The following is a 70,995-nucleotide window of genomic DNA, read 5'->3' as shown; positions in this document are numbered from 1 at the left end:
GCTATTCATCACTTTGAATATTTCTTGCCACTCCCGTCTGGCTTGCATAGTTTCTCTTGAGAAATCAGCTGACAATTGTATGGGTGCTCCCTTGTAGGTAACTAACTGTTTTTCTCTTGCTGCTTTTAATATTCTTTGTCTTTTGCACTTGGCATTTTAATAATGATGTGTCTTGGTGTGGTCCTCTTTGGATTCCTTTTGTTTGGGGTTCTGTGCACTTCCTGGACTTGTAAGTCTATTTCTTTCACCAGGTGGGGGAAGTTTTCTGTCATTATTTCTTCAAATAGGTTTTCAATATCTTGCTCTCTCTCTTCTTCTGGCACCCCCATAATTCAGATGTTGGTACACTTGAAGTTGTCCCAGATGCTCCTTACACTATCTTCATATTTTTGGATTCTTTTTTCTTTTTGCTTTTCCAGTTGGGTGTTTTTTACTTCTTTGTATTTCAAATCTTTGACTTGATTCTTGCGGTCCTCTAGTCTGCTGTTAGGTCTCTGTATAATATTTTTTATTTCAGTCAGTGTATGTTTAATTTCTAGTTGGTCCTTTTTCATATCCTCGAGGGTCTCACTAAATTTATTGGCCTTTTCTAGGAAATTCTTGAAAAACCTTATAACCGTGGTTTTGAACTCTATATCCAGTCGTATGCTTTCCTCCATTTCTTTCATTTGTGATCTGTTTCTTTGTCTCCGCATTTTCACTGCTTCCCTAAGTTGGTAGAGTAGCTTTGTGTGGTAGGTGTCCTACAGGGCCCAGTGGCTCAGCTTCCCCCAGTTACCTGAGGTGGACACTTTTGGTGCACCCCTTTGTGGACTGTGTGCACAGCCTTGCTGTAGTTAAGTCTTGATTGTTGTTGGTATCACTGGGAGGAATTGACCTCCAGGCCAATTGGCTGTGAGGATCAGCTGTGTCTACGCTGGGCAAACTTCTGTGCTGGAGACACCCTTATGAGACAAGACTTGAAAATTTACAAAAGCCTATGTGCTCAGCTTGGATGGGTCAGAGTCTCAGGGCAGAGCAGACAGCCTTGGTTTCTCGTCAGCCCTTCCCTATGAGGCCCCTGGGTCTCAGTGTCCCTTGGTAATCGCTGCAAGCATCTCTGAGAGAAAGCCATTATTGACTTTCACCTGCTGCCAGACAGTCCAGTTTCTTCCCAAATGAGTCTGGGAAATGAGTCTGAGAAACTTGCCTGGAACTGGAGTTCAGCGCAGTCGGGAGCTTCCATCTCCCTCCCGCTTTAGAAAGCCAGCCACGCACTCAGCCACCCATGCACTCAGCCGCCCGTCCTCTCTGCGTGCACACGCCTCCAGACCTCTGCCTTCCACAGCTCCCCTGAGTCTCAGTATGCTTTCTTTTTTCCTGACTGTCCAGATTCCCCCTGAATGAGTCGGGATTCCCAGAGACTCGCCCGGGACTGGAGTTCAGCGCAGTCAGGAGCTTCCGTCTCCCTCTCACTTTAGAAAGCCAGTTGCGCACTCAGCCGCCCATGCACTCAGCCATCCATCCTCTCCACGTGCGAGTCTCCATACCTCAGCCTTTTGCAGCACCTCTGAGTCTCAATGTGCTTTCCTCTTTTCTTCTAGTTGTACAATTTCCACTCAGCCAGCTTTCCTGTGGTTTTGGATGGTGTCCGTTTTTTCTTTTAGTCGTAGTTTTGATATTGTTGTGCGAGGCAGCAGTTTAGGTGTTTACCTATGCCGCCATCTTGGTTTCTCCCTCAGAAGCCCCGGATTTGATTATCCACCCCTGACCTCTGCACCCTGGTCAGAAAGTCAGGAAGAAAAAATGGAATGAACATCTGAATTCCCACTCTGCGCTAGATATTATCTTGGCATTGTTCTGCAGGTTCAGTTCTCTGCTCTGACATTAACTTACCTTAGACAAGTGTCTGAGTCTCAGATGGGATAAAACCTCTAAAGTCCATCCAAATTTGAACATTCTGGGAGTTCTTTTCTTCAAACTCAGGTGGCAGTTGAGACCCAGAAAGGTAAATCATCACACCCAGCAGACTGGAGGCAGGTGGGTATGGCCATGCATCTCCAATCCCCACTCCTGACACATCCCACTTGCCCTGCTATCACCCTTCTTTAAGGACTTTCTGGTAGACTATACTCCTGCTGGAGTTCTGTCATCTCAATTGTCTCCATGAGCATCTTCAGGGACATTTCATGAATCTGTAAAAATATACTTACATCTCAGGGATCAAGGCAGGCTAGAGAAGGCCTCACAGGTATGTGGGTCAGCTTCCTGCAGTAGTTGGAACCTGGGGTTGATGTATGGGTGATAAGAGGCTTCATTTGAGTCCTAGTTTAACTCAACTGATTTGAGAGAGAGAGAGAGAGAAAGAGAGAGAGAGAGAGAGAGAGAGAGAGAGAGAGAGAGAGAAAGAGAGAGAGGCATCAATCTGTTGCTCCACCCATTTATACACCCATTGTCCTATTCCTGTATGTGCCCTGACTTGAGATCAAACTTGCAATCCTGACATATCTGGACAATGTTCTAACCAACTGAGCTACCTGGCCAGTGCTCTGGATTATTTTCTTAGCTGAACTCAAGGCCCAATGTCTAATACCTGGTACCATTTCACCATTAACACTGTCATTTAGTTATTGCTGTGTGGACTCAGGCAAATCACTTGTTCATTTTTGAGTTTCAATTTCTTCCTCAGTAAAATTAAAGGAATGTAGGGAACGGGATGTAAGCTGACACGGTCCTTGCACCTGTAGGGGCTAGCAAGGCTGGCACCCTACCCACACAGATTTCCCAGGCCTGTTTGGATGGCAACTAATCAGTATAACGAGAGCAGCCCCTGCCTACAGAGCTTTCCCAGGGTTTGTTTATATGACTGCTATCAGTAGGATAAGAGCTACTTTCATGGCTTACCAAGAAATATGTATCCAACTAGTGAGATTTATTGTAACAAGAGACCTGTCCTTCAACTTATCCTTCCAGTAGTGATTTTAGAGAAACAAAGAATGTTTTCCTTGTGATTGATTCCTTGCTTAGTGTCTTATGTATAAAAAGCACTGGATTACTAATAAAAGTTGCCAGAGCTTCTCGAGAGCTGTGGACCTCCCGAATCCCACTGTCCTGTCTTTCTTTCTCTTCTCAAATCCCACCTCCCTACCTCAGCCCGGTTCAATCGTCAGGCTGGACCTGACAAAGGAATGACAATCTATTAGCCTTGAAGTATAGTTGTGGGCAACAGATGTGTAGTAGACATTGATTTTGTAAGCTGTCAAGGTCTCTACATATGTTTGCCATTTATTAACTTCTCCCTCCTAAGTCAATTGAATAGAACACATTAAGTGTCCACTATGTGCTAGGCACTATGGGGACTACAAAAGTGAATAAGACAGTATCCCTGAAGACAAAGTCAACCATTGTTATGTTAAAAAAGCAGAACTATGAATAATTGTTCTTTTCTTTATTTTTCACACTTTTTTCTGTAATAACATTGTTATTTTTCATAAACAAATGATAAGCTAATATTAATTGAATATCTACTACGTGCCAAACAGTATGTTGGACAATTTGCATACTTTATCTTATTTAATCCTTGTGACAATTCTATACCCCTTCCATAGGATTGTCAAAGGGATTAAATAAAATTTTTACAAATAATTTATGTCATTTTACAATTACTAGGCTCAAGAGATTAAGCCACTTGTTGAAGGTCATACAGACAATAAATGAGTAATAGAGCCAGAGTTTCAATCCAGATCTCTCTGATTCCAAAGCCAAACCCACTCTTCAGGAGCTGCCACTTTGAGATTGATCTAAAATATACGACACACTATGAGACTATGTTAAGTTTTAGAATAAAGATGGAAAATGTTGTGTGCACAGAGAGGACTAGGAAGTAAACCCAAATGGTGTGTGTGTGTGGGGGGGGGAAGCTTCTCAAATAGCTTGGAAGCAAAACTTCTTACAATAAAAACAATGGGACTCTTTGGGCATACAGATGATGACTTAAGGAGAGAGCTAGGCACTTTAACAATAAAATATAGCTTGAATACTCAGTCCTTAGTATCTGGGGGTCCATTCATTTGTTATTTTATTTAATCACTTACTGAGCACTGCTCTATTGTAAGTTTAATGCTGGTTCCTGAGGGATCAGAAATAATTAAGACAGTTTTTGATCTCATTAAAGTCCAGCTGGAAAGTCACATGACATAAACAGATAATTATAAAACAATGAAAAAAAAAGCAGAGATTGAGATATTAGCAAAGTGGGCAAGGGCATTTTAATAGCTATGCTTCCCTTTAGTCTAGCCACAGTCCAAACTGGTTATGGAGTACAAAAGAGAACAGGGCTTATGGAGATGGTGTACTGCTTCCCATGCAAGTGGCTGCAACAGACCTAGAGGGCTTTTAGCAGAACACCAGGGCCCATAACAATGATGTTGCCCAGCCAGCATGGCTCAGTGTTTGAACATCGACCTATGCACCAGGATGTCACAGTTCGATTCCCAGACAAGCCATATGCCCCGGGTTGTGGGCTCAATTCCCAGTAGGGCGCGTGCAGGAGGCAGCCAATCAATGATTCTCATCATTGATGTTTCTATCTCTTCTCCCCCTTATCCCCTCTCTGAAATCAATACAAATATATTTTTTTAAAAAAAGAACCCACACACTACCAGCTGGCCCTAGGCAGACCTGCTCAGGGCCAGGTCCCCTTTCCAATAACATACTCAAGGGCAATACCTTCAAAAGGAGCCAAGACAATCTTGCAGATGCATCTTCCTGGGACTCCCCCTTTTCTCATCACCATCTCTTTACCCTTGAAGATGATTTTGCCAATGTAGAGTAGTATACTCTTAGAAGGCCCACTTTATGCTTCTTGACATCCACAAGAATATCTCCAGCTCTTGATTCCAAAACCGCTCTCAAGATGGGCCACATCTTGCACTGTGGAGCCATAGGAGTGAACTGTTGATACAATCTACCCGAAGCTCTCATTTTATAGATAACAGAAGTCCAGATAAGGGTCTGCCTCATGAACCTGAGACCCTTGGGTAGGAAGAGACAGAAACAATAGGGTATCCTGCCACCTAGTGCAGATGTCATGTCACTGCATTCTCTGGAATCTGAAACTTGAAGGCCAAGGAGGCCCTTCCACTTTAGTGCTAGATACAAACCAATACACCACCTCACCCAGCAGGCTCTTTTAATACCCTGGAATTTGAGGATACTGAGGTAGATGTTAGGGTATGGAGGTGGAGGAGTATTAGAAAGGAAGGAAGCTATAGACTTTCCCTCCCCCCTATTTTTGTTGAGGATATTTTTTTTCTCATTGCTTTTCAGAGAGAGTGGAAGGGAAGGAGGGAGAGGGAGAGACAGAGAGAGAAACATTGATGTGAAAGAGACACATTTACTGGTGCCTCCCACACGTGCCCCAACCAGGGATGGGAGTGAACCCACAACCAAGGTATGTGCCCTTGACCAGGACTTGACCCTGAGACCCTTTGGTATGTAGGCCGATGCTCTAATCCCTGAGTAATAACCACTAGGGCCCTGTCTCCCTTTTGACATCTCTTTTACAATGTGGTCCTGGGCTGTTGACTCTCTCACCTCAACCTCATCTCCTGGCTTCACTATCTAGCTCCCATTCCCCTAATGCCCTTGACTTTGGTCAATTTGTTCTTTCTAAAGCTCCTGTTAAACAGAAAACTACAGGCCCCAAATGATATCACTTGTACTAAAGCCTATGATACCAAACCTAGACTTAATACTTGACCTAATTGAAATTTTGATCTGTTAGGGTGTGAAAGAATTCACAACTAAAAAAGAGATGCAGAGAGGAAGTTTATTTTACTTTCCAAGGGAGGAAAGGGCCAGTGTATTGCTAGTCAATACAGGGCTGGAAACAAAGGGGTGGCCTGTTCTTTTAAGCAGTGGCTGTTGCCAAGCAACAAGGAAAGGAAGGGATTTGGGTTGTGTTGAACAGATACCAGGGGCTGTCTTGAAAAGTTACAGTTTCTTTGCTTTCCAGGATACAGTCCAGCATATGTCCTAGGGTGATGTCTTATCAGTATTTTTCCCAAGCCTGTAAATGTGCTTAGAGCAAAAGTTATGAAGAGTTCAAAAGAGGCTTGTTGGAAGGGAAGGGGGAAGGGAACTTTCTATTAACTAGAGACTCCTTGGTGAGAATTACCCCTGAGTTGTGAAAAAAGCAGGGAGAAAGGGAATGCAAGAATGTAGCCTTGAACCCAGCCAGTGTGGCTCAGTGGTTGATCATTGACCTATGAACCAGAAGGTCGCAGTTTGATTCTGGATCTGGGCACATGCTTGGGTTTATTGTGGAGCGAACGCGAGTAAAGACCACTGGAGTCCAAACCAAATTAAATTTTAGGGAGCCTTTATTGTCAGCCGGTGGCTGTTCTGCCTTCCAGACAGGGAGAACATTGCCTTCCTGCCTTCCAGACAGGTCATGCTTTGTGCAAGACCACCTTTTAAGCATATTAACCACATCCTGTTTTTGCAGAGTAAGCAACCCAAGACAAAACAGTTTTTCCCAAATAATGTCAGGGCCATGCTATTGATGACCATGTTATTTACAGGGCTATCCTGTTCTTTAGAAAGCTGACAGTGTTCTATATTGCAAGGCTATTTTGTGAGGTGCAAGGGAAAGGGGCCATGGGACCATATCTCAAGGCCTGGCCTGGTGTCAGCACTGACAACCTTATCTGGGGCATAGTCCACGGCCTCTCCGGAGTGCTCAAAAATTCCTACTCTCTAACATTCCCCACTGGTTTTATGGGAGAATCAAATCATTGTTTCTCCATCATCAGTGCAGACATGATGATAGTGAGTACGCAGGACCATCAGCTTTACTGCCTGTATTCGCCTTTGTACATAATTGGTGAGGCTATTTATAAGACAAGGTCCAAATGTTGCTGCTATTAGCAATAAGATCAAAGGTCCTGCTAGAGATGTTAGGAGTGTTGTTAGCCATGGGGACCAAGAGAATAGATTTTCATACCAGTTTCCCTCAGTTCTTTGCCTTTCCTCTCTATCTTGGAGTCTTTTTCTGAGTTGACTTAGGCTTTCTCTGATGACCCCGGAATGGTTGGTATAAAAACAACAAGTTTCTCCTAAAGCCATACAGAGTCCTCCTTGCTTTATGAATAATAAGTCTAAACCCCTTCTATTTTGTAGGACTACTTCTGCTAACAAACTGAGAGAATCCTCTAGGCAGTTTACATTCTCCTCTAGGGTGCTTAAGTCTAAATCTACTTGGCTGCTAAGTTCCTTAAAGTTTTTGTCCCCCGTGACCAGTGCTGCAGTGCCTATTGCAGCTGATCTGGCTATTCCCAGACTGACAAGCAGGGGGATAATTACTGGGGCTCTATGAACTCGCCCAGGGGCTAGACCTAGTTGCTCTCGCCCCACCTCCCCAGAATAGTAATATACCTGGGGTAGGATATGAGCTAAGATGCATAAAAAAGGCTTGTGTGGGTGCATCAGTGTCAGAGGAGAGACACAAGGGGTGATTCCTATGGTGCACACGAACCAGGTGCCTTCAGGGGCCACTAGGTACCGGTCTGTCTCCTCTTCATTGTCCTGACCAAACCTCAGTACTGAGGAACAGGATTCACCATAGGAGGATTTTGATAAATCAAACTCTGAGGACATAACACAAGTACTGCGTCCCTGGAAATCCCCAACGGTTAATTTTGGGGTTTGCCCCCATCTTCACACCCTTTATGGGGGGGTTGTAATTGGAACATTTCTAATGTCTGATGAATTTGAACCAACAGTAGCATTTGCCCCTATTCCAACATAGTAGTGGGGTTCTGGGTTTAAACACAACCAATAGTCTCTGGTGGCATTTGGGGAAGTCTGATTTAAAAAGTTAAAAACTGCATCCAGAGTGTCCAGGATAGGTCTCCGACCTGGTTTGGTAGTATGAGTCTTAGGAACAAGGGTCACCGTCACCTTGGTCAGAGGAGTTAATTCAGTATTATTTCGGGTAGGAGGTGGTGGTGTGGGATGGGGCCCAAGTGGCAGCCCCTGGTCTAAGGGTCTTAAAGGCCCGATGGGGTTTTTCCTTTGGGTCTGCTGGGTTCTCTGGATGGTGAAGAGGACCCTGGGATCTCTTCCAGCTACATACAGTCTCAGTCCCGAAGTTTTTCCTGCATCCCAGTATTTCTCCTACCAGTTTTGGGGCGTGATAACAACGGGATTGCAGTCTCCTACTATACAGTTATTGGAAGGGGCCCCCCCGGGCGGACTATTCTCTTGAACCAGATGGCGGGATCTCTGTTAGTCCACAGTGCCATAGTCTCACAACCCCATTGGGCACAATAATAGTCCCCGTCAGTTCTACATTCAGGGCTACCTTCGGCTGGGCAGACATAGTGTTGAGTTCTCCAAAGTCCTCGTTCTAAGATGAGGATGCCAAACCCATAACTGGTCCCTATATGATATGCCCCATGGGCTTCTGGGGAAATGTAGTGTGTTTTACTTTCTGGCGGCTTTCTCCAAGTTTCCCCAAATAATCGGCATAATTCAGTCTCTATGGAGGGGGGCCCTGGGGTCGTGGTATGACCTATAACAGTCCCATTCACAGTCCGGGTCAGTTCCCATGTGTAATTAGCCCTCAGGTGGGGATTACTCACCGTGACGGGCCACAGGCACATCAGGAATAGGAGGACTGCCTTCGGAGTCGGATTTTCAAGGGGTCCTCGGTGCGCAGGATGGTCCATCTCTCTGGCTGGTCCTCTGCTTCTGCCTTCTTGATTTGGGTCCGATGTATCCAGTGCTTTTTTCCCGCAACCTTCACCGCTGATGGGGTGCTGAGGACAACAGTGAAGGGTCCAGTCCACCTGGCCTCCAGGGATGATGGCTCGTGCTTCCGCACCCACACTAGGTCTCCTGGTTGAAATGCAGGTGGTGCAGGTGTAGTCCCAGGGGATGGGTCTCGGTGAGCCTCTCGGACCAGCTGGTGGTTAAGTCTGGAACTCAACTGTAAGGCCTGTAGGGACTTTAGGAGGTTGTGATTAGAAAGAGATGCTAACACTTCTTTCCCTAGCTTGGGAAGCAGCGGTGGGGGTCGGTCAAACAGAATCTCAAAGGGGGTAAGGCCCTTTACATAGGGGTACAATGGGCCCGGAGAAGGGCAAAAGGAAGGAGGATTACCACTTTTCACCAGTCTCCAGTTTTAATTTTGTTAAAGTTTCCTTTAGGGTCCGATTCATCCTCTCTACCTGCCCTGAACTCTGAGGTCTATAGATACAGTGTAATTTCCAACTTATGCCTAACATTTTTGCCAATAGTTGAGTGATGTGGGCAATGAATGCCGGGCCATTGTCGGACCCCATCGCAACAGGTAGGCCAAACCTGGGGATAATTTCTGAAACTAATTTCTTAGCTACTATCTGTGCTGCTTGGTAGGGTAGGCTTCTGGCCAGCCGGAGAATGTGTCAATAAAAACCAGCAAGTATCGATATCCTCCCTGCCCTGGGGGCAATTCTGTAAAGTCTACTTCCCAATGTTCTCCAGGACTTCTTCCTCTGAGTCTGGTTCTTTGGGCCAAGGGGGAGTGTCTCCCAGGGTTTACCTGTGCACAGATGTGGCATCTCCTTGCAATGTCCTTCGAGACCTGGAAGAGCTTAGGGATATAATAGTCTCATTAAAGCAATTCTACCAGCTTGGTTCCCCCTAGATGGGTGCTCTGAGGGACCTGAGAAATGAGTTCCCTTCCCAGGGCCTCCGGAATGAACAGTCTGGTGTCGGGTAATTCTCTCTATCCTCCAGATACCTCCTTAACCTGGAGTCTCTTTCCCAGTTCGTTATCAGTCTCTGAATAGATGGGGGTCTCTTCGAAGACCTTTGTCGGGAGAGCTGGTGGGATATGTAGAGGCCCCACTGGTTTTTGGGCTGCCTCTTTTGCTGTTTTATCTGCAAATGCATTTCCTCACGCCTCTGCAGTGGCAGCTGATTGGTGTCCCTTGCAGTGTATGACTGCTACTGCCTTTGGCAGCCAGAGGACTGCCAGAAGGGCGAGGATCTCCGGGATGTTTTTGATTTCCTCCCCCCCTTCCCCCCCCCATGTCAGGAGTCCTCTTTCCTGATATAGGGCCCCATGGACATGAACCGTAGCAAAAGCGTATCGGCTATCAATATATATGTTTACTGTTTTTCCTTTTGCCCACCGCAATGCTTGGGTGAGGGCAATTAATTCTGCCTTTTGAGCTGATGTCCCGTGTTTCAATGCCTGTGCCCAGATTACCTTGTCAGTTGTCACGACCGCTGCTCCCGCGTACCTGGTCCCTCCGTTCACGAAGCTCATCCCATCCGTGTACAAAGTCTCATACGGGTCTCGGAGGGGTTGATCAGTCAGGTCCTCTCAAAGATTTTTCAACGAGGACAGGGTTTCAACGCAGTTGTGGAGGGGCTGTTCAGGATCATTATCCGGCAGCAATGTTGCAGGGTTTAGAGCTGCTGTCTTAAGAAAACTCACCTGCGGAGGGTCGAGCAGGAGCACTTGGTACTGGGTAATACGGGCATTTGAAAGCCAACGCTCAGGTGGGCTTTGAAGAAGGCTTTCCACGGCATGGGGGGCCACTACTTTTAAGTCCTGCCCAAGGGTAAGCTTTGAGGCTTCTTTGACCAGTATGGCTGTGGCTGCTACCACCCTCAAGCAGCCTGGCCATCCTGCAGCTACAGGATCTAGTCTCTTGGATAAATATGCCACAGGTCTTTTCCATGGCCCTAAGAGCTGGGTTAGCACCCCCTTCACGATTCCCCGGGCCTCTGCCACATGCAACTGGAACGTCTTAGTGAGGTCTGGTAGCGCCAATGCTGGGGCACTGACTAAGGCTTGTTTAAGGTCCTGAAAAGCCTTAGTCTCATTCTCAGTTCAGTTTAGTTCTTTAATCTTTCCCCCGGTGTAGGTGTAAAGGGGCTTTGCTATCTCTGCAAAACCTAATATCCAAAGGCGGCAATATCCTACTGCCCCTAGGAATTCCCACACCTGCTTCTTTGTTTTGGGGACCCGGGATTTTCAAAATAACCTGTATTGGGCTAGCAGATAAAGTTCTCTTTCCTTTGCTGAGTTCATACCCCAGATAAGTGGCTTTCGGGGTGCAAAGTTGGGCTTTCTTAGCGGACACCCAGTACCCCAATTTATCTAGAGTCCTCAACAGGGTCTCAGTGGCTTCCCAGCACTTACTCTGAGTCGCCGCGTCAAGGAGGAGGTCATCCACATATTGGAGTGAGGAGGCTAAAAGGGCTAATTCCAATGTAGCCCTGATATTTGGGGCTGGTGATCTGAGTCCAGGCCAGTAAGCTCAGTGTACATTCCTGATGACCTATGATTAAGTCACTACCTCTTTCCCAGATACTGGTCTTGCAGAACCGGTTACAGAGGCCATTGCAATGTGGACAGTACACTGCCCAGAGGGAGGGCTCCTAACTCTGACACCAGGCCAGACCACCAGATATGGCCTGGAGATCCCCAATACCTGGGGGCCTTCTTGCAAGGCCCGAGAAAAGGACCAGAAGCATAATCCATGCTTGTGGGACAAAGACCACAGAGAGGGAGATATAAGGGAGGGCCCCATGTGTATTCCTTCACTCAGATTTGGAAGGCTGTTCCCTGAGTCTGCTGGCGTTATTAAACAGTGTCCCTCCAACTTCCTCAGAAGTGTCCTTGGTCTTCTTGGTCTTCTGCAACAGGAGTAGGGTGACCTCTGGATGTTCTTTCTGGAACGTGCCTAAGTCCTGCCTGAGAGCCTCATCAAACAGAGTAGGAGAGTTTTTAAATCCCTGGGGCAACCGGGTCCAGGTCAGCTGTCCCAATTCCCCTTCTTCAGGGTCCGTCCACTCAAATGCAAAAATGGGCTGGCTGGACAGGGCCAGCGGCAAGGAGAAAAAGGCATCCTTTAAGTCTAGGACTGTATATATTTGATGACTCGACGGTAACAGGCTCAGGAGAGTATAAGGGTTGGGTAGTGTTGGGTGTATTGTAGAGGGCCGCCTGGGAAGACACATGGGCATTTTCCTTAATTATCGTCAGCTGAACTCAGGGCGTAGGCCGAGTCATGCCCTGGGAACATGCTTCCCCAATGAGGCTGGACATGTTAATCATTTCTGACTTCATAGCAGCCCAAGTGTAGGCAGGGTCAGGACTAGATATGTAAATCTAGGCCTTTAAAATAAACGCGCTGCGTGGCTCAGGGTCGTCGTCATCATGCAGCCTCTACATCAGAGAGGAAAGATGGCATCCCACCCAGCCCCAGCTTCATGAATCTATTTTTGTGTCTTGGTCTCTTTCTTTCTTTAATTTCTTAATCCCCAGCTCCTCCACTCAGCAACTGGACCAGTACCTTTTCCGTGATGGAGATGGACGTGGAAAAGAGAGAAATACCACTACATATGGTGCCCAACGTCAGGGGCTGAGTACGGAGGGAAGGAAGAAGCGAGGAGGTCACTCCCACAAGCGTGCGCACCACAGATTTAAGAAAGTGTAAGGTAAGGGGAGTGTATTGTGAATTGATATGAATTAGCCGGGTGCAAAACATGGGTAATTCTCAAAAATGCTTTAACTATGCTCAGATCTCAAAGATTTTCTCTGAAGCATAGTCAGATTCTTGATTTCTTTCTTAAGTTTTGTTGATGAAACCTGGGAAAGGTTAGAAAGCAGTTGTGTGACCAATATTCAGCAAAAGTCCAGAGAAAATTCCTATTTTAGTTGGTAATGGCCTTGATTCAGCACAGGAGAGTTTAAGAATGTCTAAGTGGGGTACAGCCAAGGCCTTACAGCCTGCAGTGGAAGGGTGCAAGTCTCTAAGAATACCATCTGCACCTCCTCTGCCTCCACGTGTAAACTACTTGTAACCAAGTAGAAAAGGATTAAAGGAATTTTTCAGCAACTGCCAATAATTCTTTATCTTAAAAAATCTTTTCTTTCCTTAAAAATAAAAACAAATAAAAATTGAAAAAAGTAAATAAAATAAAAATAGTAGGTGCCAGACCATTACTGAATCTTCCCTCTAAGAAACAAGGAGGTGGGGGAAGGGAGACACGTGGCGATCCAATATGGACGTCACTCCCCAAGAAAGCCACTTCTTCACCTCATCTTCGCCATCTTTATCTTTATTTTCCAGCTAATGACTTAAAGCTTTTACAAATTCATAAATGCATCCAGAATTTCTGTGCACATGTAAAGGGAAAAGGCCAGTTTAAAAACGAGTGTGCGTAGTTTTGAGGTGAACTTGACTTTTTGCTGTGTACAGAATAAAAACCTGAGACTGTTTTGGCCTTAAAAATGGCAGAGATGAACCAGAGAAAGAAATACAAGCTAGTTTCCCAAAGCCATCTATAGTAACTCTTGAAATTTCCCACCCAAAGGCAACAGCAGGAAGTAGATAGTCAAGTTTACATATGAATGGCTGAGAGTTTGCTTCTTGACTTCCCCAGCAGGAAATTTGTGACCATTTTGAAATTTAGTGGCTGGGCCAAGCCTATCAGCTGGAAATTTAAAAGAACTTGGAAGTTTACTAAATCAAATGATAAATTTAAATTATCTAAATGTATTGAAATTGATAATACTGAAATGTTGATCTAAATATGCCTAGTATATAGTCTAGATGATATAAATTAATCTATTAATTGAATATGCCTTATATTTTATTTGAAACTAGAGGCCCAGTGCATGAAAATTTGTGCACTTGGTGGGGGGGTCCCCTCAGCCAGGCTTGCACCCTCTCACAATCAAGGACCCCTCGGGTAGGGTCCCTAGGCCTGGCCTGAGATCAGGGCCTATTGGGTCTTTCCTTCCCTGGTCTGCAGGAAGCTGGCCCCACCCCCGCCGCTGCCACTACTTGCCATCTGTGCAGCACTGCCTCCCCTCCCCTGCCACTGGTGGCCTCCCTCTGCAGGCAACAGGCTGGGGTGCAATGGATTGGCTGGCCTGGGCCTCCCTCTTTCTTTGCTGGGGGGTGGGGCCAGCCATGCAAGGGGCTGTCTGCCTACCTGATTACCCCTAACCCCTCTGCCTGCCTGCCTTATTGCCCCTTACCGCTTGCTTGGGGGCAGGGCCAGCAGGGACTTCCAGTTGGTCAGCCTCCGGTTGTTACTAGTCATTACAACCCAGGGTTTTTATATATTAGGATGTATCCTTAAACATGTAAAAGTATTAATTATTTGAGAAATGCTAAGTATTTAATTTGCTACCTAAGATTTAAAGCTCTGAAAGTTTAAGGTCTCTTTTCTTTCCATTAAAAGGTTTTAAAGCTACACCCTTTTTTATGGAGGGAGGGGTGGACACGCCCTTCCCCTAGCGTGCAGGTAGGCTGGTTCCCGCCAGCAGCCATCTTAGAAGAATGTTAATTTGCATTTCAATGGCTACACCTTTTGCTAGCCGACCTTCCCAGAAAAGGTCAAGTGGCTAGGCCAACCCCAGCCAGAAAAAACATGATTTAAAGTTAATTATTAGATTTTAAAATTTATTCTTAAAAATATAAAAGTTTATTAATCTAAGAATTGTTAATATTTGACTTGCAGGCTCTGAAAGTTTAAGGTTCAGATTGAATTGGGAGAAATTATATAAATGTGGTAATAATACCTAAAATATAAAAAGGTGTTTTTGAGAAAATAAAAAATGTTTTCTCTTAAATAATTAGGAATTCAAAATATGTTACTTCTTGGTCTGATTTTAAAAAGAGAATTAATTCTGTGATACAGTTTAAATTTAATTGATATTCTTTAAGATAATTTAAGTATATAATCTTTAAATCATATATATATAAATATATAATATATGTTTGATCTTTCCAAGTGTATTTCAAGGTTTTGAGAGTAGCTTTTGGACATTTCATTGGGCCCCGAAATGTTACAAAAGTCTATTCTCTCTTAAGAGAAATATATTTTTTTAATTAAACCAATTGATACTTGAAATCGCATGGAAAGCTTTATCAAATAAAAATTAATATATTTTACTTATATACATATATATTAAATGTTATGAAAGTTTTCGCCTGTAAGAAGGGCAAAAACAATATATTTCTTAAATATAGCCAAAATTTTCAACAACAGTAGAATTTCAAGAAAGACAAAAAGCCTCAAGCAGCCTGCATTTTTGGACTGGCTGGAGGTGGGACACTGTTTATGCTTTTAGATCAGACCAATAAAGTATCAAATAAGTTTACTGAATAAGTTTCTTTGCTTTTTTTTAAATTTCTTTATTGATTAAAGTGTCACATATTTGTCCTCATCCCCCCATTCCCATCCCACACCCCTTCCCATGGATGCCCCCACCCCCCTGTTGTCCTTAACCATTGGTTAGGCTCGTATGAATGCACACAAGTCCTTTGGTTGATCTCTCCCCCCTACCCCCACCCTCCCCTACCCTTCCTCTGAGGCCCAACAGTCCGATCGATGCCTCCTTGTTTCTGGGTCTGTTCTTGTTCATCAGTCTATGTTGTTCATCATTTCCCCTAGATGAGTGAGATCATGTGTTACTAGAAATATACTTATAAGAACCGAATGTGAGACGAGCAATAATAGTTATGCTGACAGGCAAATGAATCAGTCTGTAGTGAGTTTCTTTCTGGACCAACAGTTCTTTTGAGACCCAATTTCAATGTCCACCAGTTCCTAATGTGTACATGTCAGCACTGACTTTCCAGTTCTGGATGGTGGACAAATGGTGGTAATGCAGATCCGACTCCCTCTGGTTTGGTCTTGCCGGACCCAGGGGCGCGGCCTCACCCAGACTCAGGGGCGCACGGCCTCACCCGGACCCGGGATCCAGCATCACCCAGACCCAGGGGCGCGTGGCCTTACCCGGACCCGGGGGCGCGCGGCCTCACCCAGATACAGGGGTACGCAGCCTCCCCCGGACCCAGGGGTGCACGGCCTCACCCGGACCTGGGGGCGTGCAGCCTCACCCGGGCCCGGGACCCAGCCTCACTTGGACCCAGGGGCACTTGGCCTCACCCAGACCTTGGGGCGCGCGGCCTCACCCGGTCCCAGGGTCGTGCGGCCTCACCCGGACCCAGGGGCATGCGGCCTCACCCGGGCCTGGGACCCAGCCTCACCCAGTCCCAGGGGCGCGCGGCCTCACCCGGACGCAGGGGCGCATGGCCTCTCCCGGACCCAGGGGCACGCGGCCTCACCCGGGCCCGGGAACCAGCTTCACCCAGTCCCAGGGGCGCGCGGCCTCACCCGGACCCAGGGGCGTGCGGCCTCACCTGGGCCTGGGACCCAGCCTCACCCGGACCCAGGGTAAGTAATTTAAATAAGTCCTCTATGAAAGTTAGTTAAAACTTCCCATGATCCCTCTGTATATGCAAATAAGCCTAAGAGGATACTTTAAAATAATTATAAATTTAATAAAAAGGAAATTTTAAAGTTTTAAATTCTCTTTCACTAATATTTACAGTGTAAACTAAGATTGTTGTTAAAATGTTAAATCTGAAAGTAAATTAGTAGTCAGCCTTACTGTACAAGTACTTGTAATATAGCTAGCTAGTCGCCTGAGGCTTGCCTTACAAGGTGTAGCCATACAGGTTGCTTGTTGTAAAAGGGAAAATAAAGATTCTTAAATGAAACTCTGTAGCCTGAAAATTATTTTAAGGAAATAAAGAGAGGTTTCCTTCAAATATCCTAGGGATTGTAATTGATAACCAATGCATTAGGCCTCAGAAGGTGGAGATAAGAAAAGATTGTCTTAAAACTTTAAATTACTTTTAGAAATTATTAGGGGACTTTAACTGGTTCATACCTTTTCTATACAAAAAGAAATTGACAGCCAGTTTGAAATTGAATTGCCATGCCTAGAGCATTGAATATCCTTACATGATATTATTCTACAATGTCATTATAATTTTTGATATTTTACAACAGCATATTGTACAATTATCCCAAACAAACTTACAAACTAATTCTTTGAATATTTGGCAGAAATTTAAAAGACATGAAAGGATTTAATCCCTTCCACACCACGGTGTGGAAGGCCCCCTGGGAGGGCACTTGAGCATTCTATATTGGCCCTTCTTGCTCCTTTTTTGCCAAGAGGGACCCTCTTCTCACAATCCAATTGCCCACAGCTGTTGCCTGAGTTTTCAGTTCATGCTGAGGTTGAAGCCTAATGGTGGCTAGTACCATGAATCTGTCTCTCACACAATGGAGTGAGCTGGGCCCTCCATGGTAAAACCTGGGTTCCCCAAGCAGTGCCAGGGCCCCGCCAGCCGGTGAGGGGATCCCAAGGCAGGTGCTGGGCATGGAGGCCATAGGGGCATAGGCTACCAAGGAGAAAGAAGTGAACCTCACATCACCCTGCTTCGCCCCGGAGGATGGCTGGTTAGTCAAAGACAGGTAAGATTCCTCAGGGCAGGAACAACCTAAGACAGGCACAGTCGCAGAGGGACCATCAGGAGAGAATTTGGGGGTCAACAGAGGTGGGGCACAGATCCTCACACCCCCCCCCCCACAACATTACATTTAAGAATCTTTATCTTCCCTTTTACAACAAGCAACCTGTATGGTTACAGCTTGTAAGGCAAGCCTCAGGCGACTAGCTAGCTATATTACAAGTACTCTTACAGTAAGGCTGACTACTAATTTACTTTCAGATTTAACATTTTAATAACAATCTTAGTTTACACTGTAAATATTAGTGAAAGAACATTCGCCCCTTCTGAGGGAGATCTCCTGCCCCATGGCTGCTTCGCGCTTCCCATGCCAGCTCAGATCGGGACCCAGGCAACATACAGAGACTTGGCCCAGATCAGATCTGAACCCAGATAACAGAAAGAGACTTGGCCCAGCTTGGATTGGGACCCAGGCAACAGAGAGTTAGCCGATGGCAGCTGCCCTATGTCTAAATCCAGCCTAAAACTAGGAATGCTCAGGGCTTTCTCAAGGATGCAAAATAATCCTTTCCATTAACACTTTGCACTCGCTTGCTTTTTTCTCGAGCTGCTACTGATGCTAACTGTGTCGAGTCACACTCGACATCCAAGTGCAAAAGGTTAATATTTATAGGGTAAACTAAGATTGTTGTTAGATTATTAAATTTGACAGTAAAATAGTCAAGTTTTCAGATCAATTTAAATTGGCTAAATGAAATAAGTGAATATTCAAGAAAATCTAATTGTACAAAAAGCTGTTCCTAAAGTATTAACCAAAATTTCTATTGGTAGTTCATTTTATGGTAAAATTGCTTAACACCCAATGAATCCAAAGCAGTCATATTTCTGTGTAAAAATAAAAGGTTATCAAGACTGCATTAATTTTTTTTTACAAAAGCCTCCATTAATTCAGAAATCAAAATAGGGGGGAAGCTGAGCTGTAGGGAGGCAGCCAAAAGGTGAAGACACTGAAGCAGGTCACGAATAGAAGGGATGAAGGAAAGTAAACTAATGGACGAAACAGTGTTCAGAACCACATTTATAAGGTTACTTAAGAATCTTCTGGAGGACCAAGATGGCGGCATAGGGCAGACGCCTGATTGTTGCCTACCACAACAATTTTGAAACTACAACTGGCAAACAGAGCACACACCATCCAGAACAATGGCCGGAGGAATGGCTGAGAGGGAATTGACTGACAGGAATTGGGATCAAGAAGACAAAACCCCGCTGGGTCCCGGGTCCGGGTGAGGCCACGCGCCTCTGGGTCTGGGTGAGGCCACGTGCCCCTGGGTCCAGGTGAGGCTGGGTCCTGGGTCCGGGTGAGGCTGCGCGCCCCCGGGTCCGGGGGAGGCCGTGCACTCCTGGGTCCGAGAGAGGCCATGTGCCCCAGGGTCCGGGTGAGGCCACGCGCCCCTGGGTCCGAGTGAAGCTGGATCCAGGGTCCTGGTGAGGCTGTGCGCCCCTGGATCTGGGAGAGGCTGGGTCCCAGGTCCGGGTGAGGCCATGCACCCCTGGGTGCGGGAGAGGCCACGTGCCCCTGGGTCCGGGAGAGGCCACACGCCCCTGGGTCCGGGTGAGGCCACGCGCCCCTAGGTCTGGGTGTAGGTGAATTCCGGGTCCGGGTGAGGCCACGCGCCCCTAGGTCTGGGTGTAGGTGAATTCCGGGTCCGGGTGAGGCCACGCGCCCTTGGGTCCAGGTAAAGCTGGATCCCGGGTCCGGGTGAGGCCGTGCACCCCTGGATCTGGGAGAGGCTGGGTCCCGGGTCAGGGTGAGGCCGCATGCCCCAGGGTCTGGGCGAGGCTGCGTGCCCCTGGGTCTGGGTGAAGCTGGATCCCAGGTCCGGGTGAGGCCATGTGCCCCTGGATCCGGGTGAGGCCACGTGCCCCTGGATCTGGGTGTAGCTGAATCCCGGGTCCGGGTGAGGCCGTGCGCCCCTGGATCCAGGTGAGGCAGGGTCCTGGGTCCAGGTGAGGCCGCGCCCCTGGGTCCGGATGAAGCTGGATCCCGGGTCCAGGTGAGGCCGTGTGCCCCTGGATCCGGGTGAGGCTGGGTCCCGGGTCCGGGTGGGTCCGTGCCCTTGGGTCCGGGAGAGGCCACGCGCCTCTGGGTCTGGGTGAGGCCACGCGCCCCTGGGTCTGGGTGTAGCTGAATCCCGGGTCCGGGTGAGGCCGTGCGCCCCTGGGTCCGGGTGGGGCTGGGTCCCAGGTCTGGGTGGGGCTGTGCCCCTGGGTCTGGGAGAGGCCACATGCCCCTGGGTCTGGGTGGGGCTGGATCCCGGGACCGGGTGAGGCTGTGAGCCCCTGGATCCAGGTGAGGCTGGGTCCCGGGTCCGGGTAAGGTCACGCGCCCCTGGTTCCGGGTGAGGCCACGCGCCCCTGAGTCCGGGTGAAGCCGTGCCCCTGGGTCCCGGCGAGACCAAACCAGAGGAAGTCGGACCTGCATTACCACCATTTGTCCACCATCCAGAGCTGAAAAGTCAGTGCTGACATGTGCATATAAGGAACTGGTGGACATTGAAATTGGGTCTCAAAAGAACTGTTGGTCCAGAAAGAAACTCACTACAGACTGATTCATTTGCCTGTCAGCATAACTATTATTGCTCGTCTCACATTCGGTTCTTATAAGTATATTTCTAGTAACACATGATCTCACTCATCTAGGGGAAATGATGAACAACATAGACTGATGAACAAGAACAGACCCAGAAACAAGGAGGCATCGATCGGACTGTTGGGCCTCAGAGGAAGGGTAGGGGAGGGTGGGGGTAGGGGGGAGAGATCAACCAAAGGACTTGTGTGCATTCATACGAGCCTAACCAATGGTTAAGGACAACAGGGGGGTGGGGGCATCCGTGGGGAAGGGTGGGGGATAGGAATGTGGGGATGAGGACAAAAATGTGACACCTTAATCAATAAAGAAATTTAAAATAATAATAATAATAATAAATTTTAAAAAGAAATCAAAATAGGATAGTAGAATAATATCTTGTAAGAAATATCCTGTAAGTAAATTACATCAAGCCTTAATTGCTCTAAAATTTTAATTTAAAAATTATTTTTCATTTATAATGCTGATAAGGCACCCATGAAAAATCTTATAGTGTCGAAATTAGCTAAAGAAAAATGTTATGGACAAAAGTCAAAAGCATCCCAAGTCTTAATTTATAGACAAGTTTTCTTTATTAACCTTTGGTTAAGAATATGTTTATATTTCCAGGAAACTCCAAGACCATATGGATTCCTGCAACAACGGATTCCAGAGAGGACCTGATAGAACTGTTACAGCCACAGAATAGGCAGTGGCCCACAAGATCAGAGGAGAAATAGTCCAGAAATAAAAATAGTGAAGATGCCTTGCCATGCTAGCTGTCAGCACCTGTGCATTACTGCAGGTTGCCCAGGACCAAGGGCAAGGAAGGTCAGTGTGCACACTTGCAGACCATGTGTGCACACCCTTCTGCATAGAAGTCAAAATGTTTGATGTTTTGTGTTTTTACCAGGACCCCTGACTTGGGGTCTTGCCTTATTTCTAACTCAGGGAATGGTATTAACTGCCACATTAAAAGAAATATACCTCAGGCATTAACCATTTTTACAGATGGATCCAGTTCTGGAGAGGCTGGATCTACTACAGCAGGGAAGTAAAGGTCCTTCAAACCTTTTATATTTCAGTAGAAATACAAGCTCTTATTTATGCCTTAACAGATTTTGCTACAGAGCTCATCAACCTATAATAATAGTGCTTATGTGGTAAGTATGGCCAAAATTATTGTAACAGCTACTATAGGGCACACTAATTCAGAGGAACTTTTCATTTAATTTTCAGCCTTTAAAATGTTATTAGAGAAGGACAATGTCCATGTTTTATTGGAAGCAATGTCCTCAGTGTGTTATCCACCTCTCTGTGCCAACTTTAGGGGGTAAATCCCCGAGGACTTAAACCTAATCAAATTGACAAAATAGATGTCACTCAATAGTGGAAAGAGCCAATCATACTCTTAAAATCATTCATTAAAACAATATGGGGGGATAGGTTAAACACCTAACCTGCAGCCGGGCACAACAATTTCAAAAATACAACTAGAGGTCAGAACGGACATCGTCCAGAACCACAGGAGAGCTGGCGGACTGAAATACCCACAGCTGGGGGGAAGGAGAAGGCCACGGGGACAGTCGGGGAAGCCGTAAAAGCCTGAGGTATGGAGAAACGGGCGGAGACACGAGCACACGCGCCTGCGGGAAGGATGGAACCGGAGAGGAGGGGGCGGCTGATGACCTGGCCGGAGTTCACTGGCAGGAAGGAGATAAAGGCTCCGGAGGGCGCTGAGCACCGGCTCTGAATGCACTGAACCCCATTCCGGGCGAAACCCTGGGAAACTCACTAACTTTCGCAACTCCGCCGCCCCCGCAGGCCGCCCGGCCTGGGACGCTGGGGACGCCGCCGCAGCGGCGGCGCCCGGAGCCCGGCGGCCTCCCAGCACCCGTCCCCGCCGCGCAGCCCCCCGCGCGCCTGGTGCCGCGGGCCACGCACCCCGCACACCGGACGGAGGCCCGGGCGCCCTTTCCGTGCACCTCCCGGCGGCGCTAGACTTCAGTAGAGTTGACTGAAATGAAGGGATTAAGAGGTACGGATTGAGAAGTTTGAAAAAGATGGCGGCGGAGGTTAGGGGCTGTTCTGTTGCCTCGCACCCAGCGAAATCGGAGGGGATGAGGTGTGGAGGTGCGTGGGTCTGGCTGGTGGCGGGGGAGAGGGGCTTTTGTTCCAAACCCGGGGGAGATTGGCTCTCCATCACCCTGAAACCCATCTTCTGGCGAACCCCGGGAGACCCAGATGCCTGCGGGGAGAGGCGGGACTCTTGCGGAGGTGCGCCCAGCAATCAGTGTTTGCTGCGCTGGAGTGCGGAACGAGGGGACTTAGATACGTGGAAGGCAGAAGGACCAGACTCACAGCCATCTTGGCTCGCCGCACCATGGCCTGTGGGCGCCCTGAGACCCCGCCCCGCCCTGGGACCCGCTCCGCACGTTTTGAAGACCTGCCCCGCAAGTCTCGCAGGCACACCTGCGCCCCAAGCAACGGCTTATGCATGTGGGTGGCCTGCCCTCTGGCAGCGGACCAGATGATCTGCTGTTCTAGTCGGACTGCTCCAGGGCCACTCAGACAGGAGGAAGAAACTACAGTTTTTGCTGTAATCCTTGTTGAGTGCCTAAGGCAGTAGCTGATCTACACCCCATTGGAGACCCAGAAACGAGGGCATCTAGTGGTCTGTAGGAGATGACACCAGATTTCAACCATGTGCATAAGGGACACATTCAACGGGAATATTCAGTGAGCGCCAAAGCTTTGCTGCACCAAGACCCGGCCCATAAACGTGTCTCCTGCACAGCAACTCTTCCTTTATAGACAAAGAGAGCCCCCCCAGTGACACCAACAACAATCAAGACTTAACTATACAAAGGAGGACCAAGATGGAGGCATAGGGCGGAAGCCTGAATGTTGCCTACCACAACAACTTTGAGACTACGACAAGAGAGCAGAGCAGACACCATCCAAGACCACCATAGGGCTGGCTGAGTAGATGCTCTACAACTAACTAGAATAAAAGAGGGGTATGTGGGATGATGCTGATGCCGGTGACCCAAAGACCACACTTTAAGAACTACGGCTCAGGCGACACAAAAGAACTATGGCTCAGGCGATACAACAGCGGCCTGGAACATGCTCGGCGCAGTTCCCCCGGCGGTCTCCGGCTGAGGGGACGGCTCCACTGGCAGCCAAGCACGGACAGACGAACCCCTATGAGACATGGGGTGGGAGACTCCGCGCTTGCTGACCTCTGAGTCCGTCAAGAATCTCAACGCCTCAGAAGCGGCCAGGTGCGCATGCTCGGCGACCGGCCACCGATGCAGACCCAAGGGCCGACGCAGCGACGCCAGACTGGCCCACCGCCATGCACCGGGTGCACCGGAGCTTTGCCGAGCCGCCGCCCGACGAGTTCTGCAGCAGCCATACTGGAGCTCTGGAAGGATGGCCAGGGGAATTGCTGAGGGGGGATTGACCGGCAGGAATTGGGATCGGGAAGACGGGGCCCCGCTGAGACCCGGGTGCGGGCGGGGTTGCGCGCCTCTGGGCTTGGGTGTGGTCACACGCCTCTGGGTATAAGTGAGGCCTCAAGTCCCTGGGTCTAGGTGAGGCCACATGCCCCTGGGTCCAGGTGAGGCCGGACTCCGGGTCCGGGTGAGGCCAAGTGCCCCTGGACCCGGATGACGCTGGATCCCTTGCCCGGGCGAGGCCAAGCGCCCCTGGGTCTGGGAGAGCCCACACACCCCTGGGTCCAGGCGAGACCATGTGTCCCTGGATCCGGGTGAGGCCGCGTGCACCTAGGCCCGGGTGAGCCCAAGTGGCCCTGGGTCTGGGAGAGGCCAAGCGTCCCTGGGTCCGGGTGAGACCATGTGTCCCTGGATCTGGGTGAGGCCTCGTGCACCTAGGCCCGGGTGAGCCCATGTGGCCCTGGGTCTGGGAGAGGCCAAGCATCCCTAGTCCGGGTGAGACCATGTGTCCCTGGATCCGGGTGAGGCCTCGTGCACCTAGGCCCGGGTGAGCCCAAGTGGCCCTGGGTCTGGGAGAGGCCAAGCGTCCCTGGGTCCGGGTGAGACCATGTGTCCCTGGATCCGGGTGAGGCCTCGTGCACCTAGGCCCGGGTGAGCCCAAGTGGCCCTGGGTCTGGGAGAGGCCAAGCGTCCCTGGGTCCGGGTGAGACCATGTGTCCCAGGACCCGGGTGAGGCCTCGTGCACCTAGGCCCGGGTGAGCCCAAGTGGCCCTGGGTCTGGGAGAGGCCAAGCGCCCCTGGGTCCGGGTGAGACCATGCGTCCCTGGATCCGGGTGAGGCCTCGTGCACCTAGGCCCGGGTGAGCCCAAGTGGCCCTGGGTCTGGGGGAGGCCAAGCGTCCCTGGGTCCGGGTGAGACCATGCGTCCCTGGATCCGGGTGAGGCCTCGTGCACCTAGGCCCGGGTGAGCCCAAGTGTCCCTGGGTCTGGGAGAGGCCAAGCATCCCTAGTCCGGGTGAGACCATGTGTCCCTGGATCCGGGTGAGGCCTCGTGCACCTAGGCCCGGGTGAGCCCAAGTGGCCCTGGGTCTGGGAGAGGCCAAGCGTCCCTGGGTCCGGGTGAGACCATGTGTCCCTGGATCCGGGTGAGGCCTCGTGCACCTAGGCCCGGGTGAGCCCAAGTCGCCCTGGGTCTGGGAGAGGCCAAGCATCCCTAGTCCGGGTGAGATCATGTGTCCCTGGATCCGGGTGAGGCCTCGTGCACCTAGGCCCGGGTGAGCCCAAGTCGCCCTGGGTCTGGGAGAGGCCAAGTGTCCCTGGGTCCGGGTGAGACCATGTGTCCCTGGATCCGGATGAGGCCTCGTGCACCTAGGCCCGGGTGAGCCCAAGTGGCCCTGGGTCTGGGAGAGGCCAAGCGTCCCTGGGTCCGGGTGAGACCATGCGTCCCTGGATCCGGGTGAGGCCTCGTGCACCTAGGCCCGGGTGAGCCCAAGTGGCCCTGGGTCTGGGAGAGGCCAAGCGTCCCTGGGTCCGGGTGAGACCATGCGTCCCTGGATCCGGGTGAGGCCTCGTGCACCTAGGCCCGGGTGAGCCCAAGTGGCCCTGGGTCTGGGAGAGGCCAAGCGTCCCTGGGTCCGGGTGAGACCATGTGTCCCTGGATCTGGGTGAGGCCTCGTGCACCTAGGCCCGGGTGAGCCCAAGTGGCCCTGGGTCTGGGAGAGGCCAAGCGTCCCTGGGTCCGGGTGAGACCATGTGTCCCTGGATCCGGGTGAGGCCTCGTGCACCTAGGCCCGGGTGAGCCCAAGTGGCCCTGGGTCTGGGAGAGGCCAAGCATCCCTAGTCCGGGTGAGACCATGTGTCCCTGGATCCGGGTGAGGCCTCGTGCACCTAGGCCCGGGTGAGCCCAAGTGGCCCTGGGTCTGGGAGAGGCCAAGCGTCCCTGGGTCCGGGTGAGACCATGTGTCCCTGGATCCGGGTGAGGCCTCGTGCACCTAGGCCCGGGTGAGCCCAAGTGGCCCTGGGTCAGGGAGAGGCCAAGCGTCCCTGGGTCCAGGTGAGACCATGTGTCCCTGGATCCGGGTGAGGCCTCGTGCACCTAGGCCCGGGTGAGCCCAAGTGGCCCTGGGTCTGGGAGAGGCCAAGTGTCCCTGGGTCCGGGTGAGACCATGTGTCCCTGGATCCGGGTGAGGCCTTGTGCACCTAGGCCCGGGTGAGCCCAAGTGGCCCTGGGTCTGGGAGAGGCCAAGCGTCCCTGGGTCCGGGTGAGACCATGTGTCCCTGGATCCGGATGAGGCCTCGTGCACCTAGGCCCGGGTGAGCCCAAGTGGCCCTGGGTCTGGGAGAGGCCAAGCGTCCCTGGGTCCGGGTGAGACCATGTGTCCCTGGATCCGGATGAGGCCTCGTGCACCTAGGCCCGGGTGAGCCCAAGTGGCCCTGGGTCTGGGAGAGGCCAAGCGTCCCTGGGTCCGGGTGAGACCATGTGTCCCTGGATCTGGGTGAGGCCTCGTGCACCTAAGCCCGGGTGAGCCCAAGTGGCCCTGGGTCTGGGAGAGGCCAAGCATCCCTAGTCCGGGTGAGACCATGTGTCCCTGGATCCGGGTGAGGCCTCGTGCACCTAGGCCCGGGTGAGCCCAAGTGGCCCTGGGTCTGGGAGAGGCCAAGCGTCCCTGGGTCTGGGTGAGACCATGCGTCCCTGGATCCAGGTGAGGCCTCGTGCACCTAAGCCCGGGTGAGCCCAAGTGGCCCTGGGTCTGGGAGAGGCCAAACGTCCCTGGGTCCGGGAGAGACCATGTGTCCCTGGATCCAGGTGAGGCCTTGTGCAACTAAGCCCGGGTGAGGCCACGTGCCCCTGGGTCTGGGAGAGGCCAAACGTCCCTGGGTACGGGTGAAGCCAGATCCTGGGTCCGGGTGAGGCCGTGCGCCCCTGGATCCATCCGGGTGAGGCTGGGTCCCAGGCCCGGGTGAAACCACGTGCCCCTTGGGTATGGGTGAGGCCACGTGCCCCTTAGTCTGGGTGACGCCGTGCCCCTGGGTTCGGCCGAGACCAAACCAGAGGGAGTCGGACCTCCGTTACCACCATTTGTCCACCATCCAGAGCTGAGGGGTCAGTGCTGACATGTACACATAAGGAACTACTGGACATCGAAATTGGGTCTCAAAAGAACTGTTGGTCCAGGGGGAAGCTCGCTACAGATTGATTCATTTGCCTGTCAGCATAAATATTATTGCTCGTCTCACATTCAGTTCTTATTAGTATATATCTAGTGACATATGATCTCGTTCATCTAGAGGAAATGATGAACAACATAGACTGAGGAACAAGAACAGAACCAGAAGCAAGGAGGCATCGATCGGACTATCGGGCCTCAGAGGGAGGATAGAAGAGGGTAGGGGGAGGGTGGGGGGAGGGGGAGAGTTCAACCAAAGGACCTGTATGCATGCATATAAGCCTATCCAACGGTTAAGTTCAACAGGGGATTGGGGCATGCATGGGGAGAGGGGTGGGATGGGAATGGGGGGATGAGGACAAATATGTGACACCTTAATCAATAAAGAAATTTAAAAAAAAATAAATAAATAAAAATAAAAATAAAGGTAAACACTGATTATGGAAAAAAAAAACAAAAAGGGGGAGACAGGTGTTATGTGTCACCTCTAAAGAGGCTCAGTCATGCTTTTTATACTTTAAAATTTTTTGAATTGTAATGCAAAGGATTGTACAGCAGGTGAAAGGCATCAGGCCTCCTGTACAATAGCTTCCACTGAGTCAGCTAGGTGGAAGGAAGCATAAACCAGACAAGAGTTTTATCAGATTCAGTAATAATGTGGGGAAGAGGTTGTGTTTTATATCTTTCCAGAAGGAGCAACGCAGCCAATTTGGGTGCCAGAGCGTTACGTCCATCACCACAATGGACCCAGAGAAGCTCCTGTAATCTTTTCACTCAAAAGGACTGAGAGTTGCCTGATGACAGCAAAGCAGAAGAAGAAAACTGAAAGCTACGCAAGGGACTGAGGTGCCAACATGGAGTCATCTGAAGAAGTTAACAACTGAAGTGCAGCAGATTGTGGAAAAGCAAGAAGTTGAAGCTACTTCTTCAACCATGTTCCTGCTCATGCTAGCATCTGTTAGCTGCCAGTCTTCTGCAAAGTCTTGCGCAGCCAAGTCCAAGGACTCTTGAGTAAATATACACCAGCAGCAAAAGAGACTTTCTTTCATTTAGTAGCAAAAAATGTTAACATGTCCATAATTCTGATTTCTCTTATTGTTGTTTTGTTATTATTTAATAGCCAGAGTTTTGCTCTTGACATTCAAGTTTTGAAAATGATAACATGTATGTAGTTTAGTTTTGCATTGGCATTGTTTGCAATTGTGTTAATATTAGAGCTTTATTCTTAATGTTTACTTTTATTATAGTAGCTTAAAAACAAAAGAAAGGGTGAGATGTAGAGAGCCGCCTGGGAAGACACATGGGCATTTTCCTTAATTATCGTCAGCTGAACTCAGGGTGTAGGCCGAGTCATGCCCTGGGAACATGCTTCCCCAATGAGGCTGAACATGTTAATCACTTCTGACTTCATAGCAGCCCAAGTGTAGGCAGGGTCAGGACTAGATATGTAAATCTAGGCCTTTAAAATAAACGCGCTGCGTGGCTCAGGGTCCTCGTCATCGTGCAGCCTCTATATCAGAGAGGAAAGATGGCGTCCCACCCAGCCCCAGCTTCATGAATCTATTTCTGTGTCTTGGTCTCTTTCTTTCTTTAATTTCTTAATCCCCAGCTCCTCCACTCAGCAACTGGACCAGTACCTTTTCCGTGATGGAGATGGACGCGGAAAAGAGAGAAATACCACTACAGTGTATAGTCTCTACCTTCTTGTTGACTTCTCTTAAATCCTGAACTGGCCTGAAATCCTCCATCCCAGGTTTTTGTACAATGAGCAAAGGTGTATTCCATGGAGAGTGACAGGGCACCAAGATCCCGGCCTCCTTTAGTCTTTTTATATGTACTGCGATGCCCTTTCTGGCCTTCTGACTTATTGGGTATTGCTAACCCATATTGGAACAGCAGTACTAGTGAGCTGTACTACAATCGGGGGCCCGTGAGTCACCAACCCAGGGGGATTGCTTTCAGCCCATACTCCTGGTATCTTTTGCTATAGTTCTTGGAGTAGTGAGGTGCTTTGGGCCGACATAGTTTCCCCGGGATCCTTGGTGAGGTTGTATTCCTCGCTTAACGGACACATCAGGAGCATGGTGTCAGGTCTGGCATTAAGGACTACTTTTGCTCCCTCCCCCTGGAATGAGATGGTGGCTTGTAATTTGCTGAGGAGATCCCGTTCCTAGTGATTCTGGCATCACTAGGAATGAGTGGGTCACTGTCCCAGCCCCTAAATTGGTTATTTGGGCCTGAGTCCATGGATATGATTTTGTCTTCCTGGTAGCTCCTTGAATAGGGGTTCGCTCCTTAGACACCGGACCTTCCGCTTGTTGTAGGACTGAGAACGTGGCTACGGTACCAATAAGGAAATCTACTGGTTTGCCCCCAACTTGCAAAGTGACCCTGGGCTCCTGGGGGCTAGTAAAGATGGAGTCCCGGCCCCTTCAGTCCACTTCTTCGACTAACACCGGGGCCGGGTGCCCCTGAGGGCGCTGGGGGCATTCATTTTTCCAGGGGCCTTCTCCTTTACAGCAGGCACACTGGTTCTTCCCCAGCCCCGATCGCCGAGGGCGCTTATCCCTGGGCCTTGCTCACCTTCCTTTCTGGTTTCCTTTTTCCCTGTTCATGGTTAATAAAACCTGTGCCATCTTTTTGGTTAGCTCACCGGGGTCTTCTCTATTGTTGAACGTCTTCTGTGCTACCTCTACCAATTCCGACAGCATCTTTCCCTCAAAGCCTTCTAACTTTTGTAACATTTTTCTTATGTCTGGGGCCGACTGGGACACGAAAGCAATGTTAACTGCCCGCCTGTTTTCTGGCGCTTCTGGATCTATGGGGGTGTAGAGCCTGTAGGCTTCACACAAGCGCTCTAGAAAAGCGGCCAGAGATTCATTCGGTCCCTGCAGTTTCAGTTACCTTAGACAGATTGGTGGCCTTCCGCGCAGCTGCTCGGATTCCCCTCAGCAGAGTCTGGCGATAACAATTGAGAGCCTCCTAACCTTGATCTGAGTTGGGGTCCCACGGGGGTCTGGAGAGTGGAAAACGGCCTCCAGCCATGCCGTATCCGACACTGACTGACCATCTGGTCCGAGGACCAGTTTTCTACCCTCCGCTTTCACTCTCTCTTTCTTCCGAAGTGAACAGAGTCTGGAGGAGTTGCTGACAGTCATCCCAAGTGGGCCGATGGGTAAAATATTCAGTCTCCAAAAGAGAGATGAATCCCTGGGGATTCTGAGAGAACGAGGGATTCTGATTCTTCCAGTTATACAGGTCACTAGTCGTGAAAGGGACATAAACCATAAACGGCCTGCCATCCTCTGCTACCGGAGTTACCTGACGCAGGGGCAGCATCTGGACCCCTGAGGAATCAGGGGAAGGGTCCGAATGATGGGGTCTATACTCAGTCCCACTGCGGGTGTGGGGCAGACTCATTGGGTCTTCAGGGGGACCTGCAATTGGGGCAGATGGATACGGGGGAGGTTCCGTCAAGAGGGGGTCCTCTGGGGGTGGTGGAAGGACAGGAGGCTGTTTCTCAGTCTCAGGGCGGGGCAGCGGCTCGAATTTCCAGGCCAGCTTGTGGAGGCATTCCTGCATTAGCACTTCCCTGTTCCCGTCTGGTGCCTCCGGCTCCTCACTCACTCTTTCCTGCCCTTCCCTCAGTGCTGGCGCAGCCGGCTTCCCCTGGGTCTCTCTGGGATGAGGTTTAGTGAGGAGGAGAGTCCTTCTCTGTCTCTGTCCCAATTTGTCCTTATTCTGGGGAGGTCTTTTGCAGTCCTGGAGCCACTTGGGATTATCAATCAAAATGTCTATCCAAATTTGGATAAAAGGAATTTGGCCCAGGTGGCCGGGATTATCGAAAACAGCATGTTGGATGTGATATGCCAGCCCTAGATCAGTGGACCCCTCCGGGGGCCACTCACTGGGATATGGGAAAGTCAGCCATTCCCGCTCACAAAATTTCTGTAAATCAAAAGCATTAACGGAAGCTCCGTAGTCATCTGCTCGCCGCTTGAATTCCTGAAAATTTTTAAAAAAACATTGCAAGGGAGTACAGACAGAAGCAGACTGACCCATTCTAATGATAGAGACAGTTAGACCACAATAACACAGTAACAAAAGACAACCAACTAAGGATCGCCAGGCACTGTTGTGCGCTGGGATCTGGTCTCGGAAGTAGTGCTGCGTCCAGCCTTCCAGAGACCCCAGATGGGTACCCAGAGAACAAGAAATAAGTTTCTTACCGGTAAGAACCAGATCCAGGCAGCTCTGATCAGAGTCAATCAGGAAATTTAGCAGGCAGGGTCTCCGACCTCTACCAGTCCTGGGGCTGAGGGACATCTCTCAGAGATCTCCCCCTGGGTCGGAGAGTCCAGGGACTCTGGTGGGCTCTGGTCACAGGACCAGGCAAAGGCTGGTTATCTTGCTGCGGCCTCCAAATGTTGTGGAGCAAACACGAGTAAAGACCACTGGAGTCCAAACCAAATTAAATTTTAGGAAGCCTTTATTGCCGGCCAGTGGCTGTTCTGCCTTCCAGACAGGGAGGTCAGAGAGCAGCCCCAAACCTTTGTGCAAGACCACCTTTTAAGCACATTAACCACATCCTGTTTTTGCAGATTAAGCAACCCAAGACAAAACAGTTTTTCCCAAATAATGTCAGAGCCATGCTATTGACGACCATGTTATTTACAGGGTTTAGAAAGCTGACAGTGTTCTATCTTGCAAGGCTATTTTGTGAGGTGCAAGGGGAAGGGGCCATGAGACCATATATCAAGGCCTGGCCTGGTATCAGGACTGGCAACCCTGGCCTCTCCAGAGTGCTCAAAAATTCCTACTCTCTAACATGTTGTGGGCTTCATCCCCAGAAGGGGGCATGAATGAGGCAGCCAATCAATGACTGTCTCATCATTGATGTTTCTGTCTCTCCCTCTTCCTTCCTCTCTGAAATCAATAAAAATAATGTAGCCTTGACAGAATGTAGCCTTGACAGTAGCTTATCTTGTCCCACAGTTTGAACAGAGGAGCCAACAATCTTGGGGTTTAATTACCAGGTGCTTCTCATAAATTGTGGAAGGCCACAGCAAAGAAAAAGAAAGGCCTTTTTTCCTGCCCTTATGTGATCAAAACCAGAAGTGTAAAATCTTAACCAACCAGTCTGGAATTTTCTGGTCAACACCAAAGGTATAATCTATCACATGGGCCCTCTCCACTTCTCCCTCCCAAAGAAAGAAGAGGCATTCTGCATGATCAAACCCTGGCTGTTCCCTTCCTCCAAAGGTGAAGTCCTGGTCTAAAAATAATCCTTTATTTTATTTTGTTAATAACTATCCTGCCACATACTTCTTCCTATAGAAACCTTCCATTTAGAACAGTTGTGGGGAATGTCCGGCCTACAAGCAATATAAGGCCCAAGAAATCATTTGGTCTGGCCCTACCAAGGCACTAGGAGTGAGTTAATTAAATGTTTGACCAAATATAGCAGGCTAATTTTTAACTTGATAATTTTATATGGCCTGAGAATGATGTTATAAATATCCAAATGGCCCTTAGCAGAAAAATGTGCCCCACCCTTGATTTAATACAACACCTTTAGAGTGCACTTTTTTAAAAATATATATATATATTTCTTTATTGATTTCAGAGAGGAAGGAAGAAGGGGAAAGAGAGAAACCCAATGATGAGAGAGAATCATTGATCGGCTGCCTCCTGCACACCCCCCACTGGGGATTGAGCCCGCTACCCAGGCATGTGCCCTTGGTCAGAATCGAACTTGGGATCCTTCAGTCAGCAAGCTGACACTCTATCCACTGAGCCAAGCCGGCTAGGGCTAGAGAGCACTTTTAATTGCTAGATGGGATTGTGGATGAAAAGGGGTCACATACTAAACCTAACAAGCTCAGAAGAGGCCTGCATTTCGGCCTTACAAACTCAGAGACCAAAAGTAACCACATAGGATGGTCTGAAATTAAAACTTCTTAACTAAAAGGTCGTCATGGTGGGTAGTTGTCCTTGACTTGTATCTTCCTTGACAAAGGTCAGTCTTTAACTTAACTGAGACTGTCTATAGTCTTTTTGCATCTAAGATAACATAACTTTAGAATGCCAGGGTAATTTCCTTTTTCCAGACCCCTTATGCATCCTCCTTTGATTGTAATGTATGAAATAAGGTGCAAAACTGTCATTCTCTGGAGCAATTTCTCAATACATTGAGATTTGCTTCCCAGCAATTGTCATCAGTTTGGCTTAAATAAACTCATAAAAATTCTTACAGGTTTGGAAATTTCTTAAGTTGACAGGATGTTGTTCGATTCATGAATTATTTTTTAAATATATTTTTTATTGATTTCAGAGAGGAAAGGAGAGGGAGAAAAAGACAGAAAGATTAATGATGAGAGAGAATCATTGATCGACTGCCTCCTGCATGCCCCACACTAGGGAGTGTGCCCACAACCTGGGCATTTGCCCTGATCAGGAATTGAACTGTGACCTCATGGTTCATAGGTTGACATTCAACCACTTAGCCAGGCCAGCTGGGCTGATTCATGAATTATTTAGTAAAGCCAATTAGATCTTCAAATTTACTCAATGGATTTTTGTCTTTAACACAACTAAACCTCAAAGCAAATGAATTAACCTTTTGCACTCGGATTCAAGTGTGACTCGACACGGTTAGCATCGGTAGCAGCTCTTTTTATACTCTTTGAATGTATCAATAATTTGAAATATAAAAAAATCCAAATAAGTAAGTTTGTATGAAAAGAAACTCCAGTTTTTTATTCTACTGCCGTGCTTTGTAAAATCTGGGGTATTTAAAAAATTAAATCCCGAGTAGAATAAAGGAATCGAGAACAAAGCAAGCGAGTGCAAAGGGTTAATCCTAAATGTAACATTTGCTATATCCCAGCTAGCCCTTACACATACTTTGGTTACCTGCCAGGCTTAATAAGCATCTGAGTTTGGTACCCCACTTTACCCTGAGCCCTTATTCCCTAAGGCAGTTAGTCTAATTGAATATTCCAGACACGTATATCCTGCTCAGAGAGAAAACACCTAGTTTAGTGCTGGAGGCTAATTCCAGCATGTCATAAATGCAAGAAGTTTCATCAAAAGGCTGGTGAACCTTGAGGCCTCAGCAGGGCTGAAGATACATATCATTGCCTGCTGGAATAGCTGAAAGCATTTCCCCAAACCTGAAAATCTGCATATATTATTGCCTGCTACTGACAATGCCTACTGTATACCAAATCTTACCTTTGATATGTATATCTGCTTTGCTTTAGGGAAATTTATGTTAATAAAAAGCTAGGTGTCCAGAGATTCAGAGAACTTAGTTACTGAAGCTAGGTCTCCTCTGGCTCCCCAAAATGCCTTCCAAATTTATATTTCATGTCTAGTCTCTTTATTAATTTACTCGCAGCCTTTCTCCAGATTTCTGAACCCTTCTAGATGTTGAAAAACACCCTGGCAGTTTAGTATATAGAGTGGTTCTTGAAAGGTTGTCCCTAAATCAATAATGTCACCACTTGTTAGAAATGCAAAATATCAGGCCCCACCCCAGACCTACAGTGTCAAAGACCATGGGGGGTGAAACCCGGTAATCTTGCTTTTAACTTTTAACCAGTACCCCCGGTAATTCTGCTACAAGCTAAACTTAGAGACATTCTGTCCTGTACCCGTAGGCTAGATTACAAAGAAGCCAAATCATATCATTTTAGGAATACTAGGAAGTATGTCTATTACCAGACCACTTTCATGCCAGGGGCTGCCCATGACTTTGCAATGTCCAGGACCTTTGGTGTCAGGTGACCTCCAGGTTCTTGACTTATGCAGGAAAAATTTTAAGGATGAGTCTGAGTAAGAACAAAGAAAGTTTTATTCAAGTAGAGAAAAAGAAAGACGTCAGGGAGGACATAAGCTGTGAAAGAAGCAAAAAGTATGCAGTTGAATGGATGTGGGCCATCTCACAAGTGAGTTGTGCATGTGGTCAGTTAATTCTTAGGATTTTACGTGCTTCCAAGAGGAGGTTGTCTCCAAGCTTGGCCCCAAATTCTGACTCTGCCTTCTGGTTGGGAGGGGGTTTTGTTCCTAATATGGTTTGTTCCAGAACTGTCATGGTGTTTAAACCCCTGAGCCCCACCCACTTCTACTAATGGTGTCAGTTTTCATTACAATGATGGGTTGTTCTCTGCTTTCTTTCACCTCTATCTTGGATTAGTCTGGCTCTAATTGTTTTTGTTTTCTACCATCCTGAATATGGTGATTAAAACCATCTGTTCTTATGTATCTTCAGTTAGGGAGGACAGGGTCTCATGATTTATTAGCTGGCTTTTTTTTTTAATGAATTTTTATTGTTCAGATTACAATTGTTTCTCCTTTTTCCCCACATATCTCCCCACCACCCAGTTCCCACCCCCCTTCTGCCCTTACCTCCCCCCCCCCGCTGTCCTTTTCCATAGGTGTATGATTTTTGTCCAGTCTCTTCCCATACTCCCCACACAGACACCCCTTTCCCCCTGAGAATTATCAATCCACTCCCATTCTATGCCTCTGATTCTATTAAGTTCACCAGTTCATTCTGTTCCTCAGATTTTTAATTCACTTGGCTTTTAGATTCACTTGTTGATAGATATGTATTTGTTGTTCATAATTTTTATCTTTCTTCTTCTTTTTCCTCTTTTTAAAGAATACCTTTCAGCATTTCATATAATGCTGGTTTGGTGGTGATGAACTCCTTTAGCTTTTCCTTATCTGTGAAGCTCTTTATCTGCCCTTCAATCTGAATGATAACTTTGCTGGGTAGAGTAGTCTTGGTTGTAGGTTCCTGCTATTCATCACTTTGAATATTTCTTGCCACTCCCGTCTGGCCTGCATGGTTTCTGTTGAGAAATTAGCTGATAATCGTATGGGAGCTCCCTTGTAGGTAACTAACTGTTTTTCTCTTGCTGCTTGTAAGATTCTCTCTTTGTCTTTTGCTCTTGGCATTTTAATTATGATGTGTCTTGGTGTGATCCTCTTTGGATTCCTTTTGTTTGGGGTTCTGTGCGCTTCCTGGACTTGTAAGTCCATTTCTTTCATCAGGTGGGGGAAGTTTTCGTTCATTATTTCTTCAAATAGGTTTTCAGCATCTTGCTCTCTCTCTTCTTCTGGTACCCCCATAATTCTGATGTTGGTTCGCTTGAAGTTGTCCCAGAGGCTTCTTACACTATCTTCAACTTTCTGAATTCTCTTCTCTTCATCCTTCTCTGGAGGAGTGTCCTTGGCCTCTTTGTATTCCAAATCTTTGAGTTGATTCTTACAATCCTCTAGTCTGCTTTTGGGTCTCTGTATAATATTTTTTATCTCAGTCAGTGTATGTTTAATTTCTAGTTGGTCCTTTTTCATATCCTCAAGGGTCTCATTGAATTTATCGGCCTTTTCCATGAAATTCTTGAAAAACCTTATAACCGTGGTTTTGAACTCTATGTCCAGTCGCTTGTTCTCCTCCATTTCTTTGGTTTGTGATCTGTTTCCTTGCCTTCTCATATTCTCTGCTTCCCTGAATTGGTAGGGTAGTTTTGTGTACTAGGTGTCCTATTGGTTCAACGGGTCAGCCTCCCAGTTACTTGAGGTGGACACTCTTGGTGTACCCTTGTGTACTGTGTGTCCCCCAGCAGGAGCTACAGCAAGGGCTAGTTTTCTCCTCCTTTGCTTGGGTGGTTTTGGAGCAGTCTGACTGGAGCTGCAGTTAATTTGGTTGAGCTGCCCCAGACCAGGCCATTTATATGCAAAAGCCGCTGTGTGGAGCCTGGGCAGGTTTGTAGAATGTGCAGGGCGGGGTCTCAGGGCTGGGCGGGGTCTCAGGGCGTCACTAGGCTGGGGCGTGGCCAACGGCGATGGCTGTCGTCAGCCGTCTGCCTTTCCACGTTTCCAAGTCCCTGCGCCCCGCGCTCCAGCGCAGTAAACAATGATTGCTGGGCGCACCTCTGCAAAAAAGTCACTCTCACTTTCCGACCCGATGGCCGAGAGTCCAGCTTCTCCCCGTAGGTGTCTGGGTCCCCCGAGTGTCCCCAGAAACTGGATTTCAGAGTGATCGGGAGCTTGTCTCCCTGCGGGTTGAGGAAAAGCCGCGCACCCAGCCGCCCGCCGCCGGCCCGATTAGCGTGCCTCCGTACCTCAGCTTTTCAGCGATTGTGCTCCTTTCTCTTCTTAGTTATAAATCTTCCACTCAGCAAGCTTTCCCGTGGTTCTGGGTGGTAGACGTTTTTGTCTTTTAGTTGTGTTTTTGAAATTGTTGTGTGAGGCAGCAGATTAGTTGTTTAACTATGCCGCCATCTTGGTTCTCCCTCCGAGACTTCTTAGCTGGCTTTTAATTACTCACCTGTTGTGGTTGTTTGTTCAGCCATTTGTCTCTGTGTCCTCCTTCCACTTGCCAGGGAATTTTCTTAGTTTCTTACTAACCTGCCTCAGGACCACCTGAGAACAGTTGCACTTTGTACAATTTTCTGTATGTAGATGTGAATGGTGCCATGTAGATTTGTGCAGTGCAGAAATCTACACTACTAGTAAGGTTGTGGTTTTTCTTCCTGCCATGAAAAGAAGTTAACAAATAAAAACTAAGTAAAGAACTCCACATTTCTTGTTAGTCCTCACAATGATGTCCTGGAGCTTGTTTATACAGGTTTGAGCCAATTGTGTACATCTCTTCCCAATTCTGCATTCAGTGATTTAACATTGGTAGCTTGAAATCAGCTATGGTGAAAGTATTTAAAGCATGGAAATCAGCAAACAGTACAAATCAGGGTTTGTTTGTTTGTTTGTTTTATTTAGAATCTGTTTACCTTTCTTAGAAGGGCTATCAGGTATGGCTGTGTGAGTTATGTACTGCAGTACTGCTTCTCCAACAAATCTGTACAAGAATGTTCTTGCATCTTAGTTCTTAGTGGCAAAAAGTTGGTAACAAAGTGAATGACCAGTTGTGGGAACCCTAATCAGAGTACACCAGATGATCAAGGCCTATTTGCCATACCCGTGTGTGCAGGTGAGGATGTAACCTATTTATGTCAATGTACTAGTTGCAAAAGTGGCGTGAATTGGCACAAGGCCTTTTCTGTTTGAGTGTGTATCACTAATTGGCATTGAGGCCTCTTTTGTTTGAGCATGTACTGTATATAAGTTGCCACTGACCAGCCAGGTGACTAGGCCGCTTTGCACGGCTGCTTTTGTGTGGCTATTTTGAAGAACTACTTTGTCCGATGGCTCCTATAGTAGCAATGGCTACTTGGTCTACAATAAAGTCTCTCCTGTATTAGTATATGCCTGAGACTTCTCATGTCTTCGTCTAATACCTGGTGTCTGAGAAGCTGTACTCCCACACCAGTGACAGGGGGCAGTTGAAAAAATTACAGTATTAAAAAAAAAATAACAGTATTGTTCCACAAGAGAATATTATGCAGCTGTTAAAAAAGAAATAATTGCAGCTATATCAGATGACTTGAAGGGGCTTTAATGCAATATTATTGAAGACAATATGTAAAAAAAGTCTTTATGATATGATCCCATTTTAGAAAATAAATAACATGTACATCTATGCATAGGAATATTTGGTTATGTGCAGAGAAAAACATATAATAGCATATCAACATACATTATGAGAATGATGGGAAGGAGGATTACCACAAAAAAGGACTATTCAAAATATCTCAATATTTATATGGTCAGATTTACATAGTTAATGACAATTTATATAATCTGTAAATGTAAACCTGTTTGGAAGAATATAATTAAAATTATATAAAATTAGCAGATGTTAAGATGATAGTAGGCATGGCAATAGTATCGAGGACCCATATGAAGTCACACTCCCACAAGTGGAGCAGTGCCTTAATCATGGTCAGTCAGTAAAGAACTCAGTTCCTTAATGCCAAGCCCCCAAGCTCTGGCTTTCTGACCTAATATACAGGTCAACTGCTGAGCAACATAGGGCACAGCTAAGTTATTGAACAGATGAAAAATGACACACAGAAAGGTGACCAACCAGAAACCAGATGTGCTATTTCAACTCTAACAGAACCAACCCAGAATGAAGACATCGGGGTACCCCCAAGGGTCTCAGGCTTGTGCTGAGACTAGACTCCTGAGCCCCAATCTTTTAGGACTTAGTCTCCCAAAACCCTGTATTTATTCACTTCTATTAGTAAGGGTAAGAGCAGATGCTCTAACACATTTTACTTGAGCCATATCTCCCTTATCTTTAGCACTTTTCTTCTAATATCCAGTAAGTACATTCATTTCTAATATTTAACCCCCTTTTCTTGTTCCTTCCCCTGTCTCAATTTTCAGTGTTTCCCTCCCAACTCTAGATTAAGCTTATTCTGAAGAGGTCTTCCCTGAACTCCTTGATACTCTCTTATCTCTGTACTTATTTATTTATTTATAATATAGCCCTTATCATTACCTGAAATTATATCAGCCAGTATTTGTTTTACTTAGGTCCTCTCTATCCTTACATTGGAATGTAGTAGGCTCCATGAGGGCCAGGACTTCGCTCTGTTCACTGTTGGCATTCCTAGTATCTAGAAGAGTGCCTGGGACATATGGGTGCTCAATTAATATTCTTTCAATGAATTAGTGAATGCATGAATACCATTTAGTCTCCATATTTCTTCTTTGCCCTTAGGATGTTAGAAATTCTTTCACCAAGGTAACAGAAGACTCTTAAGGAATTTGTTTCTGCATGAACTTTGGAGCTACTTTCACTTTCCACTCTCCTTATAATAACTGTGCAACCATGGTTCAGATCCTTAGAACAGGTTCTTTGGTTTGTGTTTTTGAGCTTTTTTCATATCTGTATGGTAAAATTCATTTTAAAATTATTTAAGAAATTTTCAAAAACAGACAAAAGTAACTTTAACAATTACCAACATATAACTATTCTTGTTGCATCTATACCCTCTACTCTTACTTATCCTTTTTATTCATTTTTACAGCTTTAATGGGATATACTTTTACACAATACACTGCATGTATTTAAGGTGTAAAATTTGATGAGTTTTGGTATATGAATACACTCTTGAAGCCATGGCCACAATCAATATAATGAACATCCTAATCACCCCATGAGAACAGTGTTGCTGTTTTTAAAATTGATTTCAAAGAGAGGAAGGGGGAGAGAGGGGAATGGAAGGAAAGAGAGAGAGAGAGAGAGAGAGAGAGAGAGAGAGAGAGAGAGAGAGAGAGAGAGAGAGAGAGAGAGATGAAATATTGACCTATTGCTTCCTGCACATGCCTTAACCCTAACTGGGGATTGAACCTGCCATCTTTTGGTCCACAGTACGATGCTCACACTGGCCAGGACAGAACAGTGTTTTTTATTTGTTTTCCAGTTGTTGTTTTTTTTACCCCTCTAAACTTTGAGGTCCTCCTCTGCACAATAATAGTGCTTGCCTGCTTGGGTAACAAGGGACAAAGAAGGTTTGGGATGTGAATGTGGAGAAATATGACATCATTAACATACAGCTATTGTTGAGATGCAGCTTCAGTTTCATTGGCAGCTACCATGTAACTCTATGCGAGCCTTAGCCACAATGCAGAAAAAGCTGCTAATTGTATTTATTTAGGTTAACTGTTTCCAGCAAGGTTGAGGTTATGCACAGTAGAAATTTTTATTGGCATCCTTGGCTTCAGCTAGGGAGGGAGGGAAGCCAGAACAGTGTTGTCTGAACTGCAGGTTGCAACGCAATAGTTATTTGTGGAATCACTTTTGGGGTGATTGATGAGAGACATTTCTGGATATCTCTGGAGCTTCATTTCATTCTCTTTTTCAGTAGCTTAGCTGAGAGTTGGCTGTGCTATACTGAGCCAGCTGTGGAAAGACAAGTCCTTTGGCTAATGTCAGCATTTCTGACAAACAAGATTCTTCCTAGGGCCCTGGGTATGCAGACTTTGGACCTGATCATGCACACTCCCTCGCATTGTTCCTGATATGAGAGACCATTGATACATTTCTTGTTACTTAGAGAAACTAGGAATCAACTTATCCCTTTTCCAAGTGTGTACACAGAGTCCCTGTTCTCTTTTAGTGCTAGCTGTGGAACAGTCAGCCTGCTGTCCAAGCAGCTCCTCTTTGCTGGGACTTTGGCTTTAGTGCACATAGAACAACTGTGACTGCTTATGCCATGGAACAAGGAGAGTTCGGGAGTCTGCTCTGCTACTTCTCAGCTTGCTTGTAAGTTTTCCCTCAATAAACTCCATGTTGTAACTGCACCCTGACGCATGTGGAAAGTTGGCTCCCCATATATTACCAACATAGCCTGTTGATAAGAACAAGCTGCATTTCTTGCTTACCGGGTAAAGGAGAACACCACCTTTGCAAAACTTCAGCCATGGTGTCTCAGAGGGAGGGAAGACAAGGTTAGAACTTGAGAATTGGAAGTTTGGTTTGAGGTAAGTCTTTCAATGCAGATACTTGATTATAATTAGGCAAGGATCATAATACAAACAGTCCAGCATTGGTGGAAACAGCTTGCTGTTTTTGAAGTGAAGGATTTAAAGAATTCTAGGACATTTCAAAATCTCTGTTGATGCTTTCCACTGAACAGTTAGTTGTTGGGTTTTTCAGGATGTTCTTATAATGAAACATTTGCCTGAGCAGGGAGTCCTGGAAAAGTAAAGTCATGCTGATGAAGACAGTAAAATAGCAAAATCATATTAGTGTACACAGTAAGGCATGTTTTCAGTTCTCTATGACCAGGCTAAGTATGGGGATAGAAGGTTTTGGTTCTCAAGTGCTAATGGTGTATATCCATGACCCCCTTCCATGATGGTGATGACCACCATTAAGGAACAACTAAATTAACTAGAGTTGAATTGCATGCAGTAAGAATAAGTATTGTTTTGTGGAAATTTTGTTTCAGTTAGACATATGTACATGTGAAATGAATAATGAAATAGAAAGTATTTTTTACAGTGGGTCTGAATCCAGAAATGTGTGAAATCTACTACCTTAGAGAAATGCTGATAGACCCCTTAGAGGAATGATCCCCTGTCACAGCCAGTTTGCACTGCTCCAACCTAACGTCCCACGCTAGTAGTAGAGGAATATCTGACTGTGTTAGGAAGAATATGTAACATGAGAATTGGAACAGAGTCCCTGTTCAGGTATATTATTGATTGAGTGGGAATTTTGAATCTATAGGGCTGTCCACCATTTTGGCAGAAAGAAAAAAGAAAGCCACATTGCTACTGCAGCACAAAAGAGGGAGGTTAGACACAAATAATGGCTTCCTACTGTGAGTGTCTACAGCAAATCCTTAAGTATAGGTTCCCATTTGACTGAAATACAACCTAATTAGGGGAGTGGATAAGATGACCTCTGGGACCACCTCCATTGGAAGAATGTTATGATTCTGGAGATAATCCTGCAACAGAAATAGACAGTTAACCTGAGATGCATTTATCTGGATTTCACCTTCCAGTACCTGATTCCGAGTTATTGTTAGAAAGAATGACAAATATGATACAGTGGCCAATGAAGAGCTTCCAGACCCAAGTGGGTCATTTATTTCTCTGAGGAAATTTTGCCACTTTAAGGTTTTAGAAGGCTTGTGGTATTGGAGGGGGCATTAGCACCTCCACCTCAACCAGGCCTGAAATTTTTCAAAGGGCCCCCATTACTTTGATAAGGCACTATATTCTCCATTTTAAAATTTAAATTTTCCCTGGTTGATGTGACTCAGTTGTTTGGAACATCGCCCTAGGCACCAGAAGGTCACAGGTTCAATTCCCGATCTTTCTCTCCCTCTCCCTCTCTCTCCCTTCCTCCTTCTCTAAAATCAATTTTAAAAAAAATAAAAGTTAAAAACTGTAAATTCTCCTTCAGCTGAGAGTTTCAGCCATTCCTATTTGTTTTTCCTACTTCTCAAAAAGAGGCTCAGGTTAAAAAGAAAGAAAAAATACTGCAATACTACCTTAGTGAGAGTTTATGTGGTCTATTCAGGAATTCGTTCAGCAAACAAGGATTAATTGGAGCCCTGGATGTCCCTTTTGAAGTTCTCATGGTCTGAAGCAGGCCTGTAAAGAGGTAAATCACAGCCACTGTCTGAATATTGTGGGAAAAGCCTAGGCTTCAGAGCCATAGATCTGGGAGGGAATTGCATTTCCCTCATTTCATAATGGTGCCATCTTAGGCCATGCAATTGAATTTTGTTTTTTTCATCTGTAAATTGAGTTGAACAAAAGCAACTTCACAGGATTATGAGGACCATGTGAAAGACAAAATGCTTCAGGAAACTAAGGAGATGATTTTATTCAGGTTAAATCCATAGGGAGAAGGCTCGAAGGGAAAAAAGCAAAGTTGGAGTTTTATAGAGGCAGGTAAACAAAGAAGGCATAAAGAAATCTTATGGGAGTCATGAGGAAGTATGGAGAGGATCCTCTCTCAGAATATTCCAGGGCAATGTGGTCCTTTACAATGAACTGTTCTTCGGAACACAAAAGTGTGGGAGAGTTTCTCAACTGTGGCTGCTTTTTTGATAGGCATTCAGCAAGTGTTTCTTTTCCTTCCTTCTTCCAAAAGAATAATATATAAAGTGATGTGGGGGTTCAGAGAAGAACCTGACAGATTTACTCTGCCTGGGAGAACTAGATTTGACAAAGGATCCTAAATCTTAAAAGATAAATAGTGGTTTTCCAGAAAGAGGGGGGGAAGGAGAGCATTCTAAATAGGACTAACGTAATAGAGGAAAACATAAAGGCTTGCAAGAGGTTTGCATATTTAGAAATTGGCTGTAATTGCAAGGTAGTACAAGGAGTAATTAGACATGAGGTAGGTTTGAACCAAATTGTCAAAACCTTTGAAAAACCACTTAATGCCTACTGTTTCAGGAAAACAGCCCAGGAATTTATGATGCTAACAAGATCAGGATCTAGTTTATGAAACCCTTTCTATGCTGTGTAAGGGATGGAAGCAGGGAGACCAGTTAGGCAGGTAGTACATGAGCCAGAGAGGACCAAGGCCCGAACTAGCACAGTCGCCATGAGGTTGTCATGGAAAATATTGATTAAAAAGTAAGTAGAATTTACTAGACGTATTATGTAATTGTGGTGAAGGGAAGTAAGCGGTAAGGGAGGAGGTGGAAGAGTGAAGGATGGTAATATTAATAACAATATAGGCCAATATTTTAAGTGCTTACAATGTTCCACGAATGATATTAAGAATGTTATACTTATCTCTTTTAATTATACAATAGTTCTAAGAGGTAAGTGTCATTTTTTCTGCATTTTCAGATGAAGAAAATGAGGCATAGAGAAGTTAAATAACTTGTTCAAGTTTTCACATATAGTAAGTAGTAAAGCCAGAATTCAAGACCAAGTTATCTGACTGGGAATTGAACCAGCAACCTCCTGGTGCATGGGACTATGCTCAACTAACTGAGCAACACTGGCCAGGCAAAAGTATTTTATTTTTTAACAGGTCAATATTTAGTGCAAGAGGTAATTGATTCTATGATCTTGAGCTCCAGAGAAATATTAGGACCAGAGCTATAGACTTGAAAGGCATCAACATATAGGTGTTTAATCAGTAGGGGCCTCAGGACTGACTTAGGTCAGTGGGATGCATAAAGTGGGAGTTAGAGGGAGAGGGATGGTAAATGAACAAGGGGAAGCAGTAGTTTGAAGACAAAGTTGACCAACTTCAAGATTTCATAGGCTATGCCTTAGACTTGGAGAGTGCTTGTTTACTTCAAGCCCACAGGTATAGCTGAAGGCGTCCTACAGCACCATATGCCTAGAGATTCTTTCTTCTTCTTCTGTGTCTTGAGATTCTTGGGATTTTGAGCATGTGCCTGTATATATATGTAGTAGGCTGAAGAAATAACTCCTCTTGCTCCCCCCTCAAAAAAAGACATCCACATCATAATCCTGGAACCTGTGAAAATTACATTATATAGTAAAAGAGATAAATATAAAATACGACTATCTTATGAGGTAAAATCAATTTTAAATGAAATCTAATTGCAGAGATAATAAAATTAAAGATCTTGAAATGGGGAGATTATCCTGGATTATTCAGGTTGGCCCTAAATGCAATCATATGTAGTAAAAGGAGGCAGAGGAAGATCTTATGAACACAGGAAAAAGGTGAAGACAGAGCAGAGAGACATTTGAAGATGCTGACCTTGATCATTGGAGTGCTGTAGCTACAAGTCAAGGAATGCCAGTAGCTACTGGAAGCTGGAAAGACAAGAAACAGATTCTCCTCTAGAGCAGCTAGAGGGACTATAGCCCTGCCAGCACCTTGATTTTAGCCAAATAATGCAGATTTTGGACTTCTGACTTCCAGAAATGTGAGATCCTGAAGGTGAAAGGGTATCTGGTTTCTGGCAGATACCTGGCTAACTCGTTGGCATGACTACCCAGGACAGCGTAACCATCAAGAACCATGGACAGACTATATCATAGGAGAATCTGGCTGGAGAAAGAAGTACATATAGAGAATAGATCGGAATTTGTTCCTGCAAAGTGAAAAAAAAAAAACCACACCTACTTATAGCAGTGATATTCAGATTGCTAACAACAGTTCTCTCTCCAATATTAGATTGAAAAGTAACTTATGTGAGGATTGGGACGGAGTCCTGAACACATTTCAGCCAACCTGTAAAATTAGAAGGTGTTCATAAAATTGCTTCCCTCTCAGAACTGCAGAATTCCAAGGAATTATCTAGAAAAACTAAGTATACCTTTGTGGATGGTGAAACCAACATAGCCGTGGAATGCTGGCAGAGTAAAATCCTTACAACTTTCAGCTATGAAAGAGAACCTAGAGATCACCCATCCTAAACCCTTCATTGTACAGAGAAAACCCAGCAGATTTTTCAATTCAACTTTGGATATTTACATATTAGATATTTGTTCTGTAGTACATAGGACAGTCACGATTCCTCCCTTACCCGCCAGGGGGCGCAAACTAAAATTCCTCCTGCACTCCAGACTTCTGTCCGGATCTGGGACAGAGAGACCTGTTAGCAACCCGGAAATCAGCGGAACCTTGAGGCCACAGGCTCGTAGTTGGTACAGCTACTTTGAGAAAGAACACTTCCGGCTGACGGAGACGTAACTTCAATTTGTGGTTCGGCTGGTCCCAGCTCTCACGTTTCGATTTGTCACGCTAACGCTGGGAGGAGGGCTTGCGTCGGAGGTTACACTGTCCCATTGGCTGCTGGCGCGGTGGCGGTTTGAAGTGAGGCTAGCGTGTTGAGCTGAAGTTTCTGCGGAGTGCCGCGGCCCTAGGCTTGGCGTATACCCGAGTGTGTGGTGGGAATCCAGGGCCAGGGCCAAGTCAGGTCTGGGCCTTCCTTCCGGGAGAATGGATCAGGTGTGGAGTGCGTGGTGTGGGAAGTTCGTCAAAGATAAAAGCTTGTCGCCCCTCTGGGCCCAGCGCATCGTAGTCGCCTGGCTCAGTAAGGCCGAGTGGGATCAGGTGACGGTGTATCTGTTCTGTGATGACCATAAATTGCAGCGGTACGCACTGAACCGCATCACAGCATGGAGGAGCAGGTAAGGCAACCTGCCTGCTTGCTGCTGGCACCTTCCTTTGTGGATTCCTATAAGGCCTTATTTTCCCTATGAATGGTTTGGGCGTTGCTTCTCTCAAGTGCCTGGGGGAAAGTCGTAGCCAAGCTCTTGCACTAATCCTATTTGTGGAAAGAAAGGGGTGTTGCCTCAGCAACCTTCGTGTTAAATCTGCGACCTTTTACCTTTCTCTCCCCATCTTGGGGAGGGTGCCAGAGAGCCAGGGCTTAAGGTTAGTATCCTAGGGTGTATTTCCAATTTGAATTAGGTAGGTTGGGGGCGGGGGGGGGGGAGCTTGCCTGCAAAACCATTTTTGAATGGGGCGCCTCAGTCCAGTTGGTAAGTTTTATTTGGAAGCAGACAAGGTATAAAAGTCTCAAGGAAATAAGGGTCTTCTCTAGCAGAATGAGTTGAGGGTTTAAGGGGAAAGAAGGGGCCATGTCCATGCTGAATTGTTGGTTGATTGCATAGCAGTTAGATGTTGTCTGTGTAACCTAGCCAACCTCTCACGCCCTGTGTATTATTGGATCCCAGGGACATTCCCCTTCCTCTTCCCACCGTCTTGATTTATGTCTGTTCATGTACACTTGAGTCAGTATATGCAAGGATGGGCAAAAGTAGATTTACAGTTATAATACAAATAAATACAAAATAAACAATAATACAAGAATAAGCTGTGGTTTGGCTACTCAGAATGTAAACCTACTTTTGCACATCCCTGTATTTGGAATAATCTACAGCAACCTAGGTTCTGAGGTGGAGGGTGGACCAGTGTTAAGGGACCTTTATGATGGTGCTGGACTGTGGCTCTTTAGGTTAGGCAACGAACTGCCCCTGGCAGTGGCTTCTACTGCTGACCTGGTACGCTGTAAGCTCTTGGATGTAACTGGTGGCTTGGGCACTGATGAACTTAGACTGCTCTATGGCATGGCATTGGTCAGGTAAGACCTACATGGGTAGGGGTGGAGGGTGGTTTGGGGGCAGAGATGGGGTGGGGTAGCATGTGACATTCAAATCTTGGCTTCAGGTGCTACCTGAAGGAAAAAGCCCTGTGTGTCCATGTGTATGGGTAACCCTGTGATTGCTTGACTTGACAGATTTTGTTATCCCCTGTCAACACACATTCCTCTTTTTTTCTCCTGAGAGCATTCTCTTTTCCATTTTTCTTTCCTTCTCTTTCTTAGAATGTGGGGTAGTTCAGGCTAGTGATCTCTGTAGGTCTCTTCCAGCTTTGACAGGTTGATTTATTTCTTTCCTCTTTATGTCTTTTACCCAGAGGAACTTTTCTGAATGGTTCAGTGCCCTGGCCATGATTTAATGTGGATTCTCCAACCCTACCTCATCCATACCTAGCATTACTCTTTACCCTTCTCTGAATGATTGCTGAGTTGTGGAAGTGGAGACATGGGCTGGAAGTTCCTGACTTACAAAGTGACTCAGAGTGGTTCTAGCTGTCTCATGCACATTGGGAAAAAGGCTGCTACTGAGTTTTCTCATCTCAAAGATTTTGCTCATTTCATGCTATTCCCCTTGTCTGACTTCAGGTCATTTCTAGCTCTTTGTACCTTCTCCATTGTTTAGCTGTGCTCCCCATATCATTTGACCTAGTCCTTTCTTTTTACAAAAATCTAGTTTTATTGATTTCAGAGAGGAAGGGAGAGGGAGATGAGAGAGAATCATCGATCTGCTGCTTCCTGCACGCTCCCTACTGGGGATCGGGTACATGCCTGGGAATCAAACCGTGACCTCCTGGTTCATAGGTTGATACTCAACCACTGAGCCACACCAGCCGGGCAGTCCTTTGTTCTAACATTTAAAACCCAGAATGTTCTAGCATAAACATGTTATATTATATCATGTCTATTTACCCTAGACTGAACTCTTCCAGTGTCTTATTCATCTATATGGCTTTAGTACAGGGCAGAATCTCAGTAAATGTTGGACTGTACGGAACCATCCTTGCTCTGGCTGACACCAACCATAAGAACAGGACAGAACAGTCAGTGGAGAGGTTGTGGAAATGCAAGCTGTCGGTAATTCAGCAAGGTGTTTTGAAGCCCTACTGGTTTGAGTAAAACAGTTACTTGGGCTGTGCCACTCATTTCTCCCCTAACCCCAGGTTTGTGAATCTTATCTCGGAGAGGAAGACAAAGTCTGTCAGGCTCCCCCTCAGGTTCCTGGCTCAGGAGGTGCGTATGATAAAGTGGTCTTGCTCAATTCTCTCTCCCCAGGAGAGCTCAGTAAATGGGGCATGGGGTGATGTGGGCACACAGTAAGGCTAGTTTATCCCATCACTGCCAGCCAGCCAGGCAAGAACCCTAGAGACTCAGCCTTCTGCTTAAAAGAAGCCAACTTCCTCCCTTATTTATGAGTGCTATCTTCAGTGGGCTTGGCCTTCCCATCTTGCTGGGAGTAGCCCAGTGAAGCTAAGGTGCCCAAATGGAATGCATTACTGGGTGGGGCCAGGAAAAAGGTGGCCATCACAGCACCTGCCCTCTGGGAGCTGACAGTTTGAGGGAGAAGATAAGCTCAGCCAGGCAGCATGAAAATACCAGGTATTCCTGCCCTGAGTATGTGAGGTATGTAGAGGGCAGGAGGATTCTCAGCCATCAAGTGAAGCTTCCTGGAGGAAGGGTGGGAGGGAGGGAGGAAGGTAAGGGTACCCAGAGAGAGAGACTGTACAGGCAAGAGAGAGGAAGTCTGGAGAAGGTGGTTTTTGATGCTCATTTCTAGGAATCTCTTTGTTGGAGGAATATGATTGGTGGTTGGGGGATGCAAGTATCGTTTTATTTTCTAGTTTACCTCCTCAGAGCAATAAAAAGAATCAGGAGACCTGGTTTTTCACCTTGGCTTTGCCAGAAAGACTGAAACCTCCTCTCAGGACCTCAGTTTCTCTATCTGTAAAATGGGGAGAGGCCAAGCTAATTCATTTCTGTGGTCTCCTCCAGCTTTAACCTTTTCTAATTTCTGCACTCACACCCTCCCCCACAATCAGGTGAACATCCCGGATTGGATTGTTGAACTTCGCCATGAGTTGACTCACAAGAAAATGCCTCATATAAATGACTGCCGTAGAGGTGAATCCCCAGGGAATATGTCTGTCATGAGCCCGGGGTCCTGGATTGGGTGGCACTGGGGAGAGAGGGAGAGGGAGGAGGTTCTTCACCTGGGGTCAGAGCTGGGACTAAGGTGAGGCAAGTGAGGCACTCGTCTTTGGGCGCATACTTGAAAGGGGAGTCAAAAGCTCAGTAATCATGATAGATAACATTTCAATGTTGAAAAACCCATAAAGAACAAAATGCCAACATTTTAAAATGAAGACAGAATTAGTGTTATTGAATTATTCTTTTGCTTTAGACTCCAATATGAGTTGGCACAGCCACTGTTCTGATCTCAGTTGAGTTTTTCTGGCTTCCCCTTAAATTTTATGCCTGAGGAGGAGGTGAGTGGGAGTGGGTTGAGAGGTGTAAGCCATCAAGTATATGAACTCAGGAGTTCTTTGGACATTCCATTCCAACTAAGAATCCCTGATTCAGCCTAGCCCCTTCATGTTGGGGAAACTTGGCCAAGGCCATGTAACTATCTAATAGGCTGTTTCTGTTCTCCCACTTGACAGTCCTGTGCCATTTTTGGCTTCCCATATGTAAATCTGGTATTAGTTTTTTTCTAGGAAAGGTGCTTGTAAGCAGGAGAATGCAAAGGACAGGGATTACTGAGAGGAAGAAGGCCTGCTTCTGGATGTTTAAGATTTGTGCCTTCTTGGAGCCAAGCCTCTTCTATTTGGCCTTCCCATAGTGTTTGCAAAATGAGCTGGGGGCCTGCTAGGAGCTTTCATGTGGCTGCTCCTAGGGCACTGCCTTCCTCCCTCCCCTCTTTTAGGTTGCTATTTTGTTCTGGATTGGCTCCAGAAGACCTACTGGTGCCGCCAACTGGAGAACAGCCTGAGAGAGACCTGGGAATTGGAGGAGGACAAGGAAGAGACAGATGAAGACAACCAAGAGGAATCAAAGAACATTGTTGATGACATCACAGAACAGAAACTAAAGTCTATGGATGAAGGGAAAGGTGCAGAGCTGGATGTCAGGGCTGATGGAGACAGCACAGGTGACAAAGAGATTGATGCACATTGGGAGAAGGCTCAGAGACATAAAGAGCTGTATGGTAAGTATACTTTGGTGGGGCAGAGAGGAATCTATGAACCTGGAAGACTCAGGTGTAGGGTTGATACTGGTTATTTTCCATGCTCAGCATTTCGTCTGGGGTTGTGGTGAGTCTTAGCTTAAAAGAATTGTCACAAACATTCCTGTAAGGTAGGAGAGGCAAGAATTCTAGTTACTCAACAAATGTTGTGAGAAAGGCTCAGAATCCCCTATCAGTAGAAGGGGCTAGGCTGGCTGCCCTGTTTCCCTCTTTTGTTTTCAGAAAGAGCCCGAGAACTACTGGTATCATATGAAGAGGAGCAGTTTAAGGTAAGAAAGTGCCCTTGACGTGGCATATTCTCGTCTGCCCCAGCCACTTCTTCCCTTTTGCCAGCTACGTGAGAGAAGTCCTTAGAAGGAATTTGAAAGAAAAATGGCAAGGCTTGAGGGAACTTCTTGGTAAGAGAGGGGGCGGACTAGGAAGGAGACAAGAGGAGCAGAGTCCAGTTGGCTGATCCTCCACACCAATGGAAGGGAGCAGATGATGGAAGTTTGTGGATGATCTATTTGTCCCACTGAGTGGTAGGGGAGCAATTGGGCATAGGTGGTTGCATAGCCCTGCAGTACTGCAACTGATCAGCAGATGGTGCCCAAGAACTTTCCTAGATCCAGTGAGCTTGAGGGGTGCTGTTTTTAACAGGAAGGGGGGTAGCTTAGAAACCATTTAGCTTAACTCTTCCTTTTCACCAATGAAGAAATTGAATCCATGGATAAGTAGATTGGCCTAAGGTCACATGCAGTTAGCGATGGGACCAGGATTAGAATTTGTGTCTCCAGATTACCTTTCTTCCATTGATTTCCCTCACCCTTTGGCCCAACTCCAACCAAATGCTCCTAATGAACAACTCAGTATTAGGGTATATGGTGATTGGGAGCCACAGTGAATTCAGGGGTGGGAGGAGGAGGAGGAAGGGGAGAATATCTGGTATTTGAGGGTCAGGATAGTTTTAGTTTCAGGTCCCATAGAGGCGAGGTGAGCCCATTCCTGTATGTCCTGCCCTGTCACCTTAAGGAAGGTGCTGAGAGGTCTTATGGGAAGGGATCATGAAAGGGTGGGGGCAGGTTGCCTGGCTAACCCAGCCTTCTGATGGGACCCTCTTTGCTGGCAGGTACTGGAGAAATTTAGGTATTTACCTCAGGCCGTTAAGGCGTGGAATCAACTGCCCCCGCCTGTAGACTGTATCCTGGCAGAACTCAAGGGCATTACATTCGAGAACAGGTGTGTAATTAAGTAATCAGGGGCTGCCTACTCTCTAGGGTAGAGTGTAGCAGCCTTACTGAAATGGATTTCTATATCTCATCTTGCCAACCTCTGCTGTAGGAAATTCCTACAGAATTATCCCTGCTGTAGGAAATCTCAGGGATAATTCTGATCCCCCATGGGGTGACCCTGCATTCTGCATGACCCTTTTTCTTCTGCCCTGGCAGCTACTAAATCACTTAAATGGCCAGAGGCAGGTCTACTGTTACCCATCTCCTAGCTAGGTCTGCTCTTCTCTATCCAGTGGTTGTGGAGCTCTTGGCAACTATGAAAAGCCCTTAATCCTTGCCTCTTCGCTGCCTAGCCCTTGTCCAAATTTGAGGTAAAAGATATATGATGGGCATTGTTGGTCTATTCTTTTGAAATTCTATGAGTGAGTATCAAGCAACCCTTGGATAGTTGTGGTTGTGGGAACAGGAGGGGCCTTCCCAGGGCCTGGCTCATCAAAAGACTAAATCCCTCCCTACTAATATGGCCACCAGCCCCCTCCCCGCCTCCCATCCTCCAATAGTGCTCAGACATACAATGTTTATCCATTTCTCTCCTTCCTAGCTCTTGGGGGCTTTCTACCTAAATTTAGCTAGAAAGGACTTTGGGGAACCTTCCACTGAGAACGTGTGGAGAAAGTGCTACACCTTCCCAGCTAGAGAGATGAATGAATTTGGGATGGAGCAGACAATGTAGGAAGGTGGTATGTAAGTGGCAGAGTAGGCCTAGGTGAAGGTTGGGGTTGCCCTTGGAGTCTTCTTCACTTCCAGGATACTACTAGGCCCAAACATGTTTTATCAATGTTTGCTCAGCCTAGGCTTCTTGGCTGGCCCCCTCAGCAGTTGGGAAAACTATCCTTGTGACAATATACAGTAGTATCTGCTTGGTTGTGTTGATCAGGCAGCTGGTAGGCTGCTTTAAGTGCTCTTCCTGAATAGTGACCTGAGGAGATGGGAGATTGATGGAAAGACAGACAACTCTTTCCTTCTTTAGCCTGGTGGAGGGCGGGATCTGAGCATGACAACTCTTCAGGTATTGAGACACTTTGGGAACTCTTGTTTCCTCTCTAGGCCTGTTCAGCTAGTAGAGCCTCTCTTGGGAAACTGCTAGCTCTGGAGGAGACCGCTGGCTATTGCTGGTTTCAGTTTGAGCTAGATAGGGGTGAGGAATTACTCCTATTGCCTACACTTTCAACCTCTATAACTTAGCTCTGGGTTCTTGGGGTCCCTAGGAATAAGGATCATATTCAGTCTAGCAATGAAGTCCCCAAAGTTTCTGCTTCTAGGATCTGAAAGAGAGCAACTAGGGAGAAATGGAGAGGTAGGAGACTGGAGCACTGTCCAGAGACACAGTCTGAGCAGGAACTAACGTGTGAAATCCCTTGACCCTTTGACTCCAGATGTTTAACTCCTCTGTGGACCTTAGACTTTATCTGTGCTTTCAGGCTTGTTCAGTCGCTGCTGCACTTATTATGGGCCTTAGGTCAGCATGTGCTTGGTAAACACTTGTTCTGAACCCATTGATCTCAGTCTCTGGCCCAGGAGGCCGAAGCCTGAGATCCAACTGTCAACTATCTTTTTTTTCCCCATGCTGCTTTGGCCACTTGAGCCAGAGGCATTAGTTAGTTGCCTTGGGAGTAGATAGGGGAGTAGGAGAGGGTCTTCCGCCTGGCTTCAGTTTGTTTAATTGAGTGTCATCTTTCTCCAGGGAAGCTGTGCTGGATGCTTTTCTAGATGATGGCTTTCTCATCCCCACATTTGAGCAGTTGGCAGCTTTGCAGATAGAGTATGAAGGTAGGGTCTTGGGAGCTCACTGCTGCCTAGGGTCCTGTGTTTTTTGGGCAATAACATCAGGGGTGGGCTAGGGGTGAAAGGTTGTTTCCTGCCATTCCATAGCCTCTGGAAGCCCCACTGGGCTGAGCAGAACAGGTAGCCTCACTTATAAGCCTTATAGGGCTTTTCTTAGGTGGCCTGGAATTGTGTGGGGTGAGGTGTGGTTGGGTTGGGTTGGGGGAATCTTAATGCCATTATTGTGCTGTGTTAATTGTGATTTAGTCACTTGCTAGACAGCTAGAACAGCAGAACTGGAAGGGCCTTGTGAGGTCATCTAGTTCAACATCCTCATGTTACAGATGGGCAGACTGAGGTCCCGAGAGGGGAATGTACTGACCCAGAGTCACACAGTGAGTTATTGACAGAGCTGAAGCTAGAAATCAGAGCTCTTCTTCTTTTATACTGTTTTGAGTCAGTTGTCTTTGTCTGATACTAATTAGTTTCTCTCCCTGCTGCTCTGCTCTTCTCTTTCCTCCTATTCTGCAATGGCAACTCTGTTTTTGTTGGTGGTGGGGCCCCCTCTCTTTTTTCCTCTATCTCCTCCCCTTCCTTTCCCCCTTCTCTTCCTCCATCCTTCCTTCTCTTCTTTCCTCTACACCCCCTGTCTCCCTTTGCACCCCCACCTCCACTTTCTCTTTCAATGCGTGGTCCTTACAACCAGAAAACGTGGACTTCAGTGATATCCTGGTACCAAAGCCGTTCTCTCAATTCTGGCAGCCTCTGCTCAGGGGCCTGCACTCGCAGACCTTCACTCAGGCCCTGCTAGAGAGGATGTTCTCCGAGCTGCCAGCCTTGGGGAACAGTGGGATCCGGCCCACCTACATCCTCAGATGGACGGTTGAACTGATCGTGGCTAACACCAAGACTGGTGAGGGAGACTAGTCCTAGCCCCAGGGCCTAACCCAGCCCAGGCAAGAGTATCTGCTACTGTTCTCAGCATGGTTAAATAGCACCAGGTGGATACATCCTTTGTTAAAGGTTTAGGTTTGCCTAAGAGGGCCTTCTGGCAATAGTGGACAAATCTTCCTTCACCTGTTTTCTGCTCAGAGCCAACTAAACTGAGCTGGAGGCAAAGGGCCTCCAGAATGCTTTGAGCAGTATAGAGTGGGCAGTCTGGGAGGGGGGGGGGAGGACAAAGTCAAGCTTTTCAAAGTTTAAGGTTGGATAGGGGCTTACTGGTTCCTTCTTCTCAGGTCCTCTCTTCTCTCTCAGGACGGAATGCCCGCCGATTTTCTGCAGTCCAGTGGGAAGCAAGAAAGAGCTGGAGGCTATTCAACTGCTCTGCAACCCTTGACTGGCCCTGGGTGGTTGAGTCCTGCTTGGGTTCACCTTGCTGGGCCAGCCCCCATCTCCTTCAGCTGTAAGTCTCTTGAATTCCATATGTTAAGAGGGTGAGGCACTGCAGGCCTCAGGGCCTCATAGCCTTAGAATGGCAGAGTCAGACCAGCCCTTGCAAGGATACCTAGTCCCATCTCTCTCCTACTAATTGATGGGAGAACTGAGTCCCAGTTTGGAGAGGAGTAGGGTATTCTTGTCTAAGATCACACAGTTTAAGACCGGACTGAGTCCAGTATAAGAATGGATGAGACAGCCCCTTTAGAGTGGTTAGCCAGTGGCCTGTACAGAGTAAGTGTACAATAAATGGTAGCTGATGTTTATTATTGAACCCAGTCTTCTGACTCTAAGCTTAGTGCTGTCTTCTCTATTGTCCTCCCAAAGTATACCTCCTCTAGGTGCTCTGCAACCTTCAGTGGCTCTGTATTGCCTTCCTGATGACATCTAGGTTTCTTAGATGACATTCAAAGATCTTTCTGTCCCAACCTATCATGGTAACCCCACCTCATATGATTCCCCTTTACCCATTCACCCTGGGGACTGTAGTCAAATTGGATATTGTACTGGTTCCTATAAACATCTGTGGTTGTCTCCCTTCCCTTTTCTCTGTCGCTTCCTCACCCTGAGCCACTTCCCTCACACTCATGGGAGGCTTTAGCACCCGATTCTCTTCCTTCTTTCTGGTAGGAAGAGAATCAGGTGCTAAACTGAGCTGGAGGCAAAGGGCCTCCAGAATGCTTTGAGCAGTATAGAGTGGGCAGTCTGGGGGTGGGGTGGGGAGAACAAAGTCAAGCTTTCATTTGAGTGACCCATCTGACTCTCTGCAGCTCCTCAACTCCAGTGATCTTCATTCTCCATGACACTCAGCAATCCATTTCCATCACTCAGAGCTGTTCAGTCTCTGAAAGCTGACATCACAGTATCCCAGTCAGTGACCACCACCTCTTATCCTTATTTCTGGCCCTTATCCTCACATTCCATGGCATCTGCTCTTTGCCTGCATCCAATCTCCATCCCTCCATTTCCTACCTCCCTCGACCTTGCTTCCCCTCAATCCTGTGTTGATCACTTCAGCCACTCATCAGCACTCTTGGCTCTAATCATTCTCTGGTGTATCTGACTTGCAAACCGAGCTGGAATTGATACCCACTCTGCTTCACCCACTCCTCAGCCCAGGGAGCTGAGCTCTGCTGGAGAAAACCACATAGCCCTGCAGATTGCTGCCACTGCAGAGATATGATTTTTTAATCTCAGGCCAAACCTCAGTTCTGCTTATCTGAACTTGTATTTGTTTTCTGCCCATTTTCCTCTTTCCTGACTGTTTTAAATCCTTACCATTCACCTCAGACCCCTCCCCCTTTCACCCTAGCTTCCTTGACCACTTAGAGGCATCCTGCAGGGCCCCCTCAACCCAAGGTCCAGTCCTTGTGAACTGATCTTGGGCTACACTCAACCTACTTGCCAGTTCCAGGATGAGGTGGCCTTCCCCTGCCTCAGAGTGTGCTCCTCCACGTGTGCTTTGGAGCCACCTCTACCAGCATCTTTGGGGCCTCATCCTGGTCTCTCCCTTGCTCTGCTGGCTCTTGTTCTTCAACCTATAATTGTGCCTGAGTGTTTCTCATCTTAAAAGGAAACAGTAACAACCCAAGCAAAACGTTCATTTGACCCTGCATCCCTCTGTTGGGTTATCGCCAGCTTGTCACTCCTTCCTTTCCTGTCAGAACATCTCAAAAGAATAATCTGCATTAAACAAATCTTGATTTCCTTACTGCCCTCTTACTCTTCAACCAGTCACAATTTGGCATTCACCTCCAGAGCTGCTTTGACCTCCTAATTACCAAATCCAGTGGTCCCTTGTTCGTTGCTGTGTCCGGTGCATTGATGCTGTTTACCAGTCCATTGATGCTGTTTACCAGTCCCTCCTTGAAATGCCTGTGCTTTTTTGCTAGTTCCTATAAAGTTCTGAGGCCCAAATCTTTGTCTAGTCCAGGCCTTTGGCCCAAGATTCAACCTCCTATATTTGACAGCATATCAGACATCTCCCCTTGGATGGCCCACAGGCACCTTACTGTGACCAAAAGAAAACTGATCATCTCACTCCTCACCCCAACCCCAAAGGGGTCTTCCTCCTCTGCTCCCTATCTCACTTGGTACCAGCACTATCTACCCTGTCATTTTGACTCTCAAGTACTTCCCAAATCTGAGATTTTGTGTTGCCATGTCTGTTTCTCTTAATGTCACTTTCCCTCTATCAGACTATGCCTTTCAAGGGCAAGGGCTCTGCATTATCCATCTGTGCCCCAGCACACCACACAAATCCAGGCCCCAAACAGGTCTCAGAAAATGTTGCTGAACTAAACTAAAATTTGCTGTCTTTGCCAGCAGTGCTGTCTTTGGTGGGAGATAAATCCATGCCTGGGAAATGAGTGAAGTGGGAATCTGGATGCCAAGACCCTCTTAGTCCCATGATGCCCCCAAAAGAGTCAGAAAGTCTTTTTTTGTTTTGTTAATTTTCACTGGAGGATATTTTTTCCATAGATTTTTTTTTTTTTTAGACAGAGTTGGTGGGGGGGAGACAGAGAGAGAAACATCAATGTAAGAGAGACACATTGATTGGTTGCCTCCCGCACATGCCCCAAACAGGGCTGGGAATCAAGCATGCAACCGAGATACACACACTTGACCAGAATCGAACCCTGAACCCTTCAGTCCACGAGCCAATGTTCTATACACTAAGGCCAGACTAGGGCCAGAAAGTCTTTCTTGAGCCCTGGTGCCTTTTGGGGCTCAGTAGTTGCTTTTTTTTTAATATATATATTTTTTATTTTATTGTTTAAAATATTACATATAGTAAGTAGTACCTATATCTCCTTTTTTTTCCCCATTGACCTTTACCCAGCCTCCCCTAACCCCTGTCGCAAGCCCTCATCCCATCCCCACAGTGTCTTGTGTCCATTGGTTGTGCTTACATGCAAGTCCTTTGGTTGATCTCTTTCCCCCACTCCCCAACACTCCCCAGCCCTCCCGCTGTAATTTGACAGTCTGTTCTATGCTTTACTGCCTCTGTATCTATCTTTTTGTTCATCAGGTTATAATGCTCTTTATTTTCCATAAATGAGTGAGATCATGTGGTATTTTTCTTTCATTGCCTGGCTTATTTCACTTACCATAATGCTTAGCAGTTCCATTTATGCTGCTGCAAATGGTAGGAATTCCTTCTTTTTTATGGCAGGGTAGTTCCATTGTGTAGATGTACCATAGTTTTCTAATCCACTCATCTGCTGATGGGCATTTAGGCTGTTTCCAAATCTTAGCTATGGTGAATTGTGCTGCTATAAACATAGGGGTGCATATATCCTTTCTGATTGGTGTTCCCAGTTTCTTGGGATATATTCCTAGAAGTGGGATTACTGGGTTGAATGGGAACTCCATTTTTAGTTTTTTGAGGAAACTTCATACTGTTCTCCACAGTGGCTGCACCAGTCCGCATTCCCACCAGCAGGGCACTAGGGTTCCTTTTTCTCCGCATCCTCGCCAGGACTTGTCGTTTGTTGATTTGTTGATGATAGCCATTCTGACAGGTGTGAGATGGTACCACATTATTGTTTTGATTTGCATCTCAGATAATTAGTGACTTTGAGCATGTTTTCATATGTCTCTTGGCCTTCTGTCTTCTTTCGAAAAGATTCTATTTAGGTCTGTTGCCCATTTTTTTATTGGATCATTTATCTTCCTTTTATTAAGTTGTATGAGTTCCCTGTAAATATTGGAGATTAAACCTTTATCAGTGGTAACATTTGCAAATATGTTCTCCCATACAGTGGGCTTTCTTGTTGTTTTATTGATGGTTTCTTTTGCTGAGCAAAAGCTTTTTATTTTGATGTAGTCCCATTTGTTTATTTTCTCTTTAGTTTCCATTGCCCTAGGAGTGGTATCGGTGAAGAAATTGCTTCGGCATATGTCTGAGATTTCTCTGCCTGTATATTCCTCTATTATTTTTATGGTTTCCTGTCTTATGTTTCCTTTATCCATTTTGAGTTTATTTTTGTGTATGGTGTAAGTTGGTGATCTAGTTTCATTTTTTTGCATGTATCTGTCCAATTTTCCCAACACCATTTATTGAAGAGACTGTCTTGTCTCCATTGTATGTTCATGCCTCCTTTGTCAAATATTAATTGAGCATAGTGGTTTGGGTCGATATCTGGGTTCTCTATTCTATTCCATTGGTCTATATGTCTGTTCTTGTGCCAGTACCAGGCTGTTTTGAGAACAGTGGCTTTGTAATACAGCTTGAAATCTGGTATTGAAGATCCCACCTACTTTTTTCTTCTTTCTCAGGATTGCTGTGGCTATTCGGGGTCTTTTTTTATTCCAGATGAATTTTTGGAGAGTTCTTTCTAGGTCTGTGAAATATGCTGTTGGTATTTTAATGGGGAGTGCATTGAATCTATAGATTGCTTTGGGTAGTATGAACATTTTAGTGATATTGATTCTACCAATCCATGAACATGGTATGTTCTTCCATCTGTTTATGTCTTCCTCTATCTCTTTTTTCAGTGTCCTGTAGTTTTCCGCGTATAGGTCTTTTACCTCCTTAGCTAAGTTTATTCCTAGATATCTTAATTTTTTTTGAGCAATGGTAAATGGGATTGCTTTTTTAGTCTCTCTTTCTGTAAGATCACTATTGGTGTATAGAAATGCCATAGATTTCTTGGCGTTAATTTTGTATCCTGCTACGTTGCCGAATTCATTTATTAAGTCTAATAGTTTTTTGATGCAGTCTTTAGGGTTTTTTATGTACAATATCATGTCATCTGCAAATAAGGACACTTTTACTTCTTCTTTTCCAGTTTGGATGCCTTTTATTTCTGCTTCTTGTCTAATCGCAATGGCTAATACTTCCAACACTTATGTCAAACAGGAGTGGTGACACTGGGCAAGTAGTTGCTTTTATTATTATTACTAGGGGCCCGGTGCATGAAGATTCGTGCAAGGGGGGGTGGGTCTCTCAGCTCGACCTGCACACTCTCCAATCTGGGAGCCCTCAGTGGAGCCCTCTCCAATCCAGGATTTTCTGTCTGCCTTTGCAATCATATGAGCGATTTGGCTGAGATCCCAACCCAGTTTGGTTTGTTGTTCACAGAATAATAGAGGCATTTTTTTTTCTTTACTTCATTGGTGGAGATTTCCTGGAAGTTTTAGGATATCTTCTGTTTAATTTTTCCCAGACACTCTGATTTTACTTATGTCTCTCAACTTTGCTTTCCCTCCATCCCCCACCGCAACAGTAACTTGCTCCAGGCTCACTTTGCTGTAGTGTCTAGGACAGTGATGGGCAACCTTTTGAGCTTGGTGTGTCAAACTTTGCCAAAAAACTGAGCATAACTCGGGTAGTGTGTCACTTTGACGAAAAAACATTATTTCGCAAATGTTTCATCCTCAGAAGCAGCAAATGTTTCATCCTCGGCATGCGGCCGCTGAGGCCGCGTGTCATCAGAAATGGCTACACGTGTCAGTGCTGATACATGTGTCATAGGTTCACCATCACTGATCTAGGAGATCTGTCTGCCACCAGAACTACGATTCCCAGCATTCCTGGTGCTCCCTGCACTCTGGGCTTCTGCTTCTGGTCCTGGGGCTGCCACCAGAACTACTCTTCCCAGAATTCCTGGTGCTCCCCGCGCTCTTGGTTTTCCCTTCCTGCTCTGTCTCCGTCCTAGGGCCTCCCGCTCTGCCAAGTCCTCCAAGCCTCCATCTCTTCCTCTCTGCTCTCTGTCTGGCGGCTTGGGGAGCCAAGTTCCCCAAGCCGTTCCACTCTGCCAGCTCTCCTGCTGTACTCTCTGCCCAGCGCCTGTGTATGCAAATTAACCCACCATCTTTGTCAGGTTAATTTGCATACTCGCTCCTGATTGGCTGGTGGGCGTCGCAGAGGTACGGTCAATTTTACATGTTTCTCTTTTTGTTGTTGTAGTAGTAGTAGTAGTAGTAGTAGTAGCAGCTTATAAGATAAAAAAGTAGCCTGTATACAAAGTCAGCCAGGGCAAGACCTGTAGGAGATGGGACTGAACCAAAGAGCCAAATCTCCAGATGTGTGTGCTCTAGACTGGAAGTGATATGGATGGGTGGGAAACTGGGAGGAGAACTAAAAAGGCCTAGATGGGTCAGGAAAGCATCACAGATGAGGCATTGGAGCAATTTGAGCACAGGAAAGAATAAAGGAAGTTTCAAAGCCAGAAGGAACACAGCATGTGTATGTAACGGAGGGAGGCCGTGAAAAGAGCATCGTGGAGAGGTTTGGATAGGTGACCTTCAAGGTACTTTTCAATCCTAAGTGCCTGCAGAGTGGAAGCTGCTGGTTGGGAAAAGTCGGGACCGTAGAGATCTCCCAACCAAAGCATACACATGCCAGTAGTAACAGTGGCTCACTTAGGCATGATTTCTTGTGCTGAGGTCCTGCTTTTCCCAGTTACTCAATGAATGTAGTCCACATCACCCCATTACACAGATCGGGAAACAGGATTTACCCAGGTGTCATGCTACAAGTCAGTAGCAAGTCTGCAAGTCAGAGCTGAGGCCAAAATCCAGATACACTGTCCTTACTCCTGTGCTCTTTCTACAGTGTTCCATTAGATAGCAATATTGCAAAAAGCATGTGTTATTAGATACATAAAAATTTTTGACTTTTGTTTTTCCCCAGAGGAAAAAGAAAAGATACCAGTGGCAATTAGATGTCAGGCATGGTGCTGTGTTTTTTGTATAAGTTATTTCATTTGACACAGCAGTCTTTGAAGGTGGAGGTTTAATACCCTTATTTTGCAGATAACAAAGACATTGAGGCTCTAAGGAGCAAAGCGACTTATCCAGAAGTAACATCGTTTGTTGATGTTGGAGCAGGGATTTAGACACATGTCTCATAAGTCCAAAGTCCACCATCTTTCCACCAACCTGATCTGTAACTGGCAAACCTAAGAAAGATGCATTTTAAGATTCATATCACCTTTGCACCTCAGTGGTCAGCCTAGGCAGCTTGAGATAGCAGGTAGCTAATAATAAGCAGCAGTGATACGGCAATGTCAAGTACCTGGTAATATTTATTATTAATCATACTAATGGGCCACCGTGAGAGGAAAGAGTTTCTCTCTGACTTTTCCTCTGATAGGGCTGGAAGCTTTTCAAGAGCTTCCCCCAGCCAGCCAATATAAATTCAATTTGAGCCAGTCTCCTCTTGCAACATGAAATTAGCCCTGCAGAGAAGGTCCCCAGTCTCCCAGTAGAGTCATTAGCCCCCAGCCCTGCCCCTTGTGACCAGTGACCAGAGACCACTCATATATAGCCAGTCTGCCTGTGAGGTACAGAGAAAGAACAGGCCCCTCAGACTATATGGCCCTTCCTTGAATGGCTCACAGTTCAAACTTGATGCACCTAGAAGAAACTATCCATCTGTCCACCCATCCATGCCTCCATCAGTGACCAGGTGCCTGCTAGGTGCCTAGTTCTATGTGAGGTTCTGCAAGGAGTGCTCACCCTCTCCCTCCCCAGGAGCTCTCCTTCCCAATGGCTCTGTCTGCTCCTCGTTTTGCTGTTAGTACCGTCCTTTGTATGAACCATGTCATCATCTTTAACTGTTCCCTGTCTGACTCCTGCCAGATGATCATCAAGCCCTGCTCTCTGTCTATTTGTCCTCACGGCTTCTCTCCCTCCCATCTCCACTGCCAGTGCTCTAGGTCAGCCCTCACCTACTCTCCCTGCTTTCCCTGCCTCTAGGCTGTCTCATCCAGGCCATCCTCCACACGGGCACCACAGTGATCTTCAAAAAGGCAGCCTTCATCTGTGCTCAGTCATTAGGTGACCCTTTCCACCCAACACACACACTTAACCTTTGCAGCCTATTCTCCATGCAGCTCCTCAGCACAGCCCTTCCTCTTTGAACCAGGCTTGTCTCACCACATGTACACAGCACAGTGTGCTCACTTTTGTCTCTGAATGAAGTCCTCCCTTGATCTCTCCTGCCATCCTTGTGCTTTCTTCCTCCCCCAAGCTCCAGTAGTGCCTGAGGTCCTCAGTGCTCATCTGGCATCCCTTCCACATCCTGCTTTGTCTTGTCAAATGCTGCTTTCTTGTTTCTTTTTAGCCATTCCAGGCTGGCTGTAGTTGTTCCCGGAGAGGGATCACACTTTTGTTACACTCAGAAAGAGCCAATTACACTTTTAGGCATGTTTTTAGAGCCCAGGAGAGATTGCTCAGCTAGGCCAGAAGATACGCCATTCTCATGTCCAGGCCTATAGGCCTATTGGCTAGTTTGTTATTTACATAGCATTTTAATCCAGATTTAAATAGCTATCATTTATTGCATGCCCACTATGTGCCAAGCACTGTGCCAGGCGTTCTATCAGTCAGGTGCCATTATTGTCCTCATTTTACTGAGAATGGAAGTGAGCCACACAGATGAATCACAGAGCTTGTTCAGGGTCCATAGTCTGTTTTCTGTGTTCTGTTCGCTCTATTACACTGCCTTTTAGAGGCAAATGTGGAAGCTCAGAGACAAGTTCAAACTCTGGAGTAGTGGGTATATAGTGACTTGAGGTTCTGAATCTTTTTTTACTCCATCCCTTCCTTTGCTCAGCATCTTCAAAGCCATGGGGCAGGTCCTGCCAGATGAGGATCAGAAGAAGCTGCTGCATATCTGTTCCATTTATACCCAGAATGGAAAAAACAGCCTGGTGGAGGAGGGCACAGAGGCCTCCCCTATTGGAAAGTCTGCATACACACTGGACAGCCTGTATTGGAGCCTCAAACCCTCTGGCCCCAACTCTAAGCCTGAAGGAGAAGCCCAGCAGCAGGAGAAGGGCAACCTTAATGATGTCAAGGAAGATGAGATGGAGGAGAGTGAGGTCTTGGAAGATCAGGTAGAAGAGGAGGAAGAGGAAAATGATTACCAAGAGAAGTGGGAGGAGGAGGAGGATGAAGATGATGATGATGAAGATGATGAAGATGAGGATGAGGAAGACAGAATGGAGTTGTGTACTTTGGAGGAGGAGTCCCCCACTATTGAGAATGCCAGGCTCCTGGCCCAGAAAAGAGGAGCACTGCAGGGTTCTGCGTGGCAAGTTAGCTCGGGTAAGAAGCCTGATATATACTTCGTCCCCACACACATCTGTTCTCTCAGGCTGCCTCTTGAGGCTTTTCTCCATCCTAGAGAAGAAATTGAAAGTAGCAGAAGGTAGCACATGTGAGGCAAGCCTTGGAGGCAGCCTAGTATATGGATGACAGCTGGCTTCCCTACCCTTTAGGACAGTATGTAGGTGCCAGGTACCTAAGCCCTGTCATGTTGCCAACTACTTCATGCAGAGAGCACATTCAGAGGGGATGGTGTGTGTATGGCCCTGTGTAGCAAAACATAGAGGAGAAAGTGAGAGGTAGAGGGTAGATATATGTCTGATTCTGCATGTGTTTTTCACATCATGCAGTAGTGCAGGGACAGAGAGACAAAGGAGTGCTTTTTGTGTATATGGGAATGTGTATGTACACATGGAGGCTAGATGGTGATGAGACAGGATTTTGCTGTGTGTATGAGAAAGAAGGAACTGAGAGGCATTAAGTCAAGAAGTAGAAGTGAGATCAGAATAATGAAATAAGGAGTGACATGGTTTTTAGGTGACCACACAAGCTAGTGAGACAAAACTTGGAGAAGGCAGGGAGAATTGTGTGATAAAGTGGGGGAACATGAATCTGTTCCTCCTCAAAGGTGGTGTTTTAAGTGCCCTAATTTAGGTTAGGGAGCAGGAATCTTAAAGCAGGGAGACCCCAAAGGAATGAACAGTCTGGTGTGTGTGCGTGGGCATGTGTGTATGTATACATACTTAGATGTGGGGCAAAGTCTGTTATGGAGACTGAGGGAGGGAGGGAAGACAGCTGGGACTAGGGTGGTGTAGGGTGGGCATGGTGGGGAACAACAGGGAGAGAGAGGGGAGGCGGTGAAGAAACGTAGGAGAAAAGTGGAGCCTTTGCCCTTGTATGGATGTGCATGGAAGGGCTGGGGCATAAAAGCTCTGAGTGGTAGGGATGAAAGAATATGTCTATGTCTGTGTGTGTGTGAATGGCTGTGTGCCTGCATGTGCTGGACAAACCAAGGCAAAGTGACAGAAATATCTCAGGGGAAGGAAGTCTGTGTTTGTGGGTCTTTGTAAATATCAAAAGTGAGGGCAATTGAAGTAGGGAGTGTGTGTGTGTATGTGTGTGTGTGTGTGAGAGAGAGAGAGAGAGAGAGAGAGAGAGAGAGAGAGAGAGAGAGGATGTGAAAAGAGATCATTGTGAAGTCACTGAATATGCTTCTGTGTATATATGCACACATAGTCATGCATGTTTTTGGAAGAGGAGGCAGGGTTGCCAGGAGGTATCTGTATGAGGCAGAGAAGTGGCAGCAATGAGGTGGGGTATATGGAAAGGCATGAGAACAGGCAGTGAGACAGCGATCCAGAGATCACCTATGTATGTTCATGCTGTCACTGAAGGAACATGTGTAAGGGTGTTTGACTAGAGAGGCAGGGGCAGTGACGTAGACATAGTTGTGGATGTTAGTGATGGGAAGGAAGGATCGTCAGTCAGGTCAATGACATGGGGGTAGGTCCCTGTATACAAAGATGTCTTTGTATGCACAGGGCAATGTAGGGCATCAAGACAGGCATAACTTCCTTCCTGTAAAAGAGCCAGGGGTGGGGAAGTAGGCAAGCAGGGGAACAACCCTTTCTGAGGGGCTTCTATGGGTAACATAAAAAGCTAGTCCAGCCTCGCCTGTGTAGCTCAGTGGTTGAGTGTCAACCCATGCACCAAGAGGTCACCAGTTGGCTTTCTGCTCAGGGCACATACCCTGGTTGTGGACTCAATCCCCAGCAGGGGGAGTGCTGGAGACAGCCAATCAGTGTTACTATTTCTCTTTCATCGATGTTTCTAATCTCTCTCTTCCTCTCTCTCTAAAATCAATAAAAATATATATTTTAGAAAACACTAGTTCAGGGTTGGTACTTTCCAGAATGTTAGGGGCATTGTGACAGGGAGAATTCTTTGGGTACCAGGGAGACGCAGAAGGCAGAAACTGGATCTACTTGGAGAAGCTCACTACTGAAAGCTTCGCTTGAAAACACTGGATGTACTGGTATAAGGATGGGGACAGGGATTTAGTATAATATTGTGTGGAGGGTATTTAAGTGATAGAGCAGAGCAGGTGTAGAGTGCCTGACATAGCCCATTTTTTGTGGAGTATGTGTGGGGTAGGGGAGGTAAGTAATAGTTTGTGAACATAGAAAAGCTAGAACATTAAAACTTTTCCCTCTCACTTTTACCATTGCTTGCTCTATGTGCATACACATTTGGGGATGCAGTGACATTAAGATTTTTGGGTTGTGCCTGGCGGCTGTTGCTCAGTGGTTGAGTGTTGACCTATGAACCAGGAGTACATGGTTCGATTCCCAGTCAGGGCACATGCCCGGGTTGCGGACTCAATCCCCAGTGTGGGTGTGCAGGAGGCAGCCAATCAATGTTTCTCTCTCCTCAATGTTTCTATCTCTCCCTCTCCCTTCCTCTCTCTAAAATCAATAAAAACATGTAAAAAATCTTAAAAGTCTTCTGGGTTGTGTGCCTGTGCATGAGAGGTGTAGGAGGCAGGGAGTGAAACGGAACATTTGTTGAACAGAGGACTTGGTCTGGGTGTTTGTGTGTACTTAGGTGGTGGTGGAGGCTGGGATATGCAGTGAGACAGCCCTTCCCTAGAGAAGGGGTGTTCTTTGTGTGTGCAGCTGGGGAAAATAAGATCTTGCAGAGAACGGGGGGAGCATAATATCTCTGAGAGGGAGTCCATGCTGAGGTGGTATGTAAATGTCACAAGACAAGGCCTAAGAAGTGGTGTGGCCTTCAAGCAGGTCAGGGAGTTTGTGTGTATATATGTAGGAAATCCAGATCATTCAGATGCTCTTGAGGTGTCTGTGGGTTTGGGGAGAAGATGTGGCGGAAATTCTGGGGCATCAAGACTTCCCAGGATTTGTGTGTGTGTGGAAATAGGGGTGAGGGTGAGAGGTTTACATAGTGATATAGCCAGATCTGAAGATGTTGTGTGTAGGAACATTTCTGGGGACGTGGGCGAAGAGTGGAGAGGATCAAAAGTGTCTGTAGTTATGTGCATGTTGTGTGGGTGGCGGGGGTGGGTGGAGGTGGTGTTTGTGTGTGTGAACACAAAAAGGAAGAAGGACCATAAAGGGTGTATGGGGGAGTGTGGAAGGGGTGGAGAGGAGCTCAAGAGAAGTGATGCATAGAGGAATGAGGCTAGAGATACACAGAGCCTATGCTGAGTGGGCTCATTGAGATGGGTGGGTAGATTGGGGAGGTAGACCTGTACACCAGTCTGAGATTAACTAATCAACCTGCTCTTATCTCCTCCCTTTGCTCCACAGAAGATGTGCAGTGGGGCACCTTCCCCATAGGCCGAATGCCAGGTCAGACAGAGGACCCAGCAGAGCTTATGCTGGAGAATTACGACACCATGTATCTTTTGGACCAGCCTGTGCTAGAGCAGCGGCTGGAACCCCCAACATGCAAGATAGGGTAAGTGTCCATAACAGCAGGATTTCTCACCCTTTTGTCTCCTGCAAGAGGGAGGCAGGAAGAAGGAAGGGAGGGAGAAGACACAAAGTGGGGTGAGTGGGAAGGTACCTGTCCCCAGCCAGGGCCTAAATGAATTAAGTATAGTTCCATTCTCTGGCTGGGCCCTTGTAAGGGCTCCCAGCCCCCAGTGAGGGGAGCCAGTGAAGCAGCCACTTAGAACTGGCTTGGGTCCTCTCTTAGATTGCATCAAATTTTTGTCCATATGTAAGTGTGTGTGTGTGTGTGTGTGTGTGTGTGTGTGTGTACGCACACACGCGTGCATTTTGGGAGGAGAGAGTTCTGAAGCTTTCAACAGATTCTCTAAAGCAAGCATGTCAGAGTCAAAGGCTAACACGGGCCAAATAAACAAGATTTGAGTTTATGTGGGCACAAAAAAACACACAAAAACTTCAATTTTCATAGAAACTTAGGTTTATTTTGATAGAGACATGCTGAATACAAAGGGCTGAAATAAATGAGTACTCGTTAACAAAATAATAGAACATGTTAATAAAAATTAATACTTTTTCTTGAACATTAACTTAACAAACACTGAATAACTGCACAAATTAAAAAGCATAACACAAATAAACCTATTTTTCTTATTCTCCGAAAGCAAAATATTTTCTGTTGCGCACACCAAACAAGTCAGTACAAGACTAAAGGTGTGGCAATCAGCTGCTAAAATGTTCACCGCTAGTATTAGTGGAGAGACATGGTGACCCTGTGCGTAAGGCACATAAGGGAAATGAATGCAACACAATTATAGTAATCAGTCATTAGCGAACCTTGTAGTTCGTTATTAATAATTACATATAACAGGATATTGTAAAAATTAAGTTACAAAATTTTTATTAAAACGTTTCTTACATCCCGTTATATTGGCTGGGCCGCAAAAATATTCGTTGTGGGCCACATTGCGGGCCGCAAGTTTGATATGCTTGCTCTGAAGGGTCAACTACTCCAAAAAGTCAAGAATGGATACTCTAATCCAATTTCCTCATGTTCTGAGGAGAAAACTGAGGCCCAGAAAGGGGAAGGGATTTGTCCAAAGGTGCACAGAGTAATCAGTAGGCCTCCCCACACTGTACAGGAATCTTGGTAGCAAGGCCTGCACAGAGCTTCATGCTCTCCATCAAGACTCACCTCTGTATCATAGGCGTGGGAACTCTTGGGTCATCAGGGAGGCAGGAACCACGGAGCCCTCACTGAGGGGCTCTGCTGGTGGTCACACAAAGGAGCCCATCCTGTGGGCCTGTATATTCCAGAATGGAAGGCCATTGTGACTGGAGGATTCCTGTGAGTACCAGAGAGAGACCTTTGTGGGCCCCTGAAACTAAGAGTCTTATCCTTGTGCTGCCTGCCCACTCCCTGGGAGATGAGCCCCTCTTCCTATGGACATTTGGGGAGAAGGCTATAGAACTCAGGCCAGCAGCTGGCCAGGCCCAAGGCAGTGCCATGAACTTACTGTCCGAGGCTAGGAGACAGCAGGCTTCTTGGAGAGAGGGGAGGAGGCAGCTGGGGAAGCCAGATAGTATGTAGTTGAGAGTGGGGTCCACACGTCGGCGAGAGATCTCCTCTCCCCTTGGGTAATAACTGCCTTCATGAACACCAGGGTACTAAAGGTGAAGTTTGGGAAGGTAGAACTAATTCCAGAAGGAAGTTAATTTGGGCCAGCTCCCACACCCCCTATAGTAGGGAGGCTTCTTCCATTGTACCATGTTTTCCCCCCTGACTTGGCTTTGTGGCTTGGGCAAGTCCCTTTTCATTTCTGGACCTCAATTCCCTTGTCTGTAAATTGGTGGGTAATGGGTGGGGATGGGACTAAATCATCTGTAACATTTTTTTTTAGATGCTCTAGTACCGTGGTCGGCAAACTGCGGCTCGCGAGCCACTTGTGGCTCTTTGGCCCCTTGAGTGTGGCTCTTCCACAAAATACCACGGCCTGGGCGAGTCTATTTTGAAGAAGTGGTGTTAGAAGAAGTTTAAGTTTAAAGAATTTGGCTCTCAAAAGAAATTTCAATCGTTGTACTGTTGATATTTGGCTCTGTTGACTAATGAGTTTGTCGACCACTGCTCTAGTATAACCATGGATCTGCCTGAGGATAGGATGATGGCTTTGCTCTCAGCTGTCCCCCTCATCTACCTGAAGGTCCTTTGACCTGCAGGAAGCAGGGGAAGCCAGAGTTTCTGAGCAGGTCCAGGGAAGGGGAGGGTGCAGTGTCTTCCTAAAGCAATGTTGAAATCCTGGCTTGGGAGCTGGGCCTAGTCCTATAGCTCAAACCTGGCCTTGAGCCCCTTAACTAGTTTTTGGGGTGGGAGGGATCTAGCCTAGGGTTCTCTGGGCCCCCAAGCTGTAGAGCCTTGGAAGAGGCCTGTTACGGCAGTCACTTTTAATATCTTCCTGTGGGTGGGGTAGTGCTGGTCTCCCATCCTACCTCAACCCAAATATCTCTGCTTTAATCTGGTTTATATACTGGGGCTCTGCATAAAATTTCATTTGAAAAGTTCTATTCCTCCCCTTCCTCAAGTGAAGGGAGGACAGAGCCACTCCTGGGGGTTATCTGAAGTGGTTTCTTAGATTTGCTCTAGTCTCTTCTTTGTAAATACAGGCAGGATGGTGGGCCCCTCCCATAGATACACAATTGAGCATCCTTAGCCCTTCCAAAGCCTAGAGCTGCCTGCTTCCCTGACTGTCCCACCTCTCCGTAGCACCCTGGGCCTGAGCTGTGGCATCGGTAGTAGCAACTGTAGCAACGGCAGCAACAACTTGGAGGGCCTTCTCTGGAGCCAAGGTCAGCTGCACAGGCTCAAAACTGGTCTGCAGCTCTTCTGATGTCCACCCCAGTACCACCTCTGTTGGGGCAGGAGCCCACCCCTCAGTGCACCTGATGTTCCATCAAACAACCTGGATGACAGTCCTTGGCAGCCACATCAGCTCAGCGTTTACCACGTCATTTTGATTGTTTTTGCTTTTGTTTTTGCTCTTTTGAAAAATAAAAAACAGGCAACTGTTGTTTTGGTGTTTATGAGATGAGGGGTATGTGCTGGGGCAGACCAATGTAGTTTTCCCTTTATTCTGTGGGCTCCAGAGAAGGTGGGATCATAATGGGGCTTTGGGCAGGATCTGGGTCCTGGGGCCCCTTGAACCCATCTCCCCTCATTGTTTCTATCACAAGGCTCCATTCATACCTTCTTCCTGACTCAAACCATTTTTGCTCTCAGTTGTAGGCCCCAGAAGAGAGGCATTGCTGGACATACAGGCCAGCCAGCATCAGGGAAATCTGCTCAGAACCTCCCAGACAGCAGGAGGACCCAACCTTACTGATGTTACCCAGCAGGCTTCTGACTCATTTCCCCTGCCTGCCCTCACTGGGCACCAAACAGCAGTTGAAAGTGAGAGTAACCTTTTTTCGTTACTTTCCCACTCCTTTGGCCTAGAAAATATAGAATGAACTTCCCTATGGTGGACACTGAAAGATAGGGATGAATAAACCACGTTCTCACTCTTTAGAGCCCTCTTCCCAGTGAGAAAGAACTGGGAATAAATGTCATAAGGGATCTGCGGTATGCCACCACAAGTTCTTTGTTTTTCTCAGGGTGAAATTTCCAGGGTGGTGGTTGACTGAGGTCA

The 70,995-nt window shown here is 46.8% G+C and overlaps 1 protein-coding gene across 5 annotated transcripts; it reads left to right on the top strand.

The window, feature by feature from the left end:
- The first annotated feature begins 40,716 nt into the window (after window positions 1-40,716).
- LAS1L (LAS1 like ribosome biogenesis factor) lies at window positions 40,717-70,377 on the top strand. 5 transcript variants are annotated; one of them, XM_008159487.3, is made up of 14 exons: window positions 45,781-46,098; window positions 46,929-47,054; window positions 48,233-48,302; window positions 49,109-49,190; window positions 49,993-50,274; window positions 50,536-50,582; window positions 51,422-51,531; window positions 53,269-53,354; window positions 53,693-53,743; window positions 54,055-54,261; window positions 54,606-54,753; window positions 63,352-63,845; window positions 67,172-67,322; window positions 70,074-70,377. In XM_008159487.3, exons 1-14 carry the CDS (start codon window positions 45,908-45,910, stop codon window positions 70,195-70,197), a joined length of 2,169 nt encoding a protein of 722 aa, XP_008157709.2. In that variant the 5' UTR covers window positions 45,781-45,907; the 3' UTR covers window positions 70,198-70,377. The 5 variants fall into 5 exon arrangements, with proteins under 5 accessions (XP_027992153.2, XP_008157709.2, XP_027992149.2 ...); XM_028136352.2 differs by lacking the exons at window positions 45,781-46,098; window positions 46,929-47,054 and adding an exon at window positions 40,717-40,768; XM_028136348.2 differs by lacking the exon at window positions 53,693-53,743.
- The last annotated feature ends 618 nt before the right edge of the window (window positions 70,378-70,995 follow it).

This window comes from Eptesicus fuscus, chromosome 1 (assembly GCF_027574615.1).
Source record: "Eptesicus fuscus isolate TK198812 chromosome 1, DD_ASM_mEF_20220401, whole genome shotgun sequence".
Taxonomy (NCBI): domain Eukaryota; kingdom Metazoa; phylum Chordata; class Mammalia; order Chiroptera; family Vespertilionidae; genus Eptesicus; species Eptesicus fuscus.
Note: the sequence above shows the minus strand (reverse complement) of the source record. Positions and strands in the feature narration are given on the sequence as shown.

Bases quoted from the DNA above. Each gene is read 5' to 3' on its own strand.
- LAS1L (XM_008159487.3), top strand. From the start codon at position 45,908: ATGGATCAGGTGTGGAGTGCGTGGTGTGGGAAGTTCGTCAAAGATAAA. The intron at 48,303-49,108 runs GTGCGTATGATA...CCCCACAATCAG, and splicing joins TCAGGTTCCTGGCTCAGGAG to GTGAACATCCCGGATTGGAT. The intron at 50,275-50,535 runs GTAAGTATACTT...TTTTGTTTTCAG, and splicing joins GAGACATAAAGAGCTGTATG to AAAGAGCCCGAGAACTACTG.